The sequence below is a fragment of the Lepidochelys kempii genome, chromosome 1 (assembly GCF_965140265.1).
Source record: "Lepidochelys kempii isolate rLepKem1 chromosome 1, rLepKem1.hap2, whole genome shotgun sequence".
In the NCBI taxonomy this organism is placed as follows: domain Eukaryota; kingdom Metazoa; phylum Chordata; order Testudines; family Cheloniidae; genus Lepidochelys; species Lepidochelys kempii.
The window spans coordinates 256606979-256660176 of NC_133256.1; the positions used below are offsets into that span (position 1 = coordinate 256606979).

Here is a 53198-nt window from a genome sequence, read left to right on the forward strand (position 1 = left end):
GAAACTCGGCTCAGTTTGCGAATCTGCCACTGTTTCTAAAAACAGACACTGTATAACGCTGAACCGAGCACCATGGGGATTGAGGGGGGGAGGCTCGACTCTCCCCCCACCCGCTGTACAGGGGCATCGTCCCTCTCACTCCTCTGGCCCACACCAAGCCCCTGGTAAAATAAGTCTATTGCAGGCTCCCTAGTGGCTGCAGCAGAGCACAGTCACAAGTGAAATGAGTCTGGCCAGCCTCTGCAGCAGGGATTCCAGTGATAGGAGACTGACTTTAAGGCCCTCTCACCAGACGTCAATGTTACTGGGTAGTGTGCTGGCTCCTTCCAAAGGAGTCGGCACTAGCAGAAGGCTCCAAGAAACTGAGCTGTGTTTCACACACCAACAGGTGGGCAGGACTCCGGCATTCGATTTCTGGCTCTGCTGTGTGACCTTGGCACAGCATTTCAGCTCTCTATGTTGTTGTTCCCCACACCTTCCCATCAAGCCTATTTATCTGTAAGCTCTTGGGGGTAGGGACAGTCTCTGGCTCAGGCCAAGGCTATACTGCATAGTGTTGCTGGCATAGCTATGCTGGGCAGGGGTAATCCCTGACCAATGCAGCTATGACAGCAAAAGGCCCTAGTGTAGACACCGTCTCACCAGCAAAGCTCTATTTTTGCAGGCCTACCTTATTTTGCTGCTGGGAGAGGGGTCCTGGAATAAGGAGGCCAGGCCAGGGCCCTGAACGTTTTCTCTCTCAGGTGCTCAGCTGGCTGCTTCTTGCTCATGTGCTCAGGCTCTAGCCACACATGTGGTCGAGAAGGACTCCTGCCCCAGGTCCCTTATGGGTCTTTCGCCTTTCTCTACAGCGGGTGGGTGTAGGTGTCATATCTGGGTGTCTCTCAACCATTTCCCTGCCACTGCAGGGGCCTCGGACACTGGTGCACCTCAGTTCCTCTGCTGCTCTGCCTGCAGCATATATCAAGTCTCCCACGGGCTGTAGCACTTTGGTCGAAGTTCGGCTGTTGGGTTTCGTGTGCGGGTGCTGGGGGCCTGCGATACGCAGGAGGTCAGACTGGATAATCGGGTGATGCCTTCTAGCCTTAAACTCGATGACGCTAATAAGCCACATCACCAGAAGTGCAGTTTTGCCCGCCCTGGGAGCCCCGTTGCTGCTGTAGCAGACCAGCAAAGCACTCCTCGCGCAGGTCTAGTCCATGTGCTTACACCGTACCTAGCACAACGGAGGCCTATAGGCGCAACTGCGGTACAGACAGTAAACACACATCAACCCTGGCGTACAACCCAATTGCAAATGGAACAGCCAGCGCGCCTAGCACTGGGAGCACATCGGCTCTTCTGAGCCCAATCACTGCTTGACCTCCAAGGACCGGGCAGGTACGGTGCAAACGTGGTGTGGGCGGCTATGAGGATGCTCTCCTTGGTGAGCCCAGTCCAGCATGGAATTATGACCCACTGGGATGGGGGAAGTCCTGTCTTTTGGCTGAGACATAAGGTCCTCTCCGCTCTGTTGGCCATTAAAGAGCCCAGCGCACTTTTTGTAAGAGCGTTCGCCTCGTTCTCCCCATCAAATTCCAACTCAGCTAATTACACTGGCCTGGATCCTCAAAGGGATTTCAGAGGACTTGTGGCACCTTAGAGACTAACAAATGTATCTGAGCATAAGCTTTCGTGAGCTACAGCTCACTTCATCGGATGCATGCAGTGGAAAATACAGTAGGGGGATTTTATATACACAGAGAACATGAAACAATGGGTGTTACTGTACACACTGTAAGGAGAGTGATCAGGTAAGGTGAGCTATTACCAGCAGGAGAGAAAAAAAACCATTTGTAGTGATAATCAAGGTGGGCCATTTCCAGCAGTTGACATGAATGTGTGAGGAACAGTGTGTGTGTGGGGGGGCGGGAATAAACATGAGGAAAGGGATTTAGGCACCTACCCACCATTAAAATCAATTGGAGTTAGGTGCCTAAATATATATATATCCCTTTGTATATCTGGGCCTAAGAGGATTGGGAACTATGGGCCAGGGAGCCTTTCAATGCTTGACACTAGCTCTAATGACCAGCAAGCTGTCTCCCACGGGAGAAGCAGATCTCCAACAGCAAAAGTCTCCCCCGCTCCCTCCCACCAGTGGCCAGGGGAAGGAGAGGCAGCTCCCGGGTTTCAGCGTTACCCTTCTAGCTGCAGCAGGGCTGGACTGGCATCGGAGCTGTGGTGATCTGCCCTGGAGCAAGGCTGTTGCGACTCTCCAGCCTGCACCAGCGGGTGCTAACAAAGCGAGAGGCGTGCGTGCTTTGCAGATCACAGCTGTCCCGCCCCAGCCGCGAGCCGCACAGCCGTTGCAGAGGATGAGTATAAATAATGACAGCGGTGGCACAGGGAACGGCTCCCCAGAGCAAGAGAAGCACCTCGTCACTGAAGCACCGTCCGACCCGAGTGAGCGATGGAGACTGTTCTTAACTGCAGGATTGGCCTGACTGTCAACAGCGGGGACCAGCCTCTCTCCCTTTTCTCTCTCCCTTTTCCTTCACAGGCTGCCTCTCCTCCCCACACTCAGTCACGTGTCCTCACCCCTTCCCAATGGGACACATCCTCAGCTGGCATCAATCAGCAGCTACTAAAGTCAATGAGGCGACACTGATTTTCCCAAGCAGAGGATCTGGCCTTATCTCGGTCCCCCATTCTGGCTGTCTCCTCTTCCCCTCCCTTTCCCTCCTATGCCAGCAGCCCCTTGCCCCTGTTTCTTTATCACCCCATCTTACTGGCCTGCCCCACAAATGAAGCTGACTTTGGGCAGGGGAGGGAGAAGGTTGGCTCCTGCTGCCCTTCCCAGCCCTATCCAATTTCCCCACGCTGGGTTTCACTCCCAGACCCTTTCTCAATCTCACCCTTACTCCTTTGCATACCCCCAAAGGACACTGCCCCAGGGGCCTTCAGCAGAAGATCCTCTTGTCCCTGCCAGCTCTGGTTGTGATTACAAGGGGGTCACAGCAGTCTCTCCCCACCCCACAGGCCCCTGATCAGTCCCGTTTGCAGCAGGGTTGCAACATTTCCAGCAGGAGACAGGCCAGATTAGGAGAATCCAAGCACAGAGCGTCCCATTTAATTTTTCTCAAAGCTCACTGATAACAAGTTCTGGCTCCGGGAACAGAAAGCAATGGGTGCTGTAATGAGGTGCATTCAGACGAGATGTCTGAATAACTAACTTGGGCTCACTCAATCTTGGGAAGCAATTTAAACATCAGAGATAGGCAAATCACCCCATCTTGGGGTCCATAATTAATCGCACACATTGTAAACAGTGGAATGAATGAGTTTTTAGCTTTCTTGGAATTCAAGCTAGATCAAATTGCACCAGGCAGAAAATTCAAGTTGTCAAGGGACAGCAGTTAAGGGGCCACATCAGTTTAGCCACCACAGACCCCTCTGAGTTTATTTTACCTGCTGTTGTCACAAGTGACACCCCAGATGATAGTACCTGAACGAACAGAGGGGGCACAAATAGTTGTCACTAGTTTTCCCATCTTGTTTCAGTGCATAGTTAGTGTCACCATTTCCCCTCTTGGAGTGAAATCTTGGCGCCTGTGAAGTCAGAGGCAAAACTCCCATCGATACCAGTAGAACCAGGATTTAAACCCTTTGTGGATAGTCAGTTAGGCCCTGATCATGTGAACCGTGACACAGGGAGCCCCCACTCCAGTCCATGGGGTTCTGCTCCATCAGTTGCAGGCCTGGGGCCTCAGTCAGGTTCACCTCTTTGGGGGAGTGTCTCACAGCAGCCCATGAGAGACAAACATCTAATAGAGCTGGTCAAAACAGCTCAAGCCTCAAAATGTTGCCATGGAGAACAGTGAAAAAAATTCCACAAAAACTTTCACATTAGAGTGTTCCCAATAAAACGGGATTGTAAAACCCCGTCACAGGGATAGGGATAGTTCTCAAACCTGATTTTAAGACAAGGTTTTAACACCGATCAGATTTCAAGTTGCCAGTGTCCCCTTAAGCTGGCTTTTATGTGCTTAAAGAAATGCTCTTGGATCCCTGTGTCTGCTTTGAGGAGCCCTTTTCTTTCTAGTATAGTACCGGAACAGTTACCACAGGCCCTTTTGTAGTTCACTTTAACACAACCCTACTTTCCTCCACATCCTGCTCTTCTCATTAGTTTACAGGCTCTTCATGAGAGCAGATGTTCTCCACAGGAGCGGTGCTTGCTGGTACGGCAAGGAAATGTTCCACCAGTTTAAGAAGGTTTGGACTCACACACCTGCTGAAGGACTCGACCCTTTCAGGGCCCGATTCTCAGCTGGGGTAAATGGAGCTCTGCCAGTTTACACCAGATGAGGCCCTGAGCCAGCATTTTCCTCCTATTTCTGCAGCTTGTCTTCCCACAAGGCTCAGAGTGTGTTGTTTAGTCGCCCCCGCCCCCTCATCACCCACTGTGTTGTGCTGTGACTGCCTCTGCACCTGCTGTCACTTCTTCAGATATGATTGGCTTTTTCAATCGAAGCACTGAGATCTCAGACGTGGGCGGGAGAGAATCCAGGCACTGTCGACTCCTCTCTTAGGCGCTAGGCTGAATTAGGCCAGCCAGAAGCTTTTCCCTGTTCTGGTTAACTTGAAACCCCAAATCACTTCTCTTACCCCGGGGACTTCAAACTCATCCTTAATCTCATTGGATTGTCACACACTTACTCCTGCAGTGTGGGTGACTTCACTTTCATTGGCTTTGATTCATACGGTTACTGGGCTCCCCGTCACTGTGCGAGGAAACCATTATACACCCAGGGAGAGGTAATTGTTATCAGCAAGTCCTTGTTCCTGGTCATCAGAGAGGAGTTTCCAGATGAAAGGGTGCATTTCTTGTGACAGAAAACAGGACTTGAGAGTCATCTGCTTCTTCAGAAGTTGATCACTGACTGGAAGAAATGTTTGTATTGGAAAGTGACAAGAGGCCACGGTGTTCTTCTACAAAAATCAAAGCACGCTTTCAATTCTTGAACCGTCTCTGCCCAGGTGGAAACACCTTTGAAACATGTGATTTTTAACCCTTCAATATCCTACACAAGTGTCTGCAGTGCAAGCCGGGACAATTGTAGTTCCTTTGCAGGGGATTGGGCTGACCAGTTTGCAAAATGGTAAAGACACAGTGGTGCTCTCCATAGACCTCTACCACACTGACTGCAATAGATGCAGTTGTATTATCCCGTGTTAAAGATTTCTCTTCCAATCTGGATGACTCTGTAGAGAGACCACACCCACATTTTCATCTGCATTCTCACAGGACGCCAGAGATCCCCCTTGTACACCACTGGCTTTTGAAAAACACCTTCCCTTGAAGAGGCAATTACTTTACATTTCTTTTATTCAGAGCATCCATTGCCATTGAAAGTGATTTCTTTGCTTTTTAGCTTTCCCCCAGTCTACTCTCTCTGTGTGAGCAAGGACAAAACGTAACTGCTATTCATTTTCCATCAACTACGAGGGACCTTTGGGTAACACAACAAGCCCAGTCCAGGGCAAGAGACACTCCCCCCAGGATCTGGAAACACTTTGAACAGTCCGCAACGCTGCATGTCCCACCTCTCCCTCTCACTCCTTCTTCCCCTCTCTGCTGCACTGAGCAAGGAATGAGGAGCAGATGAAGGTGCCCCCTAGTGTCTGAGGGACTGAAGAGCAGGGGTAATAAGCTATTTGCCCTTCCGTTTTCACTCCATAGTGAATTAGGGTTTTTTGGCATGGCTCTTAAATCCACAATCTCCAATCTGCTCCTGTGCACTCCTTCACTATCTCCTCCTCCCATCTTCTACCTCATTCTCCCTTTCTCCCACTCCAAATCCTTCTTTAAGACTATCCTCTCACATCCCCTCCTGCCAGGTAGAGGCTGGAGTCTAATGTCAAAGAACAGGCTGGTCATTAGAAAGAGGGATTATCCCAATCCCCAGTGGAGCAGAGAAAAGGGAGAGTGCTCAGGGAGAGACAGAGAGATATCCCCACTTGAATAATGCACAAATCCACACACTCCTCTACCCGCCCATCTCATGGGAGACTCCTGGAAGGACCCAGAGCTCTGGCTCCTGGCCCCCATCCCCTTCCCAGGGCAGTCCCGGTACAGCGCTTCTCATGGGCTGATCTAGCACGAAGACGTGACCACAATGTCATTTTATTGAAACGGATTATCAAAGACTTGAGTTTCTGACTTGAGAATGTAGCCAAACTATCTAAGCAGAGGCTTAGCAAGGGGGCTGGGGAGGCGGAGTCCTGGCCAGCAGAGGCTCAACAAATGAGAGGACAGAAAAGGCTCTTGTCCAGCGTAGAAAACTTGTCAGGGAGAAAGGATTTGGGGGCATAAAGGGAGGAGAGAATCTGCCCAGCAGAGACTGAAGTGAAGGCCGGCTGGACACTCCGTTCACACGCGGCCCCACGCAGTCCGTGTGGCTCAGGATGCATACAGAGATATGCTCCATCCAGGCAGCAGGGGGCACCAGGTCTCCATCTATTTCTGCACAGCCAGTATCTGTGGCGCTATGTTCATGGAGGCATCCGGTTATCTCACCCACCTTGTCTCTCGAATATCCTGGGACCGACAGGGCTACAGCTACACTGCCTACATTACCAGAGGCACGTCGACTTCCCCCTCCCACCCATCCTCACCCCCCACAAGGGTCCCAGAGCCCGTGGGAAACTGGGTTGCATTTGAGTGTTCCACCAACGGTGTCCTTCCACCTTTTCACCTGGGCGCCTTGCTGGGGATCCTACCCGCTCACCCTGTGCCGTGCTCAGTGAGCCCTGACCCACAAAGCTATCGCTAGCTGCAGCAGGGTGGTCACTGCAAAGGAGAGGGAGCGCGCAGGGCTCCCTGAGTGCCCCCCCACACACACACACACACAACACGAACTGCGGGTCGCTGGCCTGAGTGGGACCCTTTGGGTGTGGGAGCTCAGACGGGCCGTGGGCACCAGGCAGTGTCCGGGTAGAGAAGGCAGTGAAGGGATTGGAACCTGCGGGAGAGAGGACGAAGGTTAGGCGTGCGCTGTCACAGCCGAATGAAGAGGCATGGGAGGAGCGTGTCTCCCTGGTGCCCCATCCCACACCAGATGCTCTCGCTCTGCACTGCAGCTAGTGATCTACACGTACGCCTCCAGACTCCAAAACTTCACAAGGACGTGAGGGCGGTTAGAGGTGAGCCCTGGATCCAGATCCAACCAGCGGCAAGATGGGCCCAGCTCCCGCCAGGGCCAAAGCAAATGCCACAGACAACAACAACAGGGAAGGCAGGATTCCAGCTCCAGCTACACAGCTCTGCCAACGCACGCACCTCACTCCTGAGCAGCAGCCTGCCCCCGCCCTGTTCCAATCCTGTTTTCATAGGAGACTCTGGGAGCAAGCCAAATGAGCCAGAGACTCAGGCACCCACCTGGAGGGGTCATCGTGCTGGGAGAAGGGGCCGGCCAGCTCAACAGTGTTGAGTTTCTTCTCGAAGACACCATAGCTGAGGGTGACCTGCAGGGAAAGACCATGAGAAAGGAAAGGGGGAAGTTAGGGAACAAGAGGGCAGCTTTGGAGGCTCTCAGCTTTTATGTGTCTGCGATATAGACGTTCCCATCATCCCCCAGCCGGGAACCACTCTACAAGCTTTGCATCCCACACCCAGATCCCCACTGCTTCTCCCCTCTGCCCAGGCTGATTTACAGGGCCAGGCTGCAGGCTTTCACCCCCACCTCACCTCCATTTCCAACACATCTCCAGCCCCCATCTCTCCTAAGCCTCTCCCCCTTCCTCCATGACATGCAGGGCTATATCACATGGGCCCCATGCGTGGGCAACAGTCACTTCCTCTGCCAGTGCTGCAGCTCCAGAGGGGAGGGCCCTCCCCCTGCTCTTTGACTGGCAGCAGTTTTACTGCCTAGTTAATTGCCTTTTCATCCTTTGCCCATCATTGCAGAGAAGCGTCTAGGGATGCATTTGTCAGGAAAACCTCATCGAAATAATGTGCGGTTGATTCAATCAGGGTCACAATTACCGCCGGAGTGACTCGCCCGCCTGCTCCGCTCCTTTCCCACTGCCCCCTCCAAATCTCTTCTCCAACCTCTCCTTCTCCCCTCACCTGCTGCAGGAGCTGGGGCCTGGGGATCAGCTGCAGGTTCTCCAGGTGAGAGTGGAAGAGCGTGTTGGGGAGCAGACGCCCGCCCAGTTTGCACTCAACAATGTAGCCCACGGTGCAGTCGTCCGGGAGGCGGATGAGCTCCGAGGTGCTCAGGAAGTTACTGCCGCTGGAAGAGAATGGGCTGCATTGATCAGTGGGGAAATACAGACATTGAATGGGATCCCCGTCTTGGAGCGGGATGAGAGATCAGGAGCCAGAATCATCACTGGGGTAACTCCACTGACCTCAGAGATTCACGTCACCCTGGCCATGAAGAGGCAGGTCGCTGCCCAATTCTGTCTGTTTGCACTGCAAGAACTTATAAAGAGATACCCACTTACATGCCAACTCAGCTCGAAGTGCATGCAGTGCCCAGCACGGGTTAGGCCTCTAGGAGCTACCACAACACAAATACATTCCCTTACCTACCTGCTCTTGCCCACTCACAGTTGGGTAGGCACACCCATACTGTGCCCTCTCTCGCGTACTCTCTGTGTGCTCACATACATTCCCACACCCCCAACTCGTGCATGATCTTCCATGACATTCTTCTGGGTTTCTGATGCTCGCAGATCTACTGGCTTCACGGCTCACCTGGCCCAAGGTGCCATCTTGACGGCCAGCCTGTGGCTGATGCAGAATCCCGCCCCTCCAGTAGCGAACCAGAAGCGCACGGACCTCTGGGGAGGGAAGAGCAGAGAAAGGCATGGGGCTGACCAATGGGTACCGCAGCTCCTGTACCTGCAGGTCTCAACACCAAAGCGCTGGCCATTAGATACACACACAGACCCAGCTACAGCCCACCTTCTGCACCACAACATGGGGTGGCACAGAGCAGAGCCTGGCTTCACGGCATCAGCTGGTCAAAAATGCAGGACAACTGTGCTGCTACCATAGAACCAGAATTCTTCCCTCAGCCCAGTAGCAAAGGGGGGCCCTCATATGAGAGATAAGGAGTCCAGAGATGAGGCCAGATTAGCTGAACATAGAGGTGGAATTCTCCCCTCACTCAGAGAAGGGGTGGTCCCTCTGAAGCAAAGGCGTCCTATTCGTAGTGCGGTATGGGATGAATCTCTTAGTAGATGGGGTTCCCACTGAGGAGCAGCATGTGTGTGACTGCCTCTCTCTGGGCTGTGCATTGCTCAGATTGAGCCTGCACATGCTGTCGTGGTTGTGTGACACAGGACCAGAAAGGGTTAAGCAACTTGCAAGTTAATTGACCCAGATTTAACCTGTAGAGACATATTAGTAGATAATGTTTCTGGTTTTGTGTGTTTACACAGATATTGCTAGAGGTGAACAATGTAACCAAACAGTTCCTGCCTATCACCTCAGAGATCAAAAGGAGATATTAACAGTTAAATGAGCTGTGACTGGAGTGATATCACTGTCTTGATTTCTCTTTGGAGAATATATCAAATCACCTGAAAATGGTGGGAGATAGGCAATTGCCTTATGTTAATCCATATAGCTAATTACCAGAGATGTTTAGGAAATAGGAGGTTACTTCAAAGACACTATTGTTCAACCAAGAACTGCATGCAGTCAAAAGGCTGCCCAGAAACTGTATAAAGGGCTCTTGGGATCTGATCCTTTTTATCTCAGATCTGCTTATGCTGCATCAGAGGAAATTTGAGCCACAAGATTGAGATCTCCAGTTCCATTCTGGGTCACCCCGATACTGAACATTGGATTGAACCTATGGACTAATTCTGAAAGAACTCTTTGCAATTCTAGAGCTCACCGTCTCTACTATGAACCTGACCTAAGGACACTATTCATGTCTGTATGTATAATGATCTTTTAACCAATACTCTCTCTTTTCTTTTTTTAATACATTTTAGTTTAGTTAATAAGAATTGGCTGAAAGCATGTATTTAGGTAAAATCTAAAATATTCATTAACTTGGTGGGCAATGTGTCCGATCCTTTGGGATTGGTAGAACTTTTTCATATGATGAACAAGATTTTCAATAATCCTCATCATATTTGACTTAGCTGTCTGAGTGGGAGCCAAAGGCTGGGTTGCTTTAAGGGAAATGTGTTCTTGGCTTCTGGGTAACCAATAAGGTATTATAGAAGCTGTTTTGTAGTGAGCTAAGTATTAGAATAACCACCAGTTTGGGGAATTGTCTGCTCTATTCTTTATAGTTTGCCCTAATTGAGAAATCTCAACATAGCCTCCCTGGGACTTTGGTCACAGGTTGCATGGGACCAGATTGGGTCCAGCGGAGGCCAGGCCTGGAGCCCTCCTCTTTTAGGGGTTTGACAAGACATGTGTTCAAGAACCATCAGCTCCCTTCAGAATCCCCAATGAGCCAGTCAGCTGCTTGGCCCCGTTGCTGCGGGGCAGGATTTACCGTCTGATTGTTGGGCATTGTTTCGGAGGCTTGGATGGGCCGATTCAAGCTGGGCTTCCCAATATAAATGTCCCGGGCTGGAGAGAAGGAAGACAAGAGCTTCAAGAGGGCCTGTGGGTTTAGGTAGTTATCATCGTCCAAGTGGCAAAACCAGCTGGCAACAGACAGTGAGACAGACAAGAGGAGGTTAGGTCAGGAGGCTGCTGCTGACTCAGCTTCACGTCACGGGCCTTATTGATAAAGGTCATGTGCAGCTACACGCTGATGGCCTTCAATCAGCACCTCTGCAAACTAGACCCTTCTTCATCCTTTCCCACTGGAACTCCATTCACAGCCCCCTCTTAGTCACACAAGCAGCCATCGGTTAGCAGTGACAGCTTCCCATCCCTACCAGCCTGCAGTGGGAAGTTCCCTCCCATGCCCCTGTGAGCAGGTGTGAAGGCCACCCCTGTGTACTCACCTGAGGCCGCTGGCCAAGAATGCATCAAACTCGGCTGCCATCTTGCAGGAGAGGGCTGGGTGGCTATGCTCTGCGGAGCAGTTTGTGAATACCACATGGTCACCTGCAGGGAAAAGAGACAAAGCTCCTGATCACTGCATTCTCACCCCACTCCACCCGCCTGGCCTGGCCTGGCCTGGCCAGGAAACCCCTCCGGCCAACGAGAGCAGGAATCAATCACTGTGTTAATTCAGTCCTGGTCTTCTCACATTCACACCCTGCTCGCCAATGGGGTCCCCACATCTCTCCTGCCTGTTCCCACCTCACCCTGCTCTCTGGATTCTATCTTCTTCCTATTCATGCAGCTCTTTGCTTCACAGCGTACATGCTGCTCACCTAATGGAACACCAGCCTTGCCCTGGAGGAGACCCCATCCCTTCTGCTGGGCTGAAAGGGGAAAACTTGTCTCTGTGGGTTTTCAATCCCGGACTTCTCCCCACACAAGCAAGACACCAGCAGGAATGAGTTCACTCCTCACTGATGGTGGCACTTAGTCTGCGCCACGCAAATGATCTGTCGCGGAGCTTGTACCACCGTGGCATGTGGGCGCCTCACAAGCATTAATGACCTTCTCAGGAAGTCAGGCAAGACGTGTGGCATTCCCTTCTGGCTGTAAACTCTCCGACAACAGCACTGTGATGCAAGGAAGTACCGTCCTCCCCATCCTGCAGATGGGGAACTGGAGCAGCCAAAGCGGAAGTGGCTTGACACAGGAAGCCTGTTGCAGAAGCAGGAATTGAACTGAGCTCTTCCAAGTCCCAGACCAAGGGCTTTAACAACAGGATCCTCCTATCCACCAGTCTCTGGGACAGAAGACAGGGGTGCCCGACCCCCGTGTTACCTCCCAGCTGTTCTTCAGGACAGCTGGAATCTCTGCAGCTTCTCCCGGCACGTGCTGTGCCAGTCTCCTGTCTCCCTCCTTTCAAAAGGCAAGCCCATCCCTCCGACTTTTCAGAAGAGAACTAAGCTTAGCTGAGCCTTATCCCCAGAGTGAATCAGTGTCACTCCTGCTGGGGGCTCTGCGGGGTTCATCCTATCACACAGATCCAGAAGGGCACCCTATTGTGTGTAGGAGGAGGAGAACCAGCCTCACTCAGGGCCTGATCCAAAGCTCACTGGAGCTGGGGAGTTGCATGATAGGAAAGACTGGATTACCCATTCTCTTCTGCAGGGTTTCGTCTTCTTCGTCAGTAAAGACATAGGTCTGAGAAAACAGGAGAGAGAGGAGAGGGCGAAGTTACTCCAAAGCCCGGCGCTGGCTAGATTTCTGGCCTCCCAAGCTGTCACTAGGCCTCCTGCCTCCCCATTCCGGCCTGTGCCTTTGACATCCTGCAGCTACCTCTCGCTAGGCCAAGGGAGGTGGGAGCCACTGCCCCAGTTCATTGCTCACCCACCTCTCCTGCTTCTCTTTCAGGGGTGGTGGGTGGATAAATAATCCTCTTAGAGCCCTGTGCCCTGCTCGCAAAAGGCAGGCACAGATCCTACAGCCTCCTCCTTCTCCAGTCGACACTAGCTGCAGGCCAGAGAGAGATTTCCCCTTGGTTCAGGGGAGTGAAGGAAAGGGGCTCAAATCCCAGGCTGTCCTCTGCAAGAGGAGCTGGGAACCCTGGAGGTTAGCTCCCCCACAGAGCTGAGACCCCCTCCTGTGTTCACACTGGGAAGGTTCCCTGACAGCCAGGGAACCCAGGAGTCCTGGGGTCAGACTCCCAGTAGTTCCAGTGAAGTCAATAGGGCTATGCTGATTGACACCAGCCAAAGATCTGGCCTGTGGAGTCTTGTTTTCTTCAGGGAGACTCCAAGTAGCTGGCCAGTGCAGCAGAGAAGCCTGTTCTGAGGGCTTCATTACAATATGCACCCTTGTTACCTGTAGAGTCTGGGGACCTGTTCTTGAGCAAACTCCCACCCCTCCACCCCACATGGCCCTGCCACCTGGTGAACGGAGAACTCGGGCAGCAAGCCGGGGGTGGGGAGGCCCAGCTTTGGGATTTGAACGATGTCAAGCAGCAGACGAAAGCAGCAGCTTTGTGGTCAAAGGAGACATGGGTTAAGAGGGGAACATCTGTTTGTGTGTATTGCAGTTATAGCCCCTTGCTGCTTCCCAGACCCCCCCCCCCACTTGGGTCCATCCACCTCCCTGCCCCACCAGCCGCCATTCTATGACACATCCCCCCACCCCAGAGGCAGAGGGGGATCACGGCAAGCTGAGAAAAGCTCCCCTCATGCGGAAAATGTGCTTTCAAGGAACTAAAGGGGCTGAAAGAAAGAGACACAAGCCTTAAACAATCTCCCCACCAGCTGTCCGCAGGCTGGTTAAACACAGCGCCTGGGCTGGGTGCTGGCGGGAGGAGGGGGAGAGTACAAGGGCATTCAGATGGGCACCTGAGAAAATGGCTCTGGCACTGGGCCAAGGGAACCCACACCCCACACCCTAGCTATCAGCCCGGGTGCCACATCCCGGCTATTGGGCAAGGCGCAGGAGGGCGAAGGGGCCAGAACGCCAAAGGGGGGAAGCCAGGTTATGAACACTGGAATGGGCAAGCCTGGGGGAAGGGATGTGAAGAGGTTGTGCTGAAGGGCAGCTGGCACCGGCCGATCCACCGGAGTGACAGGCTCTGAAGCAAGAGGGCGCAGGTGCTGAGAGTGCCGGAGGGGCGAGACGCCGGGGCAGGGGAGGGGGATCCCCCCAAGGGCATTAGGAAAGCTGCCTCCAGGAACACGTTCAGCACAGATGAGGGTGCACTGTTTGACGAGGCAGTGGTAGATGGGGGCCGCACATCTGTGGGGAAAGGGTAAGTGGGGAGGTCACCCTCCATCCCCACCCCAACTCTGCTGTGCCTTTCCAGCAGGACCTGGAGAAGCCACTCCAGTGGTGTCAGAGTTCTTCCCGCACTACGCAACCCACCCCCCTCACGCCCATTCATTCAGGTCTCTAGATAGCAGGGACCCTGTCCTGCTCCCCAGCCCTTGCCCTCCACTTGTGCCCGAAAGGTGACTGCAGCAGAAGAGCCAGTGTTGTGCCAGCTGACAGCTCCCTCCCCACCCCGCCACGCCTGGTGGAGTCACTGGAGAGATGGCCTGCCCTGTCTCCCTCAGCGGGGCTGCCCAGGAGGGCTGGGACAGGAGAGAGCCGGGAGGGCCCCCGTTAGAAACCTGGTAGAGGGCATTTGCTCCAGCCCAAAGGTCCGTCTCTCCAGGAGACGCCAGCCTCCGTTATCCACATTGAAGGTGTCTGGAAGGGGTTTGCTGGAGCCTCAAACCACATCTCCCTCCACCCCTGCCCCTGCAGGGGACACCCAGCCACTTCCAGACAGGGCCAACTTGGTGCCGCTTTTACCAGCTCAGCCGAGGGAGGGAGAAGGTTCCCTTTGGGTCCTCTGGCTGACTGCTGGGTCTGTCTAGGTTCGGACATCCTGCCGGTCGCCACGGTATCCCAGCACCTACAGACTGCCCAAGGGGCTTGGTCTGGCAGACAGTCAGGCGCAACAGAGCTGGAGTTCAACCACACAGGGCAGCCTACAACGGGGAGGCTGGCTGGGGGTGGGATTCCCAGCCCCCCGCTCTCAGAGCCCCTGTCTAACGCGTGGAGCTTGCAGTGGCCTTTGCCACTCTTCCTACAGTGGAGTGGGCTCGGGAAGGCGGGGGGGCTTGGATGCGAGTCTATCCTTCAGTTCTGAGGAGGAGCAGCAAAGGGGGGAAGGAAAACTCCAACTGGAACCCAAGTGCAAAGGAAAGTCTGGAGCCCTTGCTGCCAAACAGCCTCATCTGGCAAGCTCCCCCGGGAGCATAGATGCCCACGGCTGGAGAATAAGGACCAGGCTTTGGGCCTGCACAGCCCATGCTGCCAGTGTGTTCATTAGCAGCATTGCAGTAGTGCGTCAGGACTCCCACCCAGGCCCCATCATGCTGGGCACTTTACAGACAGACACAAGGACAGTCCCACCCCAGAGAGCTCACACTCCAGAGTTTAGACACCATGCAGCAGGTGAATAACCTGACAGGCAGGAGTGAGGGAACAGGCCGGGATCCAGGGGAACTGGAAATGTCAGGGCCACCATCAGCGTCCACCCTCACAAGATTAAATTTAGCTCTTCTCCTGGCAGAGCCAGCCCTGAAAACACAAACCCATCACCAGGGGTGAAAGCTTGTCACATATTAGCCCTCAAGAAAGGCAGCAAAGTCCAGTGAACAGGGGCACTGGGCTGGGACTCAGGATACCTGGGCTCTATTCCCAACTCTGCCACTGACCTCCTGGATGAGTTTGGGCAAATCACTTCCCTGCTCTGTGCCTCAGTTTCCCCTCCCATCCTTTGTCTGGGTTGTCTATTTAGGCTATAAATTTCCTTTGGGACAGGAAATGTGTGTGTGCAGCACCTAGGGCAATGAGGCCTGATCTTGGCTGGGGTCTCTAGGCTCTGCAGTTAGTAATAATAAGGATCACAGGTTATCCCGACTCCTGCAAAGCCACCCAGATCTGATCTTTGGGGCCCCATGGAACCAGGCTGGTCCATTTGAGAGGATCCTAAGCAGATTCTCAGCTCAACGCCAGCACCACCCAGTGTGGCACTGATAACACAGACAGTTGCTGTAAGGAGGAGGCTCTGCGGCTTAGCAGCCAGCATGTCCCCAGACCACAAGACAGGGAAGCTCAGTTAGCATGAGCAGCAGCTTGGTTTAGTGGAGTAACTGCAAGACTGAGAGCAAGTTACCCCTGCAGGTTAGTCCTAGTTCTGATACCAACCCTCTCTATGCCGATAGCCATGTCCCTGCCCTTTCTGCCTTCGTTTCCCCACCAGGCTAACGATACTTGCCTCCCTCATCGGCGTGGGTGTTACGGGGATGAATGAATACTGCGGAGTGCTAGCTGGGGGCTCAAATTCCCCAGAGTGCACCCAAAAGCCTTCATAGGATGGGGTCTGGTGCAGTGGGACACCTGCCCCTTGCAAATCGGACAGGCTGGTATTTATTGTGCAAAACTTTCCTGGGGGTAGAAAAATTCAAAAGCAAAGCATGTTTGATTTTGCAACATTTCTGTTTTGTTTCTAATGAAAACTGAAAGCTTTTGTGTTACAGTTTTTCCTTTCGCTCCCTTCTCCCCTCCACCGTCACCTTTTTCAATAGCATGGTAAAAGGGGGGAGGGGGACAAAGGGAGGGAAAAAGAGGAAAAACTAAAGGTTTTCAGTACAAAAAAGTCAACAAACAGCTCTTTTTGAAAACATTTTTTGAAAATTCCTCCCCTTCACCCTGCCCCCCTTTTTTTCCAGCCAACTCTACTTGAAGAGCTTTCCTCTGTGTTGGCAACTGTACCAGACCTCAGCACAAACAGTGGCGCTCCCCTTCTACAGCAGGACCCAGGGGGGTCAGGCACATATTTTATAGAATCACAGAGTCACAGAAATGTAGGGTTGAAAGGGACCTCGAGAGGTCATCGAGTCCAGCCCCTTGCGCGGAGGCAGGACCAAGTAGACCTAAAGCGTCCCTGACAGGTGTTTGTCCAGCCTGTTCTTAACAACTTCCAGTGATGGGGATTCCACAATCACCCTTGGAAGCCTGTTCCAGAGTCTAACTACCCTTACAGTTAGCAAGTTTTTCCTAATATCTAACCTAAATCTCCCTTGCTGCAGATTAAACCTATTATGTCTTGTCCTACCTTCAGTGGACATGGAGAACAATTGATCACCATCCGCTTTATAACAGCCCTTAATATATTTGAAGACTATCAGGTCCCCCCCGAGTTTTCTCTAAAGTTTTTTTTAACCTTTCCTCATAGGTCAGGTTTTCAAAGCCTTTTAACTTTTTTGCTGCTCTCCTCTGGACTCTCTCCAGTTCATCCACATCTTTCCTATAGTGTGACACCCAGAGGCTTCACCAGTGCCAAGTAGAGAAGGACAATTACCTCCTAAGTCTTACATACAGCACCTCTGTTAATACACCCCAGAATGATATTAGCCTTTTTTGCAACTGCATCATATTGTTAACTTATAGTCAGTTGTGATCCACTGTAACCCCCGGATCCTTTTCTGCAGTACTACCACCTAGCAAGCTATTACCCATTTTGTAATAGTGCATTTGATTTTCCCTTCCTAAGTGAATTACTGAATTTCATCTTGTTGAATTCAGACCAATTCTTCAATTTGTCCAGGACCTTTCGAATTTGAATCCTGCCCTCCAAAGTGCTTGCAACCCCTCCCAGCTTGGTATCATCTGCAACTTTTATAGCTTTCACAGAGAGAGAGAGAGAGGTTCAGGTAATTTGGGGTGCTCCAGAGAATCTTCTCACTCCCACTTCCCCTTCATTCTTGGCGTGGCCAGAATAGACAGGTGTCAGTTATGTTTGGGGTAAGGAAAATTGTTTTGCAAGCGCACTCAGAAACACCAAGGCTGGCTATAATCATAGTGCCCATGTGCCAGGGCTCAGGCCACCTCATAGCACGTATATGCCAAGAAGTATGGTATCCACTAAGAGTCATTAGAGGGTAGGAGGTAGAGCACTCAGGGCTTGGAGAAGCATGTCTAGAAGGGGAAGTATGATATTTCAGATGCTAACGCACATAGAGGAAGTGGGTTCAAAATAGGACATGGCTTCCTCTGACAAACCGCAACTGACTAGGTAGCGGAAAGCACCAGACAGTTACAGCTCAGCCTGTGGAAGGGAAAACTGCCCTTACCCAGAATGCCCTGTTCTGTCTCAGGTGCTCTTTTCTGCTGCACCCCCATAACCTAGCCTTCTCATTTAGGCCCCGATTCTGCAACTAGCTGTGCATGGGCAGACCTGTGAGCCCCCGCTGACTTCTGTGGGGTTCTGTGCAAAGCCACTTGCAGGATAGGGGCCTTAGGCTGCACCTGCACTTTCAGCACCACAGGGGAAAAGGGGACCCCAAAGCAGGGAAGCAGCAGTCAGAGAACCCTCCCAGCACCCCTTCAATTATCATGAGATTAGCAATGGGGCAGCCACTAGGCACTGATTTAGCGGTGGAAAAATGTGGTGATGCCATGGCCTCTACCGACTGACCTGTTTAAACATAGCCCAAGTGCCTGGAGTCTACAACGAGCCCCACGGGGGCTTTCCCCAGGCTTTCCCCATTACGGAGGGAGATCCCAGGTAGCAAACAGTATTTTCCCCCAGCCATTATTAAGTCCATTGTGGGTCACCAGTGTGCACTGACCTAATGCACCCCAAACCAGCTCTCCCACCAGAATGTGAAACTCTCAAGACTCCGCTGGGTGAAGGGGGAAGAACCGTCCAGGCACCAGTACCAGAACACAGAAACAAGAGCCACACACACAGAGCGGGGCCGAGGAATAGTCACCAGAGCGCATGTGAATGCATTTGGTGCTCCAGCATGCGAGAGACTGACTGCACTGGGACAGACATGGGGCGTGCAGACGCTATGCTTGCACCCACATGCAGCTCCACTGCACCCCTCCTGCTATTCCAGCCCTGGGCCCCACTCACTCAAACTCAGCTACATGGCACCTCTGTGCCCTCTGCTGGGCTAACCCTGGGCTCTCCCCACCCCTCAGCCAGGGCACAGCATCTTGTTCTCAGGCACCCGTGACCACTCCAGGCCCAGGCAGTCCTTCCTGAGCAGACACTGCCTAAACCAGATGTGGTTTTGTGAAGTGTACAAACTGTGTGAGACGGGAGGGAGCAGCTAGTCTGAAACCGCACAAACTCATTCCACTTGTGAGCAAAGATCAGCAGTTTGAATCAGGCCTCTGAGGGTGAAAGAGCAGTGCACTCAACCCTGCCATGCCCCACGCATGTTTTAACCCCAGCAGCTGAAGGGAGGACAGCTGTCACCTATGTGCAGCATTACAGTTTGCACCCCTAGTGTAGCTAGATTTAAAGGAGGGTGAACTGCCCCACTGAGGCTACACTTAGGTGAGAGGCTGACGGTCCCTGTCAAATATCACTCTTCTGCCCAACCCTGTGTGAACAGCCAGGATATACCCCTTTCTTTCTCTAGAGCGCTTTCCCCTGAGCCTAAAGCTGGTTCAGACCCAGTTAATAGAGCCCTCCACCCAACCAGGGTGAGGTGTCCCTGTCTCTCTGCACAGTGGAATAGACATGATGTCAGAGACGCACCGAATGGGACAGTTGTTCTTAACCACCTTCAGCATGACCCTTTCTTCAGTATAATGAGTCCTTATTCCTCCCTGCAGGCATTAGATTCCTCCTGTCCCCAACATGCCCACCAAGGAGGCCTCTGTCCCCACCTCCATACACACCTGCTCTTTTGCCTTGGATATCCAAGTGTCCAGCAGCAGCTCCAGCCTCGTTTGGTGGAACCTCTTGGTTGTCTTCACAGCAATGAAAACCTCTCCAAGCTCCAGGCCTCTCCTCACACTAGAGCCCACCTTGGAAGGGCCCGGTGGCTCTTTCAGCTCCTGTCTCCTGTTACTGTCTCCTAGCACATCTGCTGGGGATATTTTAGCCTGGTGCTCCGGGATATCTGATGTCCCATCACCAACCCCTTGGTAGCGGACCACCTCTTGAGTGCCATGGTGCCTCATGGAGAGGAAAGCCATGGTGACAAGGAGCAGAGCAGCTCCAGAAAGACAGCGGAGGAGATGCCGACGCATCACTGCCAACTTCCAATGCCACGGAGAGAAGCCCAGCAGGCCGAGGGAGCTTCTTCCTCTGCACCCCAGGATCTGTGAGCCCCACGCTGGCCTCATGCCTCCAAAAGGGGAGGACAGGCAGGCTGAGGCCCAACTAGGACATGGCCATGGAAAGTAATGGGAGGGGAGCAGAAAGTGGCAGTGAAATTCTTAGAGAGCCAAACACCAAGGCTGAAAGGCACTGTTGCCCCTGGGATGGGGGAAGCCTCAAGGAAAGAGACACAGGGACCAGGAAGACCTGATTTTCCAGCTGGCAGGACAGGTGACAGGCAGACACCTGCAGGCCAACAAATGACACAGCCAGAGCTGAACTAACCCAGACCCCAGGCTCTTAGCTGAGAGGCTGAGGGTCCTGGGCAGGTGCCTGGTCAGGGTGAAAGGTCAAAGGTCCAGGAGGAGAGTCCATTCCATGCAAGGGGCTGAGGGTCCCAGGTTTCCAGGAGGCGTGATGGGGGAATATCCAGGTGAGTGACTCTGGTTTCCAGTTTGCTGGAGGCAAAGGGGCTGACCCAGTGTCAAAGGATGCATCAGAACAGGTCCCAGGCTAGAGGCTGATGCAGGCAAGAGGCTGGGGATAGCCAGGTCCGGGGAACGAGCAAGCGAGCTGCCTTCCACCTGCTCTGTCTGTTCAGCTCTCACTGACTCCCTCTAGCTACAAGCACCAGGCTCCGCCCACCCCTCCCTTGGGCAGAGGGTAGGCGGGGCCCTTCAGCCTGTGGGGAATCCTGGCTAGCTGTCCCCTCTGCTCACAGCTGCTGCCCTGTGGGCTGCTCCTTGTGTCAGGCCAGGGGAAAGAGCTCCTGAGTTTAGTTAGACTAAACTGGGAGCCTCCCTGAAGGAGGAAGTTTCCAGGGGCCCAACTCTCATGTCATCAGCCTGAGGGGAACATGCTTCTGCCCCCACCCCCAACTCTCAGGGAGCCTCTCAAAACTGAACCAGGCTGTCCGGGGGTTGAGGGGGAATTCACCCCACACTGCAGCCACTTCGCAGTGACACTGGGGGCCCCAGCAGGCACAGAGCCAGCGTGACACCCCTGCAAAAGGCGATATGCTGGCAGGGCTGGAGGAGGCATGGCCAGGAGTTCCAATGGCCCCTTGGAACTTAGAATGGCCCATAGGAGCCATTGCAGACAGCATGCGAGCTGGGACAGCCCCTGGCCACTGAAGAATCAGGAGGCACATTGCCTCCCAGGTCAGTCTCTGTGCCAGGCTCAGCACCAATGCAGAGATGAATTCCCCACCAAGGGGCTTTCCCAACCCCTCTTCCCAGCTGCCAGGGCAGCTCCAGGTCCAGTCTCAGGTTCTGTAGGGTCCTATGCAAAGTGACACAAAGTAGCTAGAAAGCCAGCTTAACTGGCTCACTGCCACTCCTTGCCCTGTTTCAAGGGGGAAGGATAAGACATCCCTACATCCAGCGATCCCCAGCTGTTGGAACTGCCTCTTGGGCCCATGGAGCAGTTGGGCATAACTTAGAGCAGCCCCAAGGTTTACAGCCATTTGCGCTCTCCCCTGTTTCACATATCTCAGCAGCAGCTGGGGATCTAGCCCTTAGCTTAGATATGTTGCTCACCATGCCATCTAACCCTGCTCAGAGCAGATCGCCTGCACACAGTGCTTAGGCCAGTGGTCGGCCATGTACACTGCAGCTGCTGCTGTTAACCCCTGTGGCACTGAGCCAGCTTGAGCAATGGCAGGGAAGTTTTGCAAACTGCTCCTAGGGAAGGCTATAGCTAGTGAAGGACTTGAAGTCCACCCCCAGCCCCTGACTGCACGTGCACGCAGACACACACTCCAGCAGATCCCCTCCCCTGAGGACAGGCAGAAGAGTTTTTCTAAAGGAGTCTTTACATTGGGATTGTACAAGGCTTTTACAGCTGGTAATTGGTGCCCACGGCGGCTAATGGCATTCCACCTGTTCCTTAACCCGTGACTCATTCCTCTACAGCAGGCAGCGTTACCTCCCCGGGGCAGGGAATTCGGGCACCCCCCAGGGAGCAGTGATACAGTCCAGGGTGGAACCGAAGCCAGGGAACATTACTGGGTTAATGTTTACCTTGGATTCCTCTCTTCCCCTCCATCACATCTGGAACCAGCTGGAGCTGGGCTTGTGGAATGGATCAGCGTAGGCCAATGTGACCCCTGAAACAAACCAGGAGGGAATGGAATGACTCCTGGAAGGAGCCTGGGAGGGGCAGTGCTGTCTAGTGGTTAGAGCAGTGTGGTGTGGGGGTCAGGATCTCCAGTGTGCTATTCCAAGCTCTGCCAGACTTGCTTTGTGACCTTATAGAAGTCATCCTTGCCTCCGTTTCCCTATCTTTAAAATGGGGATAACGCCTGCATCTATGGGGTCCTATCTCATCCACATCTGCTGCCATATGTTCAGGTGACAGCAGTGGCCCCAATGACCGTTTATGTTCTGCACCAAACAAGAACATCTCCAAAGATCTAGTGTCTCCCCAGCTCTCGCAGGAGGCTCCCCGATGGCTGTATTTGTAGAACCCTTTGAACAGCAGCACACTCTTTGACGGATTGGTGGGGGCACAGCCACGGCATTCAGAGGTGCACCATTCTAGTTAGCCAGCCTGGGGATTACTGCCATGCACGCTCCATGGTGGCTTGCCTGGAGACTGTTCAGGAGCCGCAGCAGGGGCAGAAGGTAGCTGCCTGATCCTGAATCACTGTCAGGGATTTCCCTACATCCCGTACCCCCCAAACTCCCCCATCTGCCCCCCAGCGATCAACTAGTTATAGGCAGTGTTGCCAATTTAGTCATTTTTCACCCCACCCCCCCGTAAATTTGAACACCCCCTCTAATTTCAATTCCTGGGGGAAAACACTGTGTGGTTCACAGACAGCCCCATGGCACCAATGCTCCAGGAGCTGCACTGGCTGCCTGTTAGGACCTGGGTGCAGTGGAAGGTGTCGTTTTTGACCTCTAAAGCCCTCAGCGGTCTGGGTTCTGTCACAATTGCACTCAATGGCGGCACTTGAGCAACAGTCTCCCTTGTTTCAATGGGAGGGGGTTGCTAGCAGGGCAGTCTCCAGGATGGGTCACCCTTGGGCCTTGCTTCCACACTGGTCCAACAGAGGTCACTTTGCAAGAGGCACCCTGGTGGCAGAAGTGGCATCCCTGGGATGGGTGGGGTGAGGGTTCTGAGGGGGGTGGAGGGGGCACACGTCTGGACAAGGGTGAAGTCTCTGGCTAATGCCTGGGCTACGTTCTGTACTGCTGTAGGGCTGCTCCAGGAGGTTGCTCTGGGTTTTCGTGGCTGTAGGTAAAGACACAGGCACTGATGTAAGAACAAATTACCTCATCCCAGGGGAGCTGTGAGGATCAGTGAGTTCATCTTTGCCCAGAGCTGGAAAACCACAAAGCACTAGCTCAGGGCTAAGCATCATTATGGGGACACAAAGGGGACTTGGGCCCAGGCAGAGGCTGGGCTAGACAATGCCAAATACCCACCTCCTGCGAAAGCAACAAGCATTCAGCCTCTGCTGATCTCTGCCCCTCCCAGCCCTTGTTGGCCCAGTCCTGGTCTCATGCAGACCTGCATCCAGGGCTCTCCTCCCTTCATGCTGCTCCCCATCACCCCTAGCATGGGGCTGTGCTGGGGGGCTCCAGCACTACCTGGCCCACGCTTTTTTCCAGCCCTGTGTCTGCCTGCTCATACCAGTTCCAGCGCTGTCCACCTTCCCCCATCCTCTGCAGGTCCCCCAGCGCTCCCCAAGCCTCCAGCCTCTCCCAAGTGCTAAAGGACTCTGCAGCTCGGTCAGCAATTGCTCTGCAAAGCAGCCCTGGCACCGATGGAGGGAGGGTTCTCCAAGCTAACCACATGCCTGAGAGAGCTATCACTCCCCGAGGGGTGCTTCTAACACCAGCCACCCTCCCAGGAGTGTGCTGCACACACACTGCCTCCTGACCCCCTCCACTCCTCTCCTTCCTTCCCTTCATGTCAGTCTCTTCATCACTCTGCTTCTCTCTTCCTCCTTTTCCCTCAGCATGTGAGAGGAGGGGGCAGGAAGGGGGAGGGGGGCTGGATTTCAGGCACAGCTGGTGCCAGCTCCAGAGTCAGAGTGGCGGGGTGAGGACAGCCTCCGTTCGAAGGGTGAGGCAATCCCCAACCTTCCAGCAGCCCCGCTGGCTCGCCCCTCTCCTATTATTCCCCTGGAGAAGGACCCAGATGGCAGAAGCCCCAGACTCCCGGAGGTAACAAGAGCTACAGGAACAAAGGTTCTGGGAGACCCTGGCAACCTCAATGTTCCCCTGACTTTCCCAGAGAGGGACCAGCTGCCTGAGTCCGAGCAGGGGAGAGAGCAGGTTAGGAGAGGCATGAGGTAGGGATAGGAGAGAAATCCCCCAGCACCCCAGTCCTGCTGTTAATGCAAGCAGCAGCCCCTCCTCCGTTCCCATTATAAATGGTATTTAATTCTCTTTTATATACAGGTTTCCAATTAAAAAGGGTCCATTAATAATTTATACACTGTAAAGATTACAATTACCACCCATTGAGGAGGCCTGACAAACCCCGCGTAGTGTCGCTCTGCCTGCGGCAGGGAATGTGTACCACCTCTGCTTCCATCCGGACATCAGCCGAGGTAGACAGGGTGCCAGAGAGAGCCATGATGGGGAAGGGGAGGAGATGGGGTGGCAGGGGAATGGAGCAATAGGAAGGCAGAGAGTCTCTCACTCACACACACACACACACTTTCGCAGACTACCCTCTGTTCCCCTCACGTCTGATTCCCCAAATGACTGGGACATACAGAGGGTCTGGGTGCCAAGAGCACTCTTGGAGGAGCGGCGGCTGTAAGCTGTGAGGGGATTCTTGGTGGGAAGGGGAAGGAAATCCCTCCACTAAACCTGGACATGAAGGAAAAGGAGTCCGAGTCCGCATGTTACCCCCACCCTGGCCAGTCTCCAAGCAGCCTGAAGTGGGCCCAACTCCCTGACACATGAGGGGCCTCCTTGTTCCTCCAGACCTCCGCTGATGGCAAAAACATCCCACTGCAGCCGATCAGGGAGAAGTGGCATGCTGTTTCGGAAATAGTTTGGGGATGAAGGAGAGAAGCCAAGTGTGCTCCAGGCACCGCCCTTGGGAAAGGAAACTAGCGCCCCACTCCCCCATATGGAGCCTCCCACCATGAAGACACGGCCCCAGCTCTGCCGGGTGTGAGATCACAGCTCGCCATCCTCAACCCACACGACCCTGTTCTGCTCCTGGAAGACGCAGCGCCGCACCACTTTCACCAGCTCCTCAGCTTGGCACCAGGACTGGGCATCCACACAGGCCCACGAGCAGGGCAGGGCGTGGAGAGCCTGCTCGGCGCTCCGGCAAAGCTTCATCACATCAGAGTCACGCTGGCCTGGCTTCCGCAGTAAGCTCCTGACAGAGAAAGGGAAACAGCCATAAACATCATCCACCCAGAGAGCTATGGTACCCCAGTGTACCCCAGCCAGCACTCCTGCCCCCTTCCCTCCAGTGACTCCCCCTGCCCCTACCCAGGCAGCACTCTCACCAGGGTCAGACTACCCCCCAGGGGGCCTCGGCCAATTTGGGGGCCCCCCACAGGAGTGTCGGAACTCTGGCCCCGCCCCCTGCTCCTCCTCTCCCCACTCCACATCTTCCCACAATGTTCCCAACCACCCCCTACTTACCTCTCTACACCCCCGCATCTGAGGCGCCCCCGCCCGCCATTCCAGGAGCAAAAAGCGGGCAGGGGAGACCTCAAGGGAGGGGACAGAGAGGCACGAGTGGCGGACAGAGGGGTGTCAGGGGAGGGGGCTGACTGGCCAAATGGGAGTGGGGCCTGAGCGGGAGTGGGAGTGGAGCATGGGCAGGGCCTCACGGGGAGGAGGTCCAGTTGGGAGGACCTCAGGGCAGAGCCACGGTTTGGGCGTTGGTGGCCTAAGGTTGCCAATTCTCCTGGTTTCGCCGGGAGTCTCCCAGAATCGGTCTCTATCTCCCAGAGCCTACTGGAGCCAATCCGGGAGATTTTAGGCTGCTAAAAGTCCGGTGGTGCAGCAGGGCTAAGGCAGGCTCCCTGCCTGACCTGACCCCACTCCGCTCCCAGAAATGGCCGGCATGTCCCTGCAGCTCCTGGGCAGGGGAGCAGGGGGTTTCTGTGCGCTGCCCCCACCCCCAACACTTTGGCTGGGAACTGCAGGCAGGGGCAGTGCATGGAGCCCCCCGTAGGCACCGACTTAACCTCTGCCCTGTGGGTGCTCGAGCCCCCCTGGCCCCTGCACCACCCTCGCCCTGCCCCAATTCCACCCCCTTCCCCCAAGTCCCCGCCCCACCTCTTTACCACCTCCTCCCCCCAACACACTGTGTCCCCACGCCTTCCCCTCCTTCCCGGAAAGTCCTAAGTGCCGCCTAACAGTTGTTAGGGCAGGAAGCGCTGGGATGGGGAGCAGCGGGGATGTGGCGCGCTTGGGGGAGGAGGTGGCGAGGATGGGGTGGGGGCAAGGGGAGCTTGGCTGCCAGTGGGTGCGGTGCACCTGCTATTTTTTCCCTGTGGGTGCTGCAGCCCAGCTGCACCGGGCTGCAGGGACGTGCAAGTGTGAAAAAATCGGGACGGAGGTGGGGGGTAATAGGCACCTATATAAGAAAAACACCCAAAAATCAGGACTGTCCCTATAAAATCGGGACATCTGGTCACCCTACCTCTGCCCCAGCCCTGAGCCCCCTCCCAGAGCCTACACCCTGCACCCCCTCCCACACCCGACCCCTACCCCAGGCTCAACTTGGAGCCCCCTCCCACACTCCGAACCTGTCGGCCCCAGCCTAGAGCCCGCACCTCCTCCTGCACCCCAACCACCTGCCCCAGCCTGAGTGAGTGAGGGTGTGGGAGAGTGAGTGATGGAGGAAGGGGGGAAGGGGTGAGCGAGGCGTGGCCTCAGAGAATGGGCGGTGCAGGGGCAGGGCCTTGGGGAAAGGGCAGGGCAGAGCAGAGCAAAGGTGTTTGGGTCTGTGTGATTAGACAGTTGGCCCCACACATACACTTCTAGGGAGCTTCTGGTGCTCTTGCCCAGCCTCCTCAAATGCAGGAGTCACACACCACCCATGGCCCCGCCCCCTGCTCCTCCTCTTCCCCCTGAGGCTCCGTCCCCTGGCCAGAAGCCAAAGCCCAGTGAGCATATTGCCCCCACCCCCCGCTGGCTGAGTCACTGGCCCAAGCCCCTCTCCTCCCCTCCCCACCCGGAGGGCTGGGCTGAGCCCTGCCGCTCACCCTCCCGCTAAGCCCCTTTTTGGCAAAACTGGGCATTTGTCCCATTTGCAGTTGGCAAGAGCAAACGTGACAAATGCCCAGTTTTGCCAAAAAGGTCAGGGTGTTTGGGGCAGGGCTTAAAAAGAGGAGTGTCCTGACCAAAACGGGATGTATGGTCACCCTAGCCCGTAGTAAGAGCCACCCAGGGAGCCAGGCAGCTGTGGGGAGCCCCGGAGCCCCAGACCCCCCCACCTGCCCTGGGTGGGATGCCCGAGAGCAGCCCCCGGCCCATGTTCCTGCCCTCCTAGGCATGCTGTCCAGGGCAGGTGGAAGATCCAAGACTCCCCACAACGGCTCAGCTTCTGGCCAGGCAAGGGGGTGGGACTTGGAGGAAGGGGAGGAGCAGGGACAGGGCCCCAAGGCGGGAGGAGGGGCCAAAAGATTCTTTGTGCCCAGGGCCCCAATAAATCTTAATCTGCCTCTGGCTCCTGCCCCCTCCCCTCCAGAGACACCCCTCGCCCCCCCCCCGGCAGCATGCCCACTCCCTTCCCTTTGTCTCTCTTTGAACATGGGCCAGAGTCACTCTTTTTCCATGGTATGACCTCTGCTAGTCCTCTGAAGGGCTTTCCGTACCTGAGTCCCCTGACGTTCTTCTCGGTGACCTCCACGTGGATAATGATGGGGTATATTTCACTTTTAATTAGATCCCTCACCCTCTGGAGGCCCAGCTCCAGCAGGCAGTGTTTATTCTGCAAGGAAATTGCATAGATTTACTGATTTAAATGGAAAAGAAATAACCCAAAGTCCCTGACAGTTACATTAAATCAAGTCCCATACTGTGAGATATCATTGCTTTTCCAGTAGTAATTCCATTACATGTGGATTTACAGCTAGACCCAAGACAATATCAGAGAATTAAAGAGCAGGGTCATCTGATACATAAGGGACTGTGTGTCCAGCCTGGCCAGGGGGCCCTCGTAACCCTTCCCTCCCCTCACATATGTGCAGTGTGCATCTCCAGGCCTTCCAGGGCTTCCTCCACAGAGCCCACATCCTCCTCATTCCACCCCCTCTTGGAGAAGGTGAGGAAGGTGCTGGGATGGAGCAAGCTCCACTGATTAATTAGTGGTTAGCATCATTAGCATTAACACCTGTTGCTCCCCCTTTGATGTGGACTTCATAAAGGGACCAGATCTGACGCTTGATGGGGCCCCAGAGTCCTTTGAAGGTTCCCAGCATCCAAGTCATTGACTCCTTTCCTTCCCCCGACTCTCCTCCCCATTCAGTGGTCTCTTCCCTTCCTCTCTCTCCCCCATTCAATAATCCCATCCTCTTCCTAGTGTCCGGTATGACCTCCCATCCCTGCCCCAGGCCCACTACCACCCAGCAGGCAGCGTCCAGAAGCTGCTGCTCTCCACTCAGCACCTTGCTGATGCACTCCCGGATGGTGCGGATCCTCCTGCTCTCCGTCTGGTCCTGGAGGGAACCTGGAGCCATGCAGTTCTCCTGGGAAGGGGTAGCAGCTGGCTCGTCATTAGCCAGGGTCTCTGCAGAGGGAGGCAGAGTGGGTTGTCCATGATAGATATGGCAATTTTGTGCAGTATCCTAGACAAGCCTTACTGAATTACGTTAAACCTCATTGAATTAGGTTTCAGTATCCTAGGAGTTCATTGTGTTAAAAATGCAGCTGTTTACCAGTTATTGTGAGGTTGAATATAATGCCGCTAGGACACATGACTCCTGTAAACCCTGGGAAGTGTTATGAGTATCACAAGACTCCTTGAAACAATGTGCCAGACAAACTAAGTGGGATCCCTGGAAGATACTTGGGAGGAGGGGAGGACAACTTCTCACCTCTGGACCCAGCCTTTTAAAGCTGTGCTCTGAGAAGAAAGCCACTGTGGGCTCATCACCTGTTACGTGAGGACAAGATCAGAGGCCCAAACTGGATCTGAGAGTGACCTACAGATCCATTTGGGGGGGTGGGGGGAGGGCTTGTTCTGAACTAACAGCTGTAATGAACTTGTAAACACAGGGGAAAAACCCTTGGTGGGGATCTGAAAGGGTGTCACCAGCCAGAGCCCTTGTAAGTTTATTAGCATGCATGTAGGTTCTTTTCTTGTTTTTAATGTTTTCTCTGTAATGCTCTTACTTTAAGTGTGCTTGCTTAGAAAGAGCTGTGTGGTAACTTAACTGTGGGTAATCACACTGTGTATAGCCTCCGAGGAAGGAAGGCAAAGCTGGCTTGCTGAGGCACTCTGCCTTGCTGGAGATATCACAGTGTAGGCAGGGAGCTGTGCAGCCTGGAAAAACCCTGATCAGAAGGGAGAGCACTGCGGGTCTCTGTCCAAGAGAGGTTACAGCAGAGGAGCCAGGAGCCTGTGAGTGGGTGGACCACGAGGGGGAATACAGGTGCAGTTGCCTGAATTGTGGCATTGGCTATGTGGCGGGAAGATGTCCGTTAGACCCGCCTTCACCCTGGGCAAGGGCAGTCCATGGGTGGGGAGCAGGCTAGCCAGACAGGGAGCTTGTATCCTCACCATGGTTGATGTCCACAGCCCTTGTAAGTGGCTTTCATAGGGTCCCCCAACGCCACAGTGTGATGTAAGAGTGGGATCCAAGGGGTGCAGGACAGGGCACTCGCAGGACAGCACCCCAGCTGCACAAGTCACACGGCTCGTGAGTGGAGCTAGGCAGAACGTTTACTTTCAAAAGGTTCCTTTGCAATGGAAAATGGAGATTTTAACCCCCCCCCCTCCCATTTTGTTTTAAAATTTTCCAGTTTGGACATTTCTGAAGGGAAACGCCAATGAAAAGGGGTGGCGGTGGTGGGGGATTAATTCCCATAGAAATTTCTTGCAGAAAAAGAAATCGCTTCCCAACCAGCCATGCTAATTGTAAAACAACAAAAACTAGAGGGAGAGACGTCCTTAGGGGAACAAGAGCAAGTGCGCGGTGCTGCAGCTGGTTACAATGGTCACCTGGAGGGAAGCTAGGAAGAGCGAGCTAGCGACGCTCACAAGCTACACACCTTCAGGCCAAAGGCAGGGGGCTCCCTGGGAAGAGGGCTACGGACAGTCTGGAGGAACCTACTAGAGCGACCACCATGCAACCAAAGGAAGATGCTCCAGCTAGACCAAGAGACTGGCTGGGTCCCTGGTGGCACGGAAAAGCTCAGTGGGAAGCTGGCCCGCCAGAAGGCCGAAGACAATTGCAGACCAGATTACGACGGGAGGCATCAGGTGTTTCGGAGAGGCCCAAGCAAAATGGGACACTAGCTGGTTAGAAAGGCTGAAAGATGACCCGGGAAGAGCCAGAAAGCATTGCATTGGCTGCTGAGGAGGATATCGAGGCATCTTTCCCCATCCCTGAATGACCTGTAAGTGCACTCCTCAGCTCTCCAGGGTTCTTAGCTCCCACACCTGACTGGAGAGGGCCTCCCACGGGCATGGATATCACCAACTCTAGAGATAGGAACAACCTATCATAGGTGCAGGAACTAGGGGTGCTGGGGTGCGGCCACACCTCCAGGCTTAAAGTGGTTTCCATCATATCCAGGGTTTACAGTTTGGCTCAATAGCTCTCAGCACCCCCCCACTATACAAATTGTTCCAGCACCCCTATGACCTATCTTCAACATCAAATAAATTGGTTAGTCTCTAAGGTGCCACAAGTACTCCTTTTCTTTTTATCATCAAAGCCCTCTCCCTGGTAAGTGGCTGCAGATTAGCGGGAGGAAAAAGGCAATCCTCCCCAAAGAAAGGCTATGTGATTAGCGCAGGGACCGGGACTCAGTAGAGCTGGGGTCTGTTCCAGGGGGAGGCGTGACTCCACCACACTGCCTGTGGGATTCTGGGTAAGTCACCTGATTGCTCCTGCTTACTGGCTGGGCACACGTGAAAGTCCAGGCGCGAGGTAGGCAGGTCCAGCAGGTTCCTGATGAGCCTGGGTGCTATGCAGTCAGGGGAGAGTACCACCGGACGAGGGGCCTGCACCACCAGGGGGCGCACAAGGCTGTAGGGTTTTGGGCTCCTGTCTGAGTCTGGAAGACAGGTAGGTGAGTGAACAAGAGCTAAGAGCTGTCAGCAGCACAGAGATCATTCCTTTCTCCCCACGTCATGCCCACTCCTGCCACCTGCACCCCACCCTACTAGTACATACAGCCACCCAACCCCGTACTGCACCCACTGCCAGACCTACCTGTCACCCCAAACCCATCACCCCCACCCTGCCACTGTCCCTGACCCAGCACACCCACCTATCACCCCCACCCCGCTGCGCCCACTGCCAGACCCACCCACCAGTAACCCCATTGCTTCCCCCACACCCCTCCCAATCTCAGCCTGGTAGGCCACGAAGCTGCCCAGACCCACTTCCTGATCACTGTGCAGGGTCAGGGCAGTGACACACACAGGGCACTCCTCTCCCTCACCTACCTGCACAAACCCACTGCCCCCTGAAGCCCTCCGAGTCCCACAAGGAACCTGCTGGCCAGGCTGTCTGCCCTCGACCTATGATAGGGAAGATGGAGCCACGGGGGGAGGGGCTTCCCGGCTCTGCCAGGCAAACAGCCACAGAGGGGTCACATCAGGGACCCCCCAGGTACTATTCAGGGCTCACAGGGATTGACTTTGTCCCCAAGGGAGCCCCTTCCCCTGGGGAGCTGTACCAGAGGAGGGCACAGACAGAGCAGCAGCTTACCTGGGCAGCGGTCCAGCAGCAGCTGCTGAGGAGGCTCCCCGTGCGGTTTGGATTTCACCAGCCGCAGCTGGCCCAGGGTCCGTTTCTTCAGCTAAGGAGAATGGGGGAGAAACCAGGGACACAGAACCCCTCGCTCCGCTGCTCTCCACTGGCACAGAAAGGGCTCGCATTGGAAGGCAGACGAGCAGGGGAAGGTAGGGAGGCCCAGACCGCAGAAGGATCAGGGGCTCCGTTTAGAGGAGTATGCAAAAGCTCAGAGCAGCATTTCAGGCGTCCCCCTCCCAGCCACCTTTCCATGCCCGCTCCCTGACATGAGGCACCCCTTCAGCCCCCCACAGCAGAGTGCTGCCTGCTGAGCGTTCCCCCAGGCTGGCCGAGCCCCAGCCTGGCACACGCAGCCATACAGAGCACCCAGGTCTGGCCCCTGCAGCAGACCCAGACCCCAGGAAAGCGAGAGTCTGAGACTCCAGTTCTTCCAGACCCAGCACGGCAGACCTGCTCTTCACGCCCAGCCCAGGGAGCTAACACTGGTACTTCCATGCTCCGGCCATGGGAGAGTAGACGGCATGGCCCTGACTTCTCCTCCCTTTCCCACAGCACGTAGTGAGGTCGGACAATCTCCAGCAAGGTGTTCTCCTCTCCCCTTCATTTACCCCACAGCATGTTTCGGTGGAGGCGAGAATCCCAGCACAGGGCACGCTTGGTCAAATGAGCATGTAACGCCATGCTGGGATTGACCCTAGCCCCTCTGGAGCTCAAAGCATCAGCCACTACTGCTAGAGCCAACAGCCAAGCCTACAGCAGGCTCAGCCACCCCATATGTCTCCATCTAGCGGTGGACAGGACACAGAGCGCCACACTGAGTGAGTGCAGATCACAGGCACTGCAATACACACACACTTTCCACCGTTTTCTCCTCCAGCTTACATTTCTCCTGCAGCCCCTCTGCCGGCCTGAGACTTGGCCTTTCTCCTGTACCTTCAAAAGCTGGTGAGCCCTGGGAGGAGAGAGATTACCATCAGGTAGCTACAGAATCTGAACCCACTGAACCCACAGAGCTCTGTTAGAACATCAATGGGAAGGGATATACTCTATCACCCCTTCTCTTGGGTGTGCCTAGATGCCATGGTGAGGGGCCCTGTCATATGATCTTGAGAAGCTAGACAGCCTGTACTCCTACAGAGCTGCTGGGAACCCAAAGGCAAAAAGGGGGAAGACAAACTCTCCTTCCCCACTGTCAAGATCCCAATGAGAGGGCTCTCCCCAACAAGGACTACAGCCCCCTATGCCCGCATTACCTGCTGTAATTGGGCACTGTTCCCTTGTCCAGGTCCTGCAGCGTCAGGGGGTCGACACGAGCACAGTACCACTCCAGCCGCCCCTTGTGCATGGTGTCAGTGACGTGCAGGATCTCCCGACACTTGACGCACAGGGCATAGGGGTCTGACTGCTCCAGGAGGATCAGATTGGTGCGCACATAAAAGGAGTCTCCAGTCACTTTCTTCCCTTCTTCTAAGGCCTCCTTGAGAGGCTGGTACCCTGGCACAAGAGAGACAGAATGAGATTCACCACAGCCAGTGCCCTTCTCCAAGGGACACAGGTAGGAGCAAGGTGGGCAGTCATCACTGGAACTTCTGGGTCTCACATACAGCTGTGCTACATGAACTGGTATTCACAGCCACATGGGCCTTGGTGTGAAGACAAAGCCTGGAACTGAACGAACATGGCGATTCTCCTCTCAGGCAGGGTGTGGGGGTCTTATGTTAGGGAGGGACAGAGCCAAGGACTCGGGTTGCTCTGGGCTGAATGGACAAGGAGGTTGAATTCCCCATCTCACCCTGGAAGGGAAGGGGAGCTTTTACCCCAGTGACAACCATCATTACTCCCAAGACAAGAAGCAGCCACCAGAACTTACCTTGCATGTCAGGCAAGAAGATGAGACCAGCTGGGTCATCCCAGTGCAGCAGGCTTAGGTAAGCTACTTCCCGTGTACAGTTCTCCAGGGACAGCACCTGCCCATTTGGCAAAGTCCCCCTCAGCTGCCAAAGAAAGAAGGATAGGAGGGAGAGGTGGTGACTACAACAGGACACACAGACCAACTTGTGCCATTAGATGATAGGCCTTCCTTCTCCACTTCCCAGCTCCCTCCACCCAGCGCCCCAATACAGTTAAAGGACAAATGAGAGCTTTGGAAGGGACTGAACTCCTCATAATGCAGGGCTTAGCCCAGCCTCTAGCCAGGGGGGAAACCATACGTGACAGCAGGCTACCCTACAGCTGCCTACCACAGAATTTCTTGCACCTTCCTCTGAAGCCTCTGCTGCTGGCCTAGATGGCTCACACCATTCCCCAATGCTCTTCATACTGTGGCTCCCCTCTGACCGTCAAACCTTATAACCCCATGCAGCCCATGGCACTTTGGTCTCTGATGTTCATACATCCATAGAGTTTAAGGCCAGAAGGGACCACCAGAGCATCCTTTCTGACCTCCTGTGTATCACAGGCCACCAGCACCATCCAGCCTGTTCTCCAACTAAGCAGCATCAGGTGCGGTTAATACCCAGATGGGAGACCACTCAGGTACTGAACACTCAAGAGGAGATGTTCTTTCCTCCTAGTCAGTATCCCAGCATGGAGCCATGTTGCTGGAGATGCAGGTCAAAGCTTGTAAAAAGTGGTTTTTCCAAGAGCAGGGCTGTTCATTCAAGTGGCCTGGCCAAACTGCAAGTCAGGTAATTATATTTTGCCAACATAAATACCCCAAGGCACTTCCACCGGAGCAGTTCTTCTCCACATGGGTTGAGGGGAGCGGGAAGTGTGAGGGGGCAGATAGGGGGCAGGGGCCAGGCAGTTTGGGGAGGCACAGCCTTCCCTACCCGGCCCTCCATACAGTTCTGCAACTGCAATGTGGCCCTTGGGCCAAAAAGTTTGCCCACCCCAATCTAAACAGACCTGTATCGATACGCTCACCATCATTATATTATTCAACCATTCATTTCTGTGTGCCACATAGGAAGGGAGTGGCTCCTGGTGAACAAGGAAGACAAAGCGGGGACTCAAGCAGTGCAGAGACCCAGTTGTTTGTGTTGTAATTGTAGCTGACTTGTTTAATAAATGTCTCCTGTCTAAGATGGACTGTGGTTCCATAGAGCATGACAATCTCCAGACTCACCTCTAGGAGCCGGCAGCCCTCGCGCAGTCCGATACTCTCAGCCTCTGAACCTGGCTTCACCCACTGGACATAAATCCCTGTTCTGTTCCCCCCCAGGATGGAGATGTCCCCTCCAAGCCCCCTGTGCTGGGGCACTGGGTTGCTCAGGTGATCCATGCTAGACAGCTGCACCACCAGGGATCTGGTGAGGGAGAAAACAATGGGAAATTCAAGCCTGTTGTCTTTGCAAGGAACTGTGTCCCTCCTCTCATCCTATCAGAAAGCGGCCTTCCAGATAGGGTCATGGTCCCATCTGGGAAAGCCCATAAATGACAGAACAGGGAGACCACCCCAAGACAGGGAGTGGGATCCCCCATTGCCTCAGTGTTCAGGAGATGAAATCCTTCACCTTCCCCAGCACCAAGCCTAATCCCAGGATGAGTCAATGAAAGGAAAGCACCACCTGATGAGCTCCTTCTGGTCAGAGACGGTGGACAAGCAGATCTCCGACTTCACCCTGGTGCATGCACGGCTGGAAAAGGAGGAGAGACCGGCCGATGAAACAGTAGTGGTGACACTCCCTAGAAAAGAGAGAGAGAGTAGAGAGCAAGTCACCACTGATGACTGCATAGATACAGAATCCTGCAGGGGCCCAGCTCAGGGTCTGTCCTACCTGCAGGGTGTTTGGAGTGAGACAGGTAAATTGTGGAAGGAAGGAGGGCTAGAACCTGCACTGGGCTCCTAGGCCAGGACTCTGAGAACAAGCAACTCCTCCCCTCCCCGACCTGCTTCCAGCAACAGGCCAGGGGTTGACAGCAGAACCCAGGTAGCCTGTAACCACCCAGCTACGGAGCTGCAACACTAGGCCGTGCCACAAATCCAGCCAGCCCCGAGATATACAGTGGGACATGCTCTTGAGAGTTACAGCCCATCACCAAGGACCGATTACAACCGGAAGCTGAAGCATTTATCTCTTCCCATTCCTACCCCTCTGACTCTGAATCGAATTCTCCGTCAATAAAACCCTCTATAAATTACATATACCAGACCAGAATATCCTAAAAGCTCCGCAGGAGACAGGCGGGCCCTCCAGAAACTGCTACTGTGGCTGATGGCGGAAGCGTGGGGCAATGGTGCCCCCCAGTGGGCACACAGCCTTGCAGCTCGCTTCATTGGTGGAAGGCACTGGAGCCGGCTCCCTGTCCCCTCTCTCCCTTGTCTCTCCCCTCACGTAGTTCCCAGGAAAGTCCTTCTGGAAAAGTCATGACTGCAGATACCTGTGATGTCCTCCATGCTGCCAAAAGACCCACAGGACAGGCTGGAAGGGACAGAGAAACACAAAGGGGAATCACCAGGCAACAGTGTTTCTAATACCAGTGTCATGATATACACCTGCTGTGCCTGCATGGCTCCCCACAGCAGCTCCCCTGCAGCCTGCGCTCTGCACCTTTTCCCCAGCAGCTCCTGCCCACTGCCAGCACTCCCTCACCCTTCCCACGCTGCGGTCAGGGCTCCAGTCCCATTTCTCCCAGCAGCTTGGGCTTCCTTAGTGGTACCTTCCCACCCTACAGCCAGCACAGCCCCCTCTCCCTGTAACCAGCATGGCTCGCCCCTCTGCCCCCAATCACCGCGCAGCCAGCATGGCCCACCCCTCTGCTTTCCCCCCACCCACACAGTCAGCGCGCCGCGCCCCTCCACTCTCCCCCCGCCCCATACAGCCAGTGCGGCGCACCCCTCCGCTCTCCTCCCGCCCCACACAGCCAGTGCTGCAGGACCCTCCGCCCCACACAGCCAGCAGAGCCCACCCCTCTGCCCTACCCACCCCACACAGTCAGCACGGCCCGCCCCTCCGCTCTCCCCCCACCCAAAATAGCCAGCATGGCTCGCCCCTCCGCCCCCTACCCCCGCGCAGCCAGCATGGCCCACCCCTCCACCCCCTACCCCCACCCCACACAGCCAGCACGGCCTGCCCCTCCGCTCTCCCCCCACCCCAAATAGCCAGCATGGCTCACCCCTCCGCCCCCTACCCCCGCGCAGCCAGCATGGCCCACCCCCTACCCCCACCCCACACAGCCAGCATGGCCTGCCCCTCCACTCTCCCCCAGCCCCAAATAGCCAGCATGGCTTGCCCCTCCCCCCTCTCCCCATGCGGCCAGCATGGTGCACCCCTCAGCTCCCCCCCTGCCCCTCACAGCCAGCGTGGCGCGCCCCTCCGCTCTGCCCCCGCCCCACACAGCCAGTGCTGCACGACCCTCCGCTCTTCCCCACCCCCACCCCCCATGCACAGCCAGCCCCTCCACTCCCCCCACGTGCAGCCAACGCTGCCAACACCCTTCCTCTCAGAGACACTCTCTCCATGAGCCAACAGTGCTCTTGCACCCTTGAATGTTGGTGCTCCTCTCCCCAGCAGCTGCGCTCCTGCATCCTTCCCTCCCTCACAGCCAGCACTCCTGCACCCTGCAATGATTCTCAAATTTTCGGCAGCCAAGGGCATGTTTTCCCAGTCTGTGAAGCATGTGCTGGAGTCCCCAGGACTGCAGTACCTCGGCGCTCCCCTCAGCCATCACTTCTGCGCCTGGCTGTACAGCATCCCTGGCTGCCAGAAGCTGGGACTGAAGTAGCTGCTCTGTTCCCTCAACCGGGGCCCCTGCCTGTGGCAGCACCTGCTGGGGAGGCTGGAACCGAAGCGACCTGTAAGGGATTTCAGTGAGGTACGGAAGGACCAGGACTCCATGTGTTACCTTTTGAAGGGCATGGATCTATCTTCCCGTTGCCGTCGGAGGATGGAGCCGGCACAGGGCGGGAAGGGGAAGGTGGAAAGGCGGTTAATGTCCTTCTCGCTCTCTGGAGCCACCTCCTGAACAGAGCAAGGGAGACACCATCTTGCACCGCACCCACCATCCAGAGCCGCCCTCAGCCCAGTTCCAGCGGCACCCCCATCCTGCTCCTCTTTGTGTGAATCACCTTCGGTTCCCAGCCAGAGCTGCTGGCGCCACAGTCCTGTTCAGTGCCCATTGGTTCTCCGCCCCTGCCCTGTTCCTGGGGGCTCTGCCAGGCCTTGCCACCCCAGGAGACGGGGGAAGGGTCTCAGCAGACATGAGACAAGATGCTGCACCTCACTGAGTCCCCATCCCTTTGCAATCTGCCTGACAAGTGGCGTGATACCAGCCGAGGCCATGGGTAGGTCTGATGGAGGGGGAATGCGCAAGAAATACCCGTCAGGTCCTCATATTCATCCTCCTCTGTAACACAGAAGGGGTGAGCTGTAAAGGCAACGGGCACAAGCAGAGCAAGGACTCTGTGTAATTAACTATGGAACTTGCCACTGCAGGACATTGCCAAGGATTGGGAGTTTCTAAGGATTGGGGTGAAATCCTGGCCCCATTAAAGTCAATGGGAGTTTTACCACTGAGTTCAATGGAGCCTGGATTGCCCGCATAGCTTTTTGTGTGTGACTGAAAATCACATCCACACTGATACTAACTAGGGAACCAGGTTCAAGGGCTACTGATCGCTGTGCCTCAGAGTGAGGAAGAGAGTAGTGAGCACTTAGGGGCACTGGTGGGTGTGAGGAGCTAGTCTGCTCCCCAGGAATGAGCACCCTCTGGACACTACACTGGGAGCTCCTGGGCTCTGCTCCAAGCTTTGATACTGACCCCCTGGGTGACCTCAGGCAAGCCCGCGCCCCTCTGTGCCTTGTGAAACAGGGTCATGCTGATATGGACCCACTCTGCAGACGGGCTGCAGGGTTTAGGGCTAAGGCCCCTTGCTCTTACCATGCTGTGCTGTGTGAGGTCCCCTGGAAAGGTGATGGCGGGGACACCCAGCGTGTCCATGACACCATTCCCTAGGGGGGAGGGGTTATCGCTCAGGCTCCAGGTGCTGCTTAAGTTGGAGCAGAGAGAGTAGGAGGAGGTGCACACCTGAGAGAGAAGGAAGGGACCCAATGAGAAGGTCATTGGTCCCCTCTATGCCCAGGCCCTTTGGAGACCCCTCAACTCCTCCCTTCTTCTCTTCCCATTCCATTCCCTTTCCACTCAGGGTCTCCTCCCCAGCCACCCCTCCCTCAGAGTCCTTTCCTTCTACATCCCCACCCGCTCCTTGTCACTCACCTTGATGCCCACATCCCGGTTGCCTTGGCATTGCTGCAGCTGTGCCTCCAGAGTGCTCTCCACACCCTCCACCTGGCTCAATTTGCTCCGAAGCTCATCTCTCTCCTCCTCCAGGGCCCGAACCCGTTTGCGGTACTGGTCCTTCTCAACCAGGCTCTGGGAGTACTGCAGCTGCACCCTATCTCGGCTCTGGATAGCCTGCAGGGAGAGAGTCAGATCCCAAGGCCAGAAAGGATCATTGTGATGCTCTAGTCTGCCCTCCTTCATAACACAGGTCACAGAACCTTCCCTGGAATAATTCCGGGAGCAGATCTTTTAGAAAAGCAGCCAATCCTGATTGAAAAATTGCCAGCAATGGGGAGAACACTAAGGGTGAGAGGGGAAGAGGTGACTATAGGCCTCAGGCACGCAGAGTTAGCCCCCTCCCGGTAGAGGCTGGAGAGGACTCTGGGGGATCAGGAGTGGAGATTCGGCTCCTCTCCTACTGGGGAAGGGGACTCTGGATGGGAGGACAATTCACCTGATCCCTCTCCTTCTCGATCTCCTCCAGCTGAGATAGCACCGTGTTCATCCGGTGTTTGTACAGATCACAATCTTTCTGCAGAGTCCGGTGCTTCAGCTGCAGGTCCTCCACTTCCTGCAGGTACTGGGGACAGGAATCAGAGCGTCACGTTTACCAGGGGCAAACATCCCCACTCCAGAGGGCCCTGCTCTTCAGCTGTACTGAGGGAGGGGGAAATACCTTATCCCTTAGTTCCTCAGCCCACTGCAGCTCGCTCTGCAGGGAGTGGAGCTTCTGGCACAGCTCTTGCCGTTCATCCTGAGCTTCCTTCCAGTCGTGCTCCAAAATGTCCAGGAGGATCCGCTGGGAGCCTGGCGCCTGGGCCTCGCTCGCTGCCTAGGAGACAAAATAGTTGAGTAGCCTAACCACAGACACCAAGGGATACTTCCAGCTAGGGGCAGCCTCAGGCTCATCTGCTAAGGGGACTGAAAATTGCATGTTGTTATGGTCACCTTTATTACGGCAGCACCCAGCTGAGATCAGGGCCCGCTTGTGCTAAGCACCACCCTGAAGACTTCGTGCCCTAAACAGACCAGGGAAGGATTATTGCAGGAAACTGAGGCACGGAGCGATCAGGTGACTTGCCCACAGTCACACACAAAATCTGTGGCAAAGCCAGGAAATGAACCCAGATCTCCTGAGTCCCAGTCCAGTGCCTTAACAACAAGCCTGACCCCTGAGTACTTAGTGCAAGAGCAGCAGAAGGTCCCTAAAAGTGTGGGGGCCCCCACCGGCACCTGAACTGTGGCCCTGGCCTTTCCCCTTCCCCCTGAGGCCCCATCCCCACACCGTCCCTTCCCTGAGGCCCTGCCTTCACACTGCCCATTCCCCCAAGGCCCTGGTCCCACACTGCCTCTTCCCTCAACCATCCCGCCCACCACTCACTCCTCTCCTCTCCTCCCCCACCATCGCTCTCCCTTACGGCTGGTAAAAAATGGGGGGCCATGGCCCCCTGGCCCTCCCTGTTCAGGTTCCCCTGACTGAGCATAAAGGTCCTGTTACCCCATCTTAGGTGTGAATCTGCAAACCTGGACTGCTAAGGATCCTCCAAGTACCAAACCAGAGACAGGACCCGAGAGAATCTGAGGGTTCGATTTTAGACAGGGACCTTGTTGCTGTTCAGAATTCAGCACAGGTTTAGTTTGCTATTTCAGTATGCCCTGGGGTGTTGGTCCTTCTATCCCATTGTCCTGGGGGCTGTTATTCTGTCATGCTTGGTGCCAGGTCCCCTTTCTAGTCTGGCATCTCTGGCTATAGCCCCGGCTTATTGTTAGACTCTAAAGAAATCTGAGCTTTGTATCTGTTTTCCCCACCATGGAAACAGCTGTATTGAAAACACTCCCAAGTGGAGAAGAGCAGAATCGAGGCTGACTGCCTTCAGCACTGCTCAGTCCCCGAGCGGGACGCAGGGAGGCAACTTCAATGGGCTGAACATCAGAACGAACGACAAAGCTGGTGACGGGCAGAACCTAATGCCCACCTCCATACTGCTGCATGGTGGGGCCAGCTGGTCAGAGGACGCCACAGGGAGCATCCACGCCCACTAGATCAGCCTTGGAAAGGGAGCTGAGTGACTCTGAGGAAGGATTTGAAGGAGGGGAGGGGAGCTGTATTGTACCTCAGAGGAGAGAGGCTGCTCAGGCATACGGGGTGGTGATGGTGAAGCAGCAGAGGAGGGAAAGGAGATGTGGAGACATGGATCAGAGCTGGCAGAGTGTAGGTTGCAAGGGGGATCAAGCTGCATCTCACTCCACACGCTTTCCATGCAGTGTCTACCCAGTAACCCTATTCATCCCTCACCATCTTCTTCCACTTCCACGCCACTCCCTCAGCCCCTCTCCACATGCAACACCCATCACCTCCTCCTTAGCAACATGACCCACCAGAGGCTCAGCACCACCTCCAGTTTCTTCCATCCCTGCCTACAACATAGGGGGTGGGCCTCAGCCCCTCTCTCACTCCAGAGCCCTTCCCTGTTAGGGTGAGACCGTGTCCATGTGGGACAGGGCTCTCAGCCCCCTCCCCACAGGACTGTAATCATGAAGGACAGAGCTCTCAGTCCCACTGACAGTCCAGCCAGGGAGGAGTCAGGGTCACCCAGCCTTCTCTCAGTGGTGGATTAGGGGGGTTGTGGGGCCCTGGGCCAGTGCAAGTGGGGGCCCCTCCCCACCCCTTCTGCCTGCAGTCCCCCCAAATCCTGGTCCATTTCCCCTCCCCTGGCTCTCCTGCCGAGAACTGGGGTCAGGGTGCGGGGAAGCAAGGTAGTGTGTGGTGGGGTTTGTGGGCATCCATTTTTCCAGGGGCCCCATTGGCCCAGTGGCTAATCTGCCACTGCTTCTCTCCCTTTGCTCAGGCTTGTACCTGCAGCATGCTCTGCAGCTCCTGAAGTGATGCCGTCAGCCTCTGGTTCTCGGCCTGCAGCTCAAACACCGTGTCAGGCTGACCCCGTTCCTCTGCCTCTCGCTGGGGCCCAGTGGACTTGTGTTTCTTCAGCAGCCTGCACTCCTCCTCCAGGCTGCTAACTTTACATTTCAGCTGGTCCACCTGGGGCAGGAAGAACACAGACAGCCTCACGCCCACCGCCTCTGCCTTAGGTGCCATGGAGCAAAGCGGGGAGGCTGGCACACAGGGAGGGCTTGGGAGTAATGAGAGCAAGGACTGAGACAACACGATGGGGAGAGCCTTGTACAGCTACGGGATGAGGAGGAGGTCTCTTCCAGCTTAGCTCTCAAGTGAAAGGGGTTTGGTTGGCGAGACAGAGTAGGCTAGGTCTGTACCAAACTGTGAGCCCCATTTTAAGTGACTGCCATTTTGTACTGTAACCCTCATGTTATATTGCAACCTCCAGTGTTCATTAGAGCATCCATTTGGTAGTAGGGGCTTGGCACCTAGTGGAATGACTCTGTGAAGCTAAAACAGAGCAATCTAGCCCTATCAGCTTTCATTGTTTCTCAGTGACTGGCCAGCCCCTGGAGCAATGACCTCTCTGCACAGCAGTGTGAGTGGTGAGGAGGAGCTGGAATTTCCCAGCTAGAGGACTTGGCTGGGAGAGCTGCAGTTTGTTCTGCTGGCCACATGACCAAAGAGAATAGAGGCTATATTTCAGAAAGGGGGTTCTCTGAGCAAGGCCCCATCCATCATCAGAAGACCAGGTTAAGGAGGCAGGAAGGGCTGACTAGTTGAAGGATCATAGAATATCAGGGTTGGAAGGGACCTCAGGAGGTCATCTAGTCCAACCCCCTGCTCAAAGCAGGACCATGCCCCAATTTTTTCCCTGATCCCTAAATGGCCCCGTCAAGGATTGAACTCACAACCCTGGGTTTAAGCAGGCCAATGCTCAAACCACTGAGCTATCCCTCCCGCCGCTGACCATGCTGACCAAACCCAAGACTCACAGACAGGGTGAGATCACAGTTGCGGGTCTGTGTTCCGAATTGTTATTTTCCAAAAATCTGTGACTCTTGAGCATGCTTTGTTAAGAGTGAAGTCTCTGTGGCTAAGAAGTTCCCATGCTAAGCCTGTGTTCCTTGTTTTCCTGCCTTTCTTTTGTTATCTCTGAAGGGGTTAATCAAGAAACCAGAGTTTTCACAGTCAGGTGGGCTCTGGGTGAATGTATCTAAGCAAGGGGGGAGGGGGGAGTTCGGAGGGTGGAGCACTGGTTCTGATGGCTAGGCAGCTGACCTGCAGGATCCTACTGCCCAGGAAAGCTGCCAGACATGGGGTCTGCACCTAGAAGCATGCCAGAGGGTACGTCTACACTACAGTAGAAGACCCCTGCCTGGCCCAAGTCAGCTGACTCAGGCTTGCTGGGGTGGGGCTGTGGAGCTATAAAATTGCAGTGTTCGCATTTGGGCTCGGGCTGGAACCTGGGCTCCGAGAACCCACAAGGTGAGGAGGATCTCAGAGCCCAGGCTTCAGCCTAAGCCTGAATATCTACTGCAATTTTATAGCTTTGCAGCCCAGTCAGCCATGGTTGTTTTATTGCAGTGTAGACATACCCTGAGAGACCCAGAGCTAGGAACTGTGACCAGTCACTACCCAGACCCAGGGAGGTTAGCAGCACATGGAATCCAGTGGCTGGGTCCACTCATCACATCCTGGTGTCCATCCAGAGAGGGGGACTGGGCTAGACTGTGACCATGGGTCTCACCCTACTCTCTGATGGGTATTTGTCCATATTACCAGACCCATAAACAATCCAGCTGCCTGTGCTCAGAAGAGGCCTAGGATTGCTATAGTGGAGGGATGCTGGTCAAGAGTGAGGGACATGGGCAAGAGCTGCGTGGGGATCCCAGAGCCGAAAGAGCAGAGTGTGAGCAGGGACTTGAGGGCCATGGGCAGGACTGCGTATGAGGGCCCAGCCCTAGAACAGCAGGGAGGCAGGCAGCACTGCAGGGAGGGGCATCGGCAGGGCTGCGTGGGAGCCTGGCACTGGAACGACCCAAGGAACAGGTGTTAGCAAGGACAGGCTTGTAAATAAGTGAACTCAAGGTGCAGCCGTCCTATCTCAGCCAGCAGAAGTGGGTGTGTAATTGCTGGAGGTGAAAGGATGGTATCCAGGGCATGTGTCATGAATTCCTTCTCCCTGGCGTCATCTGAGGGGAGAGGAGGTGTGGGGTGGGCTCTCTGCCCCGCACCTCAGTAACACACCCAATGCCAGGCAGTCCAGAGCACCTCGCACACAGAGCCTAGTGCACACACACAGCACTCCCTCCTATAGAGGAATGGATATGGACATTACGTAAGTGGAGAGAATAAATATAACAACAGCCCACACAGAGCAACACCCAGAGAACAGAGAGTGCACACACAGCAACACACAGTACACCACAACACGCATACACAGCGGAGAGTACACGTACACACATGCTGACAGAGCAAGGTACGATACACATGCACACTAAAACACACCACCACGTACCAGTAGGTAACGGAACACACCCATTTTCAATGGAACACTAATGCTCACAAAGAGACATTAAAAATACCACCGCTAGCATACATACACTCATTTATTCCTCCCCTCCCCCCCAACACTCATCCTGCCTGCAGTACCAAGACAGAACGTACACACTCTCCCTTCCACACCCCCTCAAGGGGAACTCCCATCACACCCCAGTCCCTAATCGGCAGCCTAACCCATGCTCAGTAACAAGCACTCCTCTCACCCACTAACTGCCAGGCGCCCACTCTCCCACCCTGCCATACCACCAGCTGCAGGTCCCGGCTCCGCAGCACGGCCAGGTTCTTCTCCTCACACAGCTGTGCATAGCGCATGGCCAGCATGTAGTTCTCATCCTTCAGCCGCAGCAGCTCCATGCTGTTGGAGTCCCACTCCTCCCGCAGCCTCTGGGATCGCTCCTGCACCTTCAGCAGCTCCTGCAGCCGCTGCCCCAGCCGGGTCTGCTCCTCCTCCAGGGCCTGGTTCTTCACCTTTAACTGGTGCTCTCTCACCAAGAGCTCTTTCCTTTGTGCCCTCACCTTCTTCACCTCCAACATAAGGAACTGGGTCAGACCTTCGGGGCCCTCCTCATCTGGAAGAGAGAAAAACAATCAGTTCCTGGGTGCTGAGACAGGGACAGCTACCACCCTGTCTTAGATCTGGGACACAGACTTGTCAGTCACTCTGTACCCCCAAACCAGGGTTCAGGGTGCCAGGGAACCTGGTACACACAGGGCTCTCCACAGGCTGAGATTCAGGGTGCCTGGGTTCCTCACACACACAGGGCTCTCACCGACCCGAGATTCAGGGTACCCAGGTTCCTCACACATGCAGGGCTCTCCCCAACCTGGTGCTCAGGGTGCCCGGGGGTTCCTCTTGTGACCCTGCAGCCCACATTCTTTGCAGTGATATTATTATGATATGATTATGACATAATTATGATGTGTTTTATGCAAGATAAGTCTTGTGAGATGTCATTGGAAAGGTTAGGAGTTGCTGAATATTATTATCCTGTTTGTATGCATGTATCTCTTTTGTATCTGTAGTTATGAATATTGTCTCTGTCTCTGCATTTCCAATATAGTTACACCTGGGGAATGCCCACTAGACAAGAGGTTTTCATTCTAGACATGGGTGGGGAATGGGTCATTAGGAAAACAATAGGCCTTAGGAGAAGCTTATCTCCCACCTGGGAAGCCTTCCTGAGGACTCTACAGAGAGCCTCCGACGACCACATGTCTCTAGACTACATCTTGGGATGTCAGTGTTTTTCCACTGACCAGTCTGGGAACTAAGCTTTGAAACAAAGGGTTCCCGCCATATGCAAAAGCTATATAAGGCGGGGAGTGACACCACCTGGGGTTCTTCACTCCCCATCCAAGAACATAAGAACGGCCATATCAGGTCAGACCAAAGGTCCATCCAGCGCAGTATCCTGTCTGCCAACAGCGGCCAATGCCAGGTGCCCCAGAGGGAGCAAACCTAACAGGCAATGATCAGGTGATCTCTCTTCTGCCATCCATCTCCACCCTCTGACAAACAGAGGCTAGGGACACCATTCTTTACCCATCCTGGCTAATAGCCATGAATGGACTTAACCTCCATGAATTTATCTAGTTCTCTTTTAAACCCTGTTACAGTCCTAGCCTTCACAGCTTCCTCAGGCAAGGAGTTCCACAGGTTGACTGTGCACTGTGTGAAGAACTTCTTTATTTGTTTTAAACCTGCAGCCCATTAATTTCATTTGGTGGCCCCTAGTTCTTATATTATGGGAACAATTAAATAACTTTTCCTTATTCACTTTCTCCACACCACTCATGATTTTATATACCTCTATCATATCTCCCCTTAGTCTTCTGGTAACACCTGGGGAACAAAGACTGAACTGGGGGAAGTGCTGGACCCAGGCTAAAGGGATTTTTAGCCTGTAAATGGAATACCTGGGGATTCCAAGCTGTAAGCAAGTGCAGCTTGCCCCTTAAGAATCTGCAAGCTGATTATATCATCTCTTAGGGTGAGAATCTGCTATTCATATCCAATCTATTTTGTATATTAAGTTTAGTTTGCGTCTTTTGTTTATTTGCTAGGTAATCTGCTTTGATCTGTTTGCTATCACTTATAATTACTTAAAATCTATCTTTTGTAGTTAATAAACTTGTTTTTGCTCTATCTAAACCAGAGTGTAGGAATCACTACTCAGTGGTAAAAGGATATGGCATATTCCTCTCCACAGTGAGGGAGGGGATGAATTTTATGAGCTTACGCTGTGCAGATCCCTGTGCAGTGCAAGACGGAATAATTTGGGGTTTATACTCCAAAAGGGGTGTGTGCCTGAGTAGCTGGGAATAGCTTTCCCCTGCAGGGCCTGGACAGTGAACCTGCTTGTAACTGCAGCTGGTAGTGTCCCTATCTGTATGTATGCTGGTGAAAGTGCAGGCTACACAGAGAGCTTTGCAGCTTTTCACAGCAGTACAATGTAAAAGGGAGCCCAGGCTGGTGGGTCAGGGGGGCTCAGTGGTACCCCAGTTCCAGGTGGCACCCCATGGGGAACCCATCATCCCTCACACACGCAGGGCTCTCCCCAACCCGGGGCTCAGGGTGCCCGGGTTCCTCACACACGCAGGGCTCTCCCCAGGCCAGGGTTCAGGGGGTATGGGTTCCTCACACGCAGGTTTCTCAAAGCCACTGCACAGCTGGGGAGGGAGAAGGGGGCTGCGTCCCTACCCAGGATCATAGAGCAGCGCTGCACTGGCTCCCTCCCTGTCAGCCGGGTAAAGTGCTCTGGGTAATAAAACTCCAGAGATTCTAGGAAGGCTTCGTAGCCTCGCTTTCCTCGACATCGAAGGATGTCCATCAGGTGTCCTAAAAGAGACAGAGCAACACAGGCACTGCTAAACCCATGAGCAACTGGGTGTAATGACATCACTGTACCAAGGAGCAAATTCACCAGTTTCCCCCGTGTTTAAGATCAAGGCAGTAGGGAAGGAGGTGGAAGCGCTGGCTGTGGGGGCAGTTGTTGGAGGAACCAGGGTGGGAGCAGTCACTGGAGGGAAGAGGGCGGGAGCGCTGGCCGTGTTTGGTGTCACTGGAGGGAAAGGGGCAGGGGTGCTGGCTGTGGGAGGGAGTCGCTGTGGAGAACAAGGCAGGAGCTCTGGCTGTGTGTTTGGGGGAATCACTGTGGGGAACGGAGCGGGAGCACTGGCTGTTGGGGGTTCACTGGAGGAAATGGGGCAGGAGCTCTGGCTGTGGGGGGTGAATCACTGTGAGTAATGGGACAGGAGTGCTGGCTGTGGGGGGGGGTCACTGGAGGGAAAGTGGCGGGAGCGCTGGCTGTGGGGGGTCACTGGAGGGAAAGTGGTGGGAGCGCTGGCTGTGGGGGGGAGTTGCTGTAGGGAACAGGATGGGAGCGCTGGCTGTGGGTGGGTCACTGGAGGGAAAGGGGCAGGGGTGCTGGCTGTGGGGAGGGAGTCGCTGTGGAGAACAAGGCAGGAGCTCTGGCTGTGTGTGGGGGGGAATCACTGTGGGGAACGGGGCGGGAGCGCTGGCTGTGGGAGGGAGTCACTGTAGGGAAAGGGGCGGGGTGCTGGTTGTGGGGGAGGGAGTCGCTGTGGAGAACGAGGCAGGAGCTCTGGCTGTGTGTGGGGGGGAATCACTGTGGGGAACGGGGCGGGAGTGCTGGCTGTGGGGGGGAGTCACTGTAGACTATGGAGCGGGAGCACTAGCTGTGTGGGGGTCGCTGGAGGAAATGGGGTGGGAGTACTGCCTGTGGGGGGCGGGGGAGGTCTCTGGAGGAAATGGGGTGGGTGTACTGCCTGTGGGGGGCGGGGGAGGTCTCTGGAGGAAATGGGGCGGGAGTACTGCCTGGGGAGGCGGGGGGGAAGTTGCTGTCAAGAACACGGCGGGAGCGCTGGCTGTGAGGGGGAATCCCTGTGGGGAACGGTGCAGGAGCACTGGTTGGGGGAGTCGTTGTAAGGAACGGGGCGGGAGCGCTGGCTGGGGGAGGGGAGTCACTGTAGGGAATGAGGTGGAAGTTCTGGCTGTGGGAGGGAGTTGCTGTAGGGAACAGGGCGAGAGTGCTGGCTGTGTGGGGGTTGCTGTAGGGAATGGGGTGGGAGTGGTGGCTGTGTGGGGGGTTCACTGTGGGGAACAAGGCGGGAAGTGTGGCTGTGTGGGGAGTCACTGTAGGGGGAGTTGCTGTAGGGAACGGGGCGGGAGCACTGGTTGTGGGGGTTACTGGAGGGAACAGGGTGGGAGCGCTGGTTGGGGGGGGGAGTCGCTGTGGAGAACGGAGTGGAAACCCTGACTGTGGGGGTGGGAAATCACTGTGGGGAACGGGACAGGAGTGCTGGCCAGGGGTCGCTGTAGGGAACGGGGCAGGAGCGCTGGATGTGGGGGGTGTCGCTGGAGGAAATGGGGCAGGGGCAGGAGTTCTGGCTGGAGGGAATGGGGCGGGAACGCTGGCTGAGGGTGTCGCTAGAGGGAATGGGGTGGGAGCACTGGCTGTGGAGGGGAGTCGCTGTAGGGAACAGGGCAGGAGCCCTGGCTGGGGAGGGGAGGGGGGGAAACCACTGTGTGGGAGCGGTGGCTGAAGGGGTCACTGTAGGGAACGAAGTGGGAGTTCTGGCTGTGGAAGGGACTCTGCAGAGAACAGGGAGGGAGTGCTGGCTGTGGGGGTAATCGCTGTGGGGAATGGGGTGGGAGCACTGGCCGTGCAGGGGGAAGTCGCTGGAGGGAACGGGGTGGGAGCGCTGGCTGTGGGGTGGGATAGTCACTGTAGGGAATAAGAATGGGGGAGCACTGAGGGTGGTATTTTCACTGCGTGGCAGGGGTGTCCTGGGGAAAGAAGGACTCCACACACCCACTGTGACAGACTGCTTTCTCCTACCTGTGCGATTGCTCTTGTATGGGAACCTGCATGAGTTCAGCACCTCCTCCTCATCCTGCTCATCTATCACACGGCACTGGCGCAGGTAGGGCGTCAGCTTTGCTGGGTTCAAGGACCGGGTCAGCTGGTGCCGCACACTCTCAATCTTCTCCCACAACACCTCCTCCTCCTCCTCTGTGGGGCTGTCAGCCTGTCCTGGTGCATCCTCAGAGCCTGGGAAGTGGGAGGCAGAACTTGTGTTGTGACAGTGGAGAGTCACAGACATGGAGCGGCACTAGGGGGTCAGCTCTCCAGGCCCAAATGGCAGATCAATCATCTTAAATACCAGAACTGTCCAGAAGGATCAATAGGTGCCCACCCACCTGGGGCATCAGAAATGGAGGGTGAAAGAGAGGCCACTCAAGACATCTGTCACTTTAGGCAAAGCTCACCACCTCCGTCTGCAGCTCCCAGGGTGAGAATGGAATCATCCTTTGCTAAACTGGGGTCTAAACGATACCAAACTGCACAGCAAGGGTGTCAACTTGAGAATTCAGTAGGAGTTAATCCAGCAAGGACAAGGCTAATTATCTCGAGCCTGTTGCACTTGGGGTAATTAGAACACGAAGCACCTGCAGTCTTCCTATCGGCTAGAAGTCCCCCGGGGGAAACATTGTTGCAACTAATATTCTATTCTGAATCTGTGATTAATTTATTTGTCTGGAGACAGAATTGTGCAGAAGGGGAATTTAACATCAGCCCCTGAAGGGTGCGCCGGCTCCTAAACTGGTCTGCGGAGCTGGCACTGGGCATAAGCAGACTAAACAATTGCTTATGGCCCTGAGCAGCTCCAGGGGGCCTCCTACTCCCTTTTTATTATAAGAATTTGCCTTCTTTTGTATTATGTGGGTGGGGGCTCAAAAATATTCCTGCTTAGGGCCCGCAGTGAGCAAGCATTGGCACTGCTGGTTTGGCTGCTAGCTTGAACTCTGCTTCCTGGAAATTGATTTGAGAGTTTGAATTACCCACTCATTAAAGAAATCCAAGCAGGGGCCCTGTGACCGTTCAATACACAACCAGTTTCCTGACAGGCAGTCTCAGCAGAAAGACCAAGGCTAGTTCTGGAGGCTGAATTCCCTTTCCCCACCTCCCCCATGGCCCCCTCCAGGCAGGGCTGAGCTGAACTGCTCCAGGTGGCGGGCAGCTTGGTGTCTATAAAAGTGTTGTCTAGTCTGAGTGAACAATGGAGACTGAATTTCCTTTTCCCATCCATCTCCTCCCCCCTCACAAGTACACAAGCAGACCTGGGGGAGGAGGGTCTTCCCCAATGCACAAATAGCAAACTGCAGCTCCATAGGCTGGAACAAGGTGCCTCCAGGGCAGGGCTGTGATGATGCCCTAAGAAAACTCCATGAATCACAGAAAACAGCCAGCCAACAGAGCCATTAAATCATCCAGCACCCCCTCACCCCTGCCAATGCATGTTTGTCCTGGTGCAGGTCCATTTGCTAGTGGTTTGTGCAGTCTGCCTTTAAAAGTCCTAAATGATGAAGATTTCACACACACCCTCCCCCTGTACACACACGCACACAATTGTACTGGTATAAGAACACCACACACTAACATCTCCCTTCACCAGACACTTGCCCATGGCTGTCAGGGCTCTTTTACCTGTCATGCCAAAAGGACACAGCCAGAGCTAACCGCTGGATCAAACTTCTGCTCCCGCAAATTCCCCTCTGCCTTCCCAATCTGAGCAGCAAGAGTCCCTGTGTCTCAGTAGTCTCCTTTCCAAGTGTCTAATCTGGGCTGGGAATGGAGTATGGGTGGGATCTGGGACTCAGCCATACTCCTGCTCTGGTTGGCTGACCCTAATTTCTGTCACACAGCAAGAATCTAGTCTGGATTGTATTCCCCCTCAGCAGGTTTCTGATTGTATCAGAATCCCAGCAGGCGTGTCCCAGGCCCTTCCTATCCCTGTCTCTTTCACAGTCTCTTATTCACCTGATCTTACAGTGTGCAGAGCAACAAACTCTAAGCATGTGAACAGTGTCTAGTCACAACCTATCCCCCCTCCCAACTTTACAAACTGATACAGTGTTAATAAGACAAACTCACCCCTCATCCTGGTAAAAGGGACCTCGGCCCCCTAGCAGACAGCTGCTTGGGCCCAGCCCTGATAGGAAGACAGCGTGCCCTGGAGGTCGACAAGCGTGTGTACAAGTGAGGGGAGCCCCAGCACTGAAAACTGCTGGCCCCCTTCTGTTTGAGCCAGGGGGGCTCTTAGCACCAGTCCCTCAGCAGATGGCCAATGCCACAGTACCAGCTAAGGAGAGCAATCGCTCAGGTAGCAGGGTCCCAAACCACTGGAGCCAGCTGCTTCTCACCTCTCTCTCTGCTTCCTGCCTTTCTCTCCTTCTCCCTCTCTCTCTCACCGCCCCCCACACACACCTAGCATGACCAGGCAACAGTGGCGAGGCAGATTTCCTTTTCAGGAATGCAAGAAGGCCTGAGCAAAAACAAGTGCTGACACCCCTGCTTCCTGCCCAGGAATGCGAGTTGTGAATTCCTTTCTGAAGAAGAATCCAGCCGGGTGGGCAGGGATGGGGGTGTAAGTCTGACCTCTGGGCTGGAGAGAGAGAGAGCACTTCCAGCTCAGGGCTCCCTTTCCTCTGGAGCCAGGCAGCTGCATGGTTGCTGACCTGCCCTCCCTCCACAACGCCTCTCAGTGCTCTTCACCTGGCCAGCCACCCCAACGGCTCTCTGGCAGGATGTGGATTGCTTGGTCGCATGCCTCTACCTCCTGTCCTGGCACACACGTCACTTGACATTCCTGTCAAGTCTGGGTGTTCACGCTTTATGGTGGCAAAGGCCATGCTGGCAGCTTCCCAGGAGCCTGTGGGCTGCACCTGATTTGCACAAACAGTAGCATTCCCTTGGCAGAGAGAGATTGAGGCAGTGCTCAGTGTCAGGGTGCAGCAGCTATCAGCTCTGACCAGATCCTGGGGTCACTGGGAGATGGAGAGGGGCTGTATTTTAGAACTCAGTATGTTGCATGGTGCGCATCCAAGCCATGGAGCCAGACGGACCCCATTCAGCAGTGGCTAGAAAGCCCCCTGCCACTGCCAGAGCTGAAGGGGCCTCAGAAGCCTGGCCTACCAAGGGAGTGGCTGAGTCCAGGCATCTCTCTGATGCTTCCTAAGGTCAATGAGTTACAGCCGCTCAGTGGGTGGTGAGCAAACTGCATTCTCAGAATTATTAACCACATCTGGGCAAACACACATCATCTCCAAGAGGTGCTGCCCAAAGGGTGCCCGGGGCCAGTCACTGAAGATGTTGCTCTCATATCTGAACAAAAGCAGCCTTTTTCTTGTCCTGAGGAATCTCTGTAACATTTCCAAGCAGCATCCATAGAGCTGTGGGTGGGGTAATGCCCTGCACTGCTATATAAGGGCTTGTCACCGCCTTGAAATTAGGTGAAGGTTGACCTCCCTGTGATTCCTAGTCCTGGTCTCCGGTACCACGCAGCCTGGCAGGGGAGGACAATAGGGTGAAGGCTTGTTGCCCTAGAGATGCTATGTAGGAGAGGGCTGGGTTCAATCCCTCCTGGTGCTTCCCTTCTAGGACTGATGCTTTTCTGCATCTGTCTGGCAGCCCCACTGATCATTGGTTTCTTCCCCCTTGCCTTCTCTCCTCCTCTTTTCATTCAAACCCAAGAGTCAGAGCCTGGAATCTGGCCACGCTGCAGGCAGTTCAGGACCCAAAGGGGGATGGCAAAGGTGACTTAAGCCACCGTTATGCTCCCCTGATCCCTGAGCTAGCTAGGGGTCAGTTTAGCCAACTGTGTAACTTGGAGCAGCCTCAGGGCTGCTTTACGTCCCTCCAGCTGCAGTGGCCCCAGGGGCTGTTGTGCCAAGTGGAGACTGCAGAGCACAAAGTGTTCCTGCCATTCAAGGGTGGAGATTGGGAAGGCATTGCCCCCCTCCCCTCCCCCCCAAAACAACTGTATACATTGATAGTGATGG

The 53198-nt window shown here is 54.8% G+C and overlaps 1 protein-coding gene across 7 annotated transcripts; it reads right to left on the minus strand.

The window, feature by feature from the left end:
• Positions 1-5262: 5262 nt before the first annotated feature.
• On the minus strand, positions 5263-51868 carry CARD10 (caspase recruitment domain family member 10). Of its 7 annotated transcripts, none has more exons than XM_073325623.1 (30): positions 51796-51868; positions 49195-49407; positions 47034-47171; positions 44576-44901; positions 41729-41911; positions 39548-39703; positions 39326-39451; positions 38806-39003; positions 38470-38616; positions 37435-37550; positions 35971-36011; positions 35157-35274; positions 34715-34895; positions 33458-33581; positions 32841-33081; positions 32470-32539; positions 31543-31633; positions 30725-30883; positions 28267-28388; positions 27475-27590; positions 24872-25016; positions 21686-21771; positions 19241-19727; positions 12166-12214; positions 10972-11074; positions 10512-10665; positions 8747-8832; positions 8114-8279; positions 7424-7509; positions 5263-7007 (listed from the first exon to the last, which is right to left on the minus strand). In XM_073325623.1, the coding sequence occupies exons 1-30, from the start codon at positions 51863-51865 to the stop codon at positions 6947-6949; spliced, it is 4359 nt and encodes a 1452-aa protein (XP_073181724.1). In that variant the 5' UTR covers positions 51866-51868; the 3' UTR covers positions 5263-6946. The 7 variants fall into 7 exon arrangements, with proteins under 7 accessions (XP_073181724.1, XP_073181715.1, XP_073181733.1 ...); XM_073325614.1 differs by having other exon boundaries at positions 30707-30883; XM_073325632.1 differs by lacking the exon at positions 51796-51868 and adding an exon at positions 51292-51783 and having other exon boundaries at positions 30707-30883.
• Between the last annotated feature and the right edge of the window lie 1330 nt (positions 51869-53198).

Coding starts and splice junctions, on each gene's coding strand:
- CARD10 (XM_073325614.1), bottom strand. CDS start 51,865: ATGCAGCTGCCTGGCTCCAGAGGAAAGGGAGCCCTGAGCTGGAAGTGC. Junction 38,617..38,805: donor ACCGGGATGTGGGCATCAAG/GTGAGTGACAAG, acceptor CTTCTCTCTCAG/GTGTGCACCTCCTCCTACTC. Junction 33,582..34,714: donor AGGGCTGCCGGCTCCTAGAG/GTGAGTCTGGAG, acceptor TTTCTTTGGCAG/CTGAGGGGGACTTTGCCAAA.